The 70,165-nt window shown below is 31.7% G+C and overlaps 9 protein-coding genes across 15 annotated transcripts; 5 read left to right on the plus strand and 4 right to left on the minus strand.

The window, feature by feature from the left end:
* Nucleotides 1-6,118: 6,118 nt before the first annotated feature.
* On the plus strand, nt 6,119-8,384 carry LOC121211267 (U-box domain-containing protein 19). Its single transcript, XM_041083862.1, has one exon. The coding sequence runs from the start codon at nt 6,199-6,201 to the stop codon at nt 8,239-8,241; it is 2,043 nt and encodes a 680-aa protein (XP_040939796.1). The 5' UTR covers nt 6,119-6,198; the 3' UTR covers nt 8,242-8,384.
* A 2,437-nt stretch (nt 8,385-10,821) lies between these two features.
* LOC121211268 (protein DELETION OF SUV3 SUPPRESSOR 1(I)) lies at nt 10,822-13,283 on the plus strand. 5 transcript variants are annotated; one of them, XM_041083863.1, is made up of 3 exons: nt 10,822-10,947; nt 11,085-11,188; nt 12,966-13,283. In XM_041083863.1, the coding sequence occupies exons 2-3, from the start codon at nt 11,095-11,097 to the stop codon at nt 13,103-13,105; spliced, it is 234 nt and encodes a 77-aa protein (XP_040939797.1). In that variant the 5' UTR covers nt 10,822-10,947; nt 11,085-11,094; the 3' UTR covers nt 13,106-13,283. The 5 variants fall into 5 exon arrangements, with proteins under 5 accessions (XP_040939797.1, XP_040939798.1, XP_040939801.1 ...); XM_041083864.1 differs by having other exon boundaries at nt 10,826-10,947; nt 11,034-11,188; XM_041083867.1 differs by having other exon boundaries at nt 10,856-10,943; nt 11,034-11,188.
* Nucleotides 13,284-23,920: 10,637 nt separating this feature from the next.
* LOC121211269 (serine/threonine-protein kinase STY13) lies at nt 23,921-27,983 on the minus strand. Its single transcript, XM_041083868.1, has 6 exons — nt 27,310-27,983; nt 26,822-26,943; nt 25,842-26,038; nt 25,020-25,194; nt 24,778-24,912; nt 23,921-24,313 (listed from the first exon to the last, which is right to left on the minus strand). The coding sequence occupies exons 1-6, from the start codon at nt 27,689-27,691 to the stop codon at nt 24,107-24,109; spliced, it is 1,218 nt and encodes a 405-aa protein (XP_040939802.1). The 5' UTR covers nt 27,692-27,983; the 3' UTR covers nt 23,921-24,106.
* Nucleotides 27,984-32,964: 4,981 nt separating this feature from the next.
* LOC107939298 (protein EXECUTER 2, chloroplastic) lies at nt 32,965-39,486 on the plus strand. Its single transcript, XM_016872613.2, is given in 12 exon segments — nt 32,965-33,463; nt 34,370-34,486; nt 34,566-34,631; nt 35,438-35,544; nt 35,622-35,703; nt 36,758-37,148; nt 37,151-37,452; nt 37,831-37,957; nt 38,038-38,201; nt 38,291-38,365; nt 38,939-39,031; nt 39,152-39,486. Coding segments are annotated over 12 exon segments (1,962 nt in total). The 5' UTR covers nt 32,965-33,127; the 3' UTR covers nt 39,254-39,486.
* A 2,494-nt stretch (nt 39,487-41,980) lies between these two features.
* LOC107939309 (CASP-like protein 4A2) lies at nt 41,981-45,484 on the plus strand. 2 transcript variants are annotated; one of them, XM_016872629.2, is made up of 4 exons: nt 41,981-42,926; nt 43,101-43,236; nt 44,230-44,436; nt 44,916-45,484. In XM_016872629.2, the coding sequence occupies exons 1-3, from the start codon at nt 42,352-42,354 to the stop codon at nt 44,422-44,424; spliced, it is 906 nt and encodes a 301-aa protein (XP_016728118.1). In that variant the 5' UTR covers nt 41,981-42,351; the 3' UTR covers nt 44,425-44,436; nt 44,916-45,484. The 2 variants fall into 2 exon arrangements, with proteins under 2 accessions (XP_016728118.1, XP_040939803.1); XM_041083869.1 differs by having other exon boundaries at nt 44,255-44,436.
* On the minus strand, nt 44,683-48,929 carry LOC107939310 (carbonic anhydrase 2). The gene is made up of 9 exons (XM_016872630.2): nt 48,801-48,929; nt 48,346-48,419; nt 48,085-48,231; nt 47,423-47,471; nt 46,831-46,947; nt 46,685-46,738; nt 46,495-46,586; nt 45,933-46,038; nt 44,683-45,146 (listed from the first exon to the last, which is right to left on the minus strand). The coding sequence occupies exons 2-9, from the start codon at nt 48,402-48,404 to the stop codon at nt 44,967-44,969; spliced, it is 804 nt and encodes a 267-aa protein (XP_016728119.1). The 5' UTR covers nt 48,405-48,419; nt 48,801-48,929; the 3' UTR covers nt 44,683-44,966.
* A 2,570-nt stretch (nt 48,930-51,499) lies between these two features.
* On the minus strand, nt 51,500-54,107 carry LOC107939279 (carbonic anhydrase 2). The gene is made up of 9 exons (XM_016872585.2): nt 53,969-54,107; nt 53,710-53,780; nt 53,164-53,322; nt 53,033-53,081; nt 52,827-52,943; nt 52,365-52,418; nt 52,189-52,271; nt 51,992-52,097; nt 51,500-51,863 (listed from the first exon to the last, which is right to left on the minus strand). The coding sequence occupies exons 2-9, from the start codon at nt 53,763-53,765 to the stop codon at nt 51,708-51,710; spliced, it is 780 nt and encodes a 259-aa protein (XP_016728074.1). The 5' UTR covers nt 53,766-53,780; nt 53,969-54,107; the 3' UTR covers nt 51,500-51,707.
* Nucleotides 54,108-63,059: 8,952 nt separating this feature from the next.
* Nucleotides 63,060-66,796, plus strand: LOC107939290 (peroxisomal membrane protein PEX14). Of its 2 annotated transcripts, none has more exons than XM_016872601.2 (12): nt 63,060-63,393; nt 63,652-63,890; nt 63,982-64,021; nt 64,106-64,296; nt 64,372-64,561; nt 64,689-64,778; nt 64,955-65,025; nt 65,140-65,182; nt 65,270-65,328; nt 65,483-65,527; nt 65,610-65,678; nt 66,064-66,796. In XM_016872601.2, the coding sequence occupies exons 1-12, from the start codon at nt 63,327-63,329 to the stop codon at nt 66,544-66,546; spliced, it is 1,587 nt and encodes a 528-aa protein (XP_016728090.1). In that variant the 5' UTR covers nt 63,060-63,326; the 3' UTR covers nt 66,547-66,796. The 2 variants fall into 2 exon arrangements, with proteins under 2 accessions (XP_016728090.1, XP_016728089.1); XM_016872600.2 differs by having other exon boundaries at nt 63,114-63,393; nt 63,649-63,890.
* Nucleotides 66,797-67,329: 533 nt separating this feature from the next.
* LOC107939289 (probable inactive poly [ADP-ribose] polymerase SRO5) lies at nt 67,330-69,887 on the minus strand. The gene is made up of 5 exons (XM_016872599.2): nt 69,043-69,887; nt 68,711-68,952; nt 68,461-68,597; nt 68,038-68,133; nt 67,330-67,677 (listed from the first exon to the last, which is right to left on the minus strand). Exons 1-5 carry the CDS (start codon nt 69,570-69,572, stop codon nt 67,660-67,662), a joined length of 1,023 nt encoding a protein of 340 aa, XP_016728088.1. The 5' UTR covers nt 69,573-69,887; the 3' UTR covers nt 67,330-67,659.
* Nucleotides 69,888-70,165: the final 278 nt, after the last annotated feature.

The raw sequence follows: 70,165 nt of genomic DNA on the forward strand, positions 1-70,165 counted from the left end.
AGAAATCAAGATGCGAGAAATAAGAGTGAGGCAATTAGATTAAAAAATCAACCTCCTTGCAAAGCCATGACCTTAGCCACTACTAAACTTACCAAAAATAAACAATAACTTTTTTGAGAAAATTAAAGTGTAATTTTATAATTTCATAGAGTTGGGCCAAAGCCACTGGCTGCTGCCCTTGTCCATCAGCCCAATTATAGCAAACCCAAGTTCAAGAGGAAGCATTTTTACTACCATTATCATCTGCCATTTCCGGTTCTCATGACTCACAAAAAACGTCACAAATCAAATGAACCAAACGATGGGCTGAGCTCAAACGACATCGTTCCACCATTTATGCTGATGCCAAGTTGGTACATTCTCAATTTTACAAGGTTTTCCAAAAATCTTAGGGATAAGGCCTTTTACAATCAGACATACATACTTTTATATTATCTATTTCCTAATCACTAAAAAACATTGGGTTTGATTTTTTTGGGGGGATAAATGTTGAATTTTATTATCCAAAAACCAAATGATTAATCAACATATGCCCTATACAATTGTCCAATATACCCCAATCAAAACAAAGCTGCGTATGTACAGTATCTTTAATGCCCCTCAATACCTCTTGTTGCTCTCCCTCCAAATCAAAGTGATAAGAGATTTATCCTTCAGTTTGATATATGCCCAAAACAAATCTTGCTGCCAATTTAAAATAACTCTTATCAATCTTGCATAATCTGAGCACTTCGCACCAAACTTTCTTAGAAAACACATTGTCAAAAAAGAGATGGCCCCTGCAACAAAGAATACATTTAGCATCAACCTTTTGACCCCTATTGATAAGCTTGTCTTTAGTTGGAAGACTATTCAAAATAGTCATCCAAGTAACTAAAGAGTGTTTAGGGATATGCATACGAGACCAAATTAATCTATGCTAGACCACTCTTGCCTTTTGCACTCTAATTTCAAACCAGATTTTAGTGACTGAAAGAGTATTCTGCCATTAAAAATCTGCAAGTTGACAGCTTCCAAAGTTTCCTCTAACTCCAATTCGCATTGCTACATGGAGAAACTTGCCAAATTTTACAACCTCTCAGAAGATATGCTTGCAACCAAGCAATCCAAATAGAACCCTCTCCAGTAGAAATGTTTCTAATAAGCTTTGTTCCAGTATTCCAAATCCCTCATAACTAGACCCCCTTTAGCTTTAAGAGAGCAAATATGACTCCAATTAATCTTAGCTCCAATAGCAGCAACATCTTGCGCCTTCCAAAAGGATCTGGAATATAATTAAGGACAGATTTAGGCAAGAGAAAGTGTCTACACCAGTAATTCTGAATATTAAAAACAATATTAATTAAGTTGAATTCTGCTAGCATAACTCGAGTACTTAGCAGACCAGTTAAAAATTCTCACTTTAACCTTCTCAAACAAAGGTAAACAATCCCTTTGAGATAATTTCCAGATCACTAGAGGAATCACCAAGGAACTCACAGCAAGCTTAAATTAAATATATGATATATTTATTTTATGGTTAAAATATTATTGAATTTTGCACTCTAATATGTGTAATTCAACATGAAATATTAACATGTTTAAAATCAATTGTATGGGAATGAGAAATCGTTTCCATGGCCAAAAAAGAAAAAGATAACCTAAATTATAAGCTTTGTTTTGTATTTTGAGCTATGAGCTCATGAGATCCAATTCGATTAAATGAACTAATGCACCAATAATGAAATAATATAATTATTAATTAATTCAAACACTCATGAACTATGAATGTACATGACTGTTATAATGTACATTCCTGTATTGTGTATTAAATATCTAAAGCCCCTAAATTTTGTAAATATATTTAATAGAAAATGAGCATTCGTCACTTATACGGTTATACTATTCAAATAATTATACAATATATACATATATATTGTTTGATCATAGATATTCTTAAAATCTTTTTCTTTTTGGCAAATCTAAACGCCTCATAGTCAATCAATGATCTCAATGAATGGCACGAAGGAAACTATAGAATTCATAATTACATCCTACCATATTTAACACTTAATATTTATAATTTTTTTATCAATTTCACTCTTATTCTTTTTGCAGGACCATTAACTTTTTAAAAAAACATCAAATCAGATTTTTTAATGAAAAACGATGCTAGCATAACAACTTTCGAGGCATTCAATATATATACACTCAATTATGACATAATACCATTTATCTTATTTGTCTATCAATAAATAATCTAAAACTTATAAAAAATATTTAAAAATAAAAAATTAAAAAAATACATAAAATTAATAAAGAAAAACAACATAAAAATATATAAATTGTTATGTGAGTTACAATTTTTAAAATAAATAATAATTTAATAATTTATTTTAGTTGGTATTTCTATTTAAAAAATAATTAAACTCTTTTTAAAAGATTAAAGGTTAAATTTAACTGAAAATAATAAAATTTAAATTAAAAAAATATAAATATTATCTCTACGTAATTCAAACAAATAGAAAGGTTAATGCTTGTTAGGTTTTGACACGTTCGCTCCTGACTCAACCCCCAAAGGTCCCATCCTCAACGATTTTTCATGCAAAATTCTAATTAACCTAATAATATCTTATTAATTAATTGAGTTTCTGTTTTAACGATTAATTAAACGTAAATCAATGAGATAAAGACATAATATACGCGTGATATTAGTCAGTAGATGATTGGTCCACGTTTATGCCTGACTTGCTTAATTAAATTCCCTTCCACCACTTAGTTTTTAATCAACTTATATTTTGGCCACAAAAAAAAATATATATATATTTAAAAATTAAATAAGAATATTCTAAGCTTTTGCTTTGCAGGATTGCTATCTGATTCTAATATACCATTGGTCAAAAAAGAAGGAAAAAAAGAGAGAAAAAAATCTGATATAACATGAATATGTGCATGGGATAAGGACTTCTCAACTGACATTTTTTAAATATATTTTTTATAATTTAGATATGGTTCAATTATTAGTACAAGTTCACACTGCTATTGGACTTTGATATCTTTATTCTCATGGTTTTGTCGTCCCCAAAATTGGAAACTTGTAGAAGAGTTATTGGAGAAAATATCATAACCCACCATATTTTAATACCACTAATAATTTTAAAACATGCACGTAATGTAAATTATATACTTTTATCTTATTTCATTTTCATTACGTCATGTTTGCGATATCATTACCTTTTTGAAATACCTACCATTCATTTCACTTTTACTTAGCTTAAATTCTAAATTTTATCCAAAAAATTATCAAAAAACCCCGAAAAAGTATAAACTTATACTTTACCATATCAAGTCGAAGAGAGAAATTATTTTATAGATCCTTCCCACTATATTATTCAGGCCTCTTTTTAATTATTTAATAATATTTTAATAAATTTTTTTATGACATTGACACATAATTTTAATAATTTTTTTAATTTTAAACTCGAATTTTAAACCCTAACCTATGAAATTTTAGGTTTAAAGTTTAGGGCTTATAGTTTCTGAGTTTAGGATCCATGTTCATGGTTCGGGATTCGATGCTTAGTGTTTGGGGTTTAAGATTTAGTATTTAGAGTTCGATATTTAGGGTTAAGGATACAAGATTCTAGGTTCTGATTTCAGGCTAAAAAAATACCAAAATTATGTGTCAATGACATGAAAAAAAAGTTCAAATGTCATTATATAATTAGGAAGGGACCATAAATTTTGTGGTGGGAAGTGTCACGTAAATTTAACTTGATTTGAGTCAAATTCTACATGTAATTTTCTAAATTCAATAATTATCGATATTAAAATTTTAATTAGAGAAAAGTACATAAATATTATTTAAAATTTAGTAAAAACTAAATTTTTAAAAAATAATATTAGTTAGCTTAATTAGATTTTAATTTGTTACTATCTGTTTACAAATTCAATATGCTTTTTTCAAATAAATTTTTATTATCACTTTCCATATCTATTGTACATATCATATTTCTTTAAAGTTAATATAATATTTTGATATTTGAGTTTGGTTTTAATGTTCAAATTGTTAGTTAAGTTTTTTGCCCTAAATTGATAATTAAATTTGACCTTAATGTTCAATTTGGTATCGGACCAAACGGTTTCTTGTAACCTAATAAATATTTGACATGTGTACTTTATAATAAGCATAGGTACAAAAAACACTTAAGCATCACATTAAAAAAGTTTAGATAGCAAAGTGAATATTAAAGCCAAAATCAAATACCAAGTTTAGATAAAAAAAACCTTAGATATTAAATTAAACATTGAAGCTAAACATAGATACCAAATAATATAAGGATGAATACACAACTATATATGAATTTTAATTTTTACAAATCATTAACAATATTATTTAATTAATACTATTTTCCGTTGACAGATTATATACACAAATAATTATATTAATTCAATATAAAAATAAATATATATACTTGTTTCTTTAAATGTGTACAATTTAATTAATATCAAAATTTCACCTAAATAATTATACTAAATCAAAATATTCATATATCAAATTACACATTAAATCAAAATTTATATGTAAATTTAATATTTATCCCAATAAATAATTAACCCTATTTGTTACTGCACAGAGCGCATATTTACGTTTAACTACCGACAAATGGAAATTTTACGTTCATGTATAGCTGTATGAAACATACTGCTATTACATTAATCCATTATTTATCCATATACTATAACAGTTGACCGATCTGTCTGAAAATGGAAGGTACATTTTGTGATTATGGGTTTTGGTTTTACACACTATTGAGATTGACATATAGTTTAAAGCTTATTGAAACAATATTATTTTACATTGTTCTGCTTTTTGTCTTATGCTAATCATGATTTTTATGTTATTATAAAATCTTATATTAATTAACAACTTTCCTTCATTCAGCGGCAACTACACGCTCGTAAAGCCTTTTGTTTTGAATATTCTGACATACCCGGTTTCTAGGGTAACATGCGCCTTATTTTCATTGGCTAGCTGTCTTCGGTCGGCAACTTGAGGGCCCCACAAAATGTCATTGGGCAGATAGCTGACCCAGTTTTAAATACGATCCCAAAATCTAATGAATCGGTCAATTTTAGGTTTATTCCACTTTATGTCATTAAACTATGGCCTATATTCTAAATTAGTTCTTAAATTTTAAAACATTATTGAATCTTTAAAGTATCAGAATGTCACCAGTTTGAAGCTCAAATATGGCATTAAACATATTTCAAATATATGGATTAAATTAAAAATACATTTGTACCTATTGTATCGACAATTTAGAATTGACTTGCTAAAAAAGAAGAGAAATAATCCTCTTAAATTTTAATGACGTTATTTAACATATTGAATCCAAGCTATTCATATGATAGTTATACACGTGTTTATAATTTAACTAAGGGTGAAATAAAAAAATTTACTTAGGAGGGTTGGGATGAAATTATAAATTTTTTGAGGGCAAAAGCTAAAAAATTTAAGACATAGTTAGACAGGATTAGATTGCATTTTTTTGGAGGGGCCAAAAACAAAAAATTTAATTTCAATTAAGAACTAAAGGGATTAAATAAAATAATTTAGTGTTTGAGAGGGATCAAGGGAAAATTTTTCAATTAACCAAGGGGGCCAAGGCCCTTAGGTTGCACCCTTGATTTGATCTATATGTTTTAAATATGCTTTATGCTAGATTTAAAACCAACATTTAACACTAGGCTCAAATAAGGACTTGATTGATACAATATCAATATTTTCAGGATTCAATTATAAAAAATTAAAGTTAGGGTGATGAATTTAAAATTAGCAGATAGTTTGAGTGTGTTTTGTGACATTAACCCTTTTAATTTTCAAAGTGAATTTATTTTCTGGAGTTAGTACTCTACTTTTTAGCAGTTTCGGAGAAGCAATCACTTGTCCATCCTCAAAGCTCCACGTGTCCCAAACACGTGTCTTAATTACGTGGACGCTAAATAGAACCCAACCTGTCGTTTCACAGTCAACTCGTAAGCAGTATGCAGTCATGTAATGCACCATATTCGGCCACGTGTCCTCCAAGATATTCTCGTTATATTTCCATTGGATTTAACTGAAACTCCTCACTCAGCTTAACCAAACAAAAAAAGCTTTTGGATTTTATATGCACGTAAGGAACAGAGTACTCTGTTTTTTAAATTTTTACGCAAATGATACAAAAGAAATTCAGTGAAGTTGATCGCCGGATTTTTTCTTTTCCGGCAGTTCATCCTTGCGAAGCAGTATCTCCGGCGACCCTTCTCGGTTCCTTAATCGTTCTTTCTCAAAATATCGGTAATTACCAATCGAAATTCTTCGCTAGCCAAAGAAGAAATTCCCGGGAGGCAATTCGAAAAATCGGGATTTTACTTGTGTTTTTCGAGGAGATTCACGATCGGGGTTTAATTCTTCCCGAGACGGCCGTTCTTTGTTTCTCCGAGCTCCATCTTACTTTCCAAAAAATCCGGTTCTTATTGGAGGATTGTTCACGAGAAGGAGCAAGGCTATGGATTTTAATGAAGTCAGAGATGGTCGTCACTCAATTCCGCGTGCTTATTAGTACTGTGGCCACCGCCTTAGACATTTTGCCGTTGAATTCGATGGATATTTGCGGCGAAGTGAAGGAATTGGTGGAGTTGGTAGCGAAACAAGCACGGAAGGCGAGAATCGAAATCGACCCCAACGATGAACGAGCTATGAGACGAGTTCTTTCGGTTTTGGACCGGTTCGAGAAAGGAATAGAACCAGAATTTCAAGTCCTGAAATGGGTTCTTGATTATCTCGAGATCAAAACATGGAGCGATTGTAATAAGGAAATCAAGTTCTTGGAAGAACAATGTGTTGAAAGTGAAGACAGGGAAGTGCCGTTTCTAAGTAGTTTGCTGGGTTTCATGTGTTACTGTCGGGTAAGGATTTTCGATACATTAGATTACCAAAACGCCGACCAAACTGACGTACGATGTAATATGGAGGTTCTCAGTTGTTTAAATCCTGAAGATTTTCGTTGTCCGATATCATTAGAATTAATGATCGATCCTGTCACGGTCTCAACAGGACAAACGTATGATCGGTCTTCAATACAAAAATGGTTAAAAGCAGGGCATACAATTTGTCCCAAAACAGGGGAGAAACTAACCAATACTGAATTGGTTCCAAACACAAATCTCCGTAAGCTGATCCATCAATTCTGTGCCGACAATGGGTTGTCTCTAGCCAAAACAGGGAAGAAATCTCGGGACATAACGAGGACGATCCTTCCTGGAAGTCCGGCAGCCGCCGAGGCAATGAAGTTTCTGTCGAGGATAGTAGTGAGGAACCTGGTTTTTGGAACGAGTGAGCAAAAAAACAAGGCAGCTTACGAGATTCGTTTGCTTGCAAAAGCAAATATTTTTAACAGGTCTTGTCTGATTGAAGCTGGAACAATCCCACCACTTTTGAACTTGTTGTATTCTTTTAATAAGTCTATACAAGAGAATGCAATTGCAGCTCTTTTGAAGCTTTCAAAGCATGCAAATGGGAAGAAAATAGTGGTTGAAAATGGTGGATTGAGATCAATTGTTGCTGTTCTTAAAAGGGGAATAAGTTTAGAAGCAAAACAAATAGCTGCTGCGACTATATTTTATCTTTCTTCAGTGAAGGGATATAGAAGATTAATCGGTGAAATTGATGAAACAATCCCTGCACTTGTTGATCTTATTAAAGAAGGTACCCCATGTGGGAAAAAAAATGGAGTGGTAGCACTATTTGGTCTCGCTTTATACCATGGGAACCGTCAAAGGGTCATTGATGCTGGTACTATCCCGTTGCTCCTCCATATTATAGCGTCTTCGAATAAAGACGAGCTCATTGTGGATTCGTTAGCGCTTTTGGCAACGTTAGTCGAGTGTCTCGACGGAACGTTAGCGATCCTCCAGGCCTCCTCGTTTCCTTTAATAACCCGGATCTTGCAATCTACAACATCTCAAGCGGGGAAAGAGCATTGTGTTTCAATCTTCTTGTCTTGTTGCAATAATGGCGGTGACGAGGCCGTTGCCGTATTGGCTAAGGATACTTCGGTGATGAGCTCGTTGTACTCAGTTACGACGGACGGTACGGCTCTGGCAAGTAAAAAGGCTCGGTCGTTGGTAAAGATGCTTCATAAATTCCATGAAACAAGCTCGTCTGGACAAGGGTGTCAAGCATGTACGAATGAACAATCAGTTCATGTTTGGTAGTATAGTAAAATTTATTTGCTGCATGTAAATATATATATACTTAATTAAGATTTGAATTTCGAGACATTAGCTCAGTTTTTGTAGGAGCTAATGGCTGCACAATCATATACTTTACTTTTACTCTGAATTGAATTATTTTTATCATAATTCTTTTCTATCAAATAAAATTAAATATGTTAGAATTAAATGATCCGAATCTTTATTTAAATAAATAATATTGTGGTAAAATAAAATAAAAATAAAATTTATATAAAATTACATTTCTTTTATATTATTTTAGAATAAAGTTTTTTAAATCTTATTAAACTCCATCTATTTTATATTTTATTAGAATAATGTATTTTAGTCTTACTAGAATATGGCTTTAGAAGCCTATAAATAGACATAGTCTATTCCTCTAGTAATTATTCGAATTCGACATAGTGAATTTTCTTCTCCTTTGTTCGTGATTTTTTTTTCTAAAAGGGTTTCCACATAAAAATCTGTGTATTCTTTATTTTATTTTATTTTATTTTATTTTTCACAAATTTGTATCAGAGCTTCCAAGTTGCTCATCTTGATCACGGTAATGGCTTCTTTAAAGTATGAAATTCTGCTGTTGGATCGCAACACCAGATTTGCGTTGTGGCAGATTAAGATTCAAGCAGTCCTTGTGCAGATGGATCTGGAGGATGCTCTGCTAGGGATAGATAAGATGTCTTCGACATTAACAGATGAAGAGAAGAAGCGTAAGGGTTGAAAGGTGTTAACACAATTACATCTACATTTGTCCAATGAAATTTTACAGGATGTGATGAAAGAGAAAATCGCCACTGCATTGTGGAAGAGGCTAGAACAAATATGCTTGTCGAAAACTCTAACAAGCAAGTTGCATATGAAGCAGCGTCTTTATGCTCATCGTTTGGAGGAAGGTGCGTCTGTACACGAACACTTAACAGTGTTTAAAGAAATTCTCTCAAACTTGGAGGCCATGGAGGTTCAGTATGATAAGGAAGATCTAGGGTTGATTCTACTTTGTTCGTTGCTCCCGTCTTATTTAACCTTTAGAGACACAATTTTATATAGTCTCGAGTCTCTCACAGTTGATGAGGTTTATGATTTTTTGACCTCGTATGATGAGGTTTATTATTCGAAGTCGACATAGTGAATTTTTTTCTCCTCTACCCGTGGTTTTTTCCCGAAAGGGTTTTCACGTAAAAATCTGTGTGTTCTTTATTTTATTTTATTTTATTTTTTCACAAAATAATTAAGATTTTGTGTGTGAAGAGACTTGAATGAAATTTCTTTCTTTGTTAGTTAGGTATCTTTTCTTAATTCCTTATTTCTTTTTTTATTTACTTAAAGATTTTCAAATAATTAGTTAATTAACTAATTAATAAATAGTTAATCTATTTCATAACAGGTAAATGAACAAAAATAAGCATATTTACAATGACTATTTGAGAATAGAAATAATCATATAAATACAAACATGAAAGTTAAAAAATAATTTTATATATACTTGAAATTTACCCACTCCTTTCACACATTGTTCTTCTTTTAATAAATTTTCAGCCTTGGGTATATCTAAAAGCATTTAAAGCATTTAATTTTAATAAATAATTGCTCTAAATTTAAAATTCATCTCTCTAAAAAAATTAAAAAATTAATTCTTTAACGTTTTCTTTTGGTAGAAAAAAAGTAAATTAATTACAGATTATTTGCAGCACAAGTAATCGCATGCTTAGCATTTATATACAATTGTTCCATCAATAGATTTGGAATTTTCTAGAACACTTTAGGACTATAAAGAAGATTCTTCATTGAACTAGCGAATTCATGCGTGACAAATTAGCCTTCCCTGGAATTTGTTGTATGATCACATGCCAATCTCATCTACACAAATTGAATTCGTAAGACCAAATATCTATATGAAATTACACATGATATATCCATAATGGCCCCAACAATTAGAACACAATCTGTTTCAACTACAATCTTCTTCCTCTTTGCATTCCAAGTCAATATGAGATTATCATATATTCCAATGTTCAACTTGCGTAACATTGCATTTTTCAATGTTTTCTCTCAACTCCACCAAGTCAAGTGCCGTGACCATCTCTCATCGTTACTACTGTTAAAGCCAACCTCAAGCTCGGATTCTTTGCCTCATCTGTGTTAACCTTAATGTATCCAAAAGGTGGAGTTCTCTACTCCCGATTCTATGTATTCCTTGCACTATTGAAAATTAAAAATTGAAAACATGATAGTATTGTAAGAGCATATTAAGTTTTGAATTTGAAAATCAACAATTCAATAATTTATACGCATAAAATTAACAAAAAAAACCAACAGCTCAATAGTGTTTACATGCAATAAATTAATAAAAATTATTAGTTCAGTTTACCAACAAATGGATTAATTTTTCAATTTAAAAAAAATACAAAATTAATTTTTGACAAATTAAAATAATTAAGCTAAATTTTCAATTTTGTAAAATAGAGAAATGAAATTTGTAATTAAACCTAAAAACTTAAAAAAGAAATCCTTTATATCTCTTTCAAAATATAATTGTTTTTCTTTAATCTTAAAATAATTATTATTAAACGGACAAACTATTAAACGCGGGTGGCACTAAAAATAATTAATTGAAACAGATTAAAAACCTTGGCAGAAAATTTCTTCTTCAAAGTCTCTCTGGTATTTAGAATCCTAACTCGCAAGTTAGTAAGTATTCTTTGTTTATCTCTTTTCAAATTTAGATCTCTAATTTACAGCCTTCAATGTTCTTCTATTTCGATTCTCTATTTTAGGTACTTTCGAGAGTTGCTGTTTATGATTATCATTATTATATTTTAATTCAGCTAAGAAGAAATGGCGACTGAACAACCAAAGCCTCAAAATGAAGACATAAATATGGATTTGTTTGAAGATGACGATGAATTTGAAGAATTTGAAATCGATGGAGGTAATTTCTATTTATCATTTATTTTTTAAGGGAATTTCCGTGATTCTAGGGTTTAATTTAGGCATTTGTTAAGTAATTAGGTATCACGAAAAAATTGATGTCGATCCGTTTGATCTTTCTGTTTTCTTTCTATTTTTGTTAATGTTGGGCTATAAACTTATATTTAGGGGTTCGTTTTATAGATTTTTTGCTGTTCTGGGAATTTTTTTGAGCAGTAATACTTGTTGGTATCCATTAGGTCATTGCTTTTGTTACAAATGTGCATTTGAAAAATGTGATGATATGAAACTAGTGTTATCGATGACTGGTTGCTGGTTGTGATTTCGTTGCAAAGGTGTTCATGTGTTAACATGTCTCATAGAGTTTGTTTCTTTAGGTATCTGAGACGTATAAGTTGCCTGAGTTCATTTACTGGTTACTAAGGGGCAAATATCTACTGTTGAACTGTTTGTAAATGCAATTAATCTCCCTGATTTTGACCTTGATGGCCATATTATGCAAAATCTGGTTTGAAATCTTGTGCAAAATCATGCCTTGATCCTTCACAAATAGAACCGATTCTTGATTTATTAGAAACGCTTTGCAGGCCTCGAGTTGATTGCCTACTCTTGTAGCTAATCTGTATCTCGATAACTATCCTAGCAACAAACCGGTGTTTAATTATAGTGAGTAAATTATAATGACTCTTTTTTTGTGCCACAATTTAGACTAATAAGTTTCGGACGGAAGCTCCATGCCTCAAGCTAGGATGGCCTATTATCATCTATATGACTATGGCAGTCTTTTCAAATTCACCATATTTGAGATGTCACCTTACAGCCGTCTTGTCCTCCATGAGCTTGATTTCAGAATTAGCTATTGATAAGTATATTCCATGAGATGAAATCCGTCCTGATTTGAAGAGTTAAATGTTATAAAGAGTGATAATTAAAAGCAAAATATCAACCTAAATATATTACATAGACTAGGAGTGCGAGAGAAAGAAGACAGATGGCAATTTTCTTGTTGAATAATTTAGAGAGATGGGTCCTTTGGGCTTTTGAGTTCACACTTTTTGGTCTTGATGTACTTTTAATGTTCAAGTTCTTAAATTCATAATTGATTTCAAAACTTGAAAAAGTAATTTGCATGTTAATACTTGTTTGAAGAGTATCGATTAAACATTTTTGTTGTATATCATGGTATAAAAAGTTTCATTGTCATGTCATGTTGTACCTGTATTTGTTGCACCCGTATTGTTTCTGCTTCTTAAGTTTACATATAGTTTTAATTAACATCGTATACTTTGGTTAGACTTATCCAAGGATTAAGATATGATGCCAGTATATTATTGTTTGTTCTTTTTTAATAGGGTTAAATCACTTTTTGGGACCTAAATTTGGCAACTACTCTCACATTGGGGCCTAAACTTTTTTGTGGTTCAAGTTAGTCCTTGAACTTGACAACTGTTTCCACATTGGGGCTTGAACTTTTTTTTGTCAAGTTCAGGCCCCCAGTATGAGAACAATTGTCAAGTTCAGGAACTAATTTGGACAAAGAAAAGTTGAAGCCCCAGTCTGGTAATAACAGCTTAATTCAGCCCTAATATGGGAACAATTACTAAATTCAGAGCCTAACTTGGACCCAAAAAAAGTTCAAGCCCCAATGTGGGCATAGGTACCAAGTTCATGCCCCCAAATAGTGATTTAACCCTAAATAAATTCATATTATACTTTCCTTTTTTCTCTCTCTAGTATTTGATACCATATCTGAGAGTATAAAACTGCAATCCGAACAGAGTGGGATGACAAGGAAGAAGGAAAGGAAGAAGGAAAGGAAGTAACACAGCAGTGGGAAGATGAATGGGATGACGATGATGTCAGTGACGACTTCTCACTGCAACTGAGGAAGGAACTCGAGAATAACACCAAGAACTGAACCAGAGTTGTGCTTCTCTATTGTCTTGCTTCCTCGTTTGAATTTATTTTGGTTTCTTGCAAAACTGATGTTTGAGCTTTAACTCTTTATGATTGGGATGTTTTATAGAAACAGTGTGCAGAAGCTGGTCTTTATGGTTATCTGAAATATAGATTGTGTGGGTGTTTGCCTTGTTTAAGCTGTGCACATGTTTTGCTTTTTCTTTTTTTATATATACTAGTTGTGTGAAAACTAGGGTCGATATTCGTTCGGTCGGATTTTTTCGGGATTTTTTAACCGTCCATTATCAGAGACGAATCCTCGTTAGGGCCTAAGGTGACCTTGGTCTCCAAAGTTTTTAAAAGTTCTTGTTATATAGGTCCTCCAAAATTTTTGAAATTTATTATTAAAAACCTTTGAAAAGTTTTAAAAAAATTCAATTAGGCACTTCAAATTTTCATTTTGTAAATTTTCATAAAGCCTCTAAATGTTTTTAAACATTTAATTAAACCTACCAATACTTTTAAAAAACTTCACCAAAACCCTCAGTTTTTAAAAATTTTAGTTAGCCCCCCAAAATTGAATGCCAAGATCCGCCATTGTTCATTATAATTTGGTTATCGGTTTTTTCATATTAATTTTTTGTTTTAGATTTTTAGACTTATATTGAGAAAATGAGTTTTTGTTTTATGGCATTAAATATTATTTAGCAAAATTTTAAAATCTTTTTCATCAATATTTGTAAAATATAATAAATTTTTAAGAACTTTTAAATTATTAACATTATTTTAAATATAAAATTTTTATTTTTTACACTAGAAAAATTAAAATTATTTATAAATAAAATAAAAAATAGAATTAATTTCAGTTTCAAATAATCATGGTTTTTAAATTTGCATTTCATTAATCATCAAAACATTTCGTTTTCGGTTTCGATTTTTCTTATGCAGCCTAGTGGAAACTAGTTAGAGCATAGGTGGGGTTTAGTATCAATAAAGACCCATTTCTGAAATTATTTGCGGAAATGGGTTGTTTTCAAAAATAATAACGAGTATAGACCGATAACCTAAAAACGCGCTAACGTGGACGCGTTTTCAGGGGATATCCCAGAAAAGCGCTTACACGTCAACTTTTTTTTCCTTGTGACAGGCAAAAGCACGTTGACGTGGAAGTGTTTTACTAAAAAACACTGACGAGGACGCTTTTTGGCCGTGTTTTCCCCAACTGTCACCTCCAACGGCCATTTAAAAATGACCGTTGGGCCTCTAACGGTCAAGAAAAAAAAGTATAAACCCCCCAACCCATTTTTCACACCAAATTTTATTATTCTTTCAAATTTCTCCTTAAATTTCTCAAAAAGCTCTATAATTTTTTTTTGTCTGAATTATTATTATTTTTTATAATTTCTAAGAAATTTGATCGTGTTAGCAATGGCCCGACAATTAATTTATCTCGATTATAAACATATCTCCGTCGACCAAATGCAAATGGTAAGGGTTAATTTCATTTTTTTTAATATTATTTAATTTTTATTTAATTTTATAATTTAATTAATATTTTTTATAATTTTTTATAATAGCTGACAATGGCCCAGCAAATAATTTTTTCAGCACACATTACATCAAATTTATTTTTTCGGAACCCATATTGTCAAAATTATTTTTTCCAGAACAATACTTAGCAATTTAAAAAATTAAACCCTAAACAATTAAAAACCTAATACCCTAATTTAAATTTTCCAAAACCCTAATCAAACTCCCAAATCCTAAACTTAGACCCTAATTAACAAATAACCCATTGGGGATTACACGGCCAAAAACACTTCCATGTCAGAGCGCTTTTGCGTAACACAAGGAAAAAAAATGTCCTAATTAGCAAATAACCCACTGAGGATTACACGGCCAAAAGTGCTTCCACATTAGAGTGCTTTTGCCTGGCACAAGGAAAAAAGCGCTGATGTGGAAGCGCTTTTCTGGGATATCCCCAGAAAACGCATCCACGTTAGTGCGTTTTTGGGTTTTCAGTCCATACCTGTTATTATTTTTAAAAACGGCCCATTTCCGTAAATAATTTCGGATATGAGCCTTTATTGGTACTAAACCCGCATAGATGTGTAATAATATAAAATAATACAAAATAAATAATAAAACGTAAGATTAAATTGTATATAAAAGAAATTTTAAATAGGTAAATAAACTACTTTAAGAATGTTAAATGCATTCTAATTTGTTATTATAGTATTGTCATTTTTATTGAGTTGGTATCGAGTTGACTTATAATACCAACTCAACCAACAATATTATTAATATATATACAAACGAAGTGGATAAAACATTTTGTGTAATAACAACAAAATGTATAAAAACATCAAAATAAAATTTTGTTGAAGTGATAAAAGAAAACATTGTTTAAAACTCAACATAGGTTTTATTAAAAATATAAAAAAGCAGAAATATTCTTACAAGAATATAATTTATTTCCAAGTGAATTAACCCAAATTTGATTTCATCAGATTTTATTATCTTACTTCTGTTTTTGACTCTTTGTTGTAGTTGATATGCCTATCTTTTACTGCTTTAGTCCCTCTCATAGATATTTCGTGATGTTCATATATATATTTTTTTATTTATGCTCTGCCAAAAATGTAGTGGTCAAAATTGAAGTATATATTTTTCATTGTGAATTAGTTTTTTTTAATGAACAATTTCAGAAGCTATTTTTCATGCAGTGATTAGAATATGAATCCGAGCCTGCTGTTGGCAACACACATATATTGATGTTTCTGATATTGATTTGTATTCATGGCTTGGCTCTATGAATTACTTACCCTAAAACGGGGGTAAATCCAAAAGAATCAATGGTTTAAAAAATTGCTGCCTCTATCTCGTACTCAAGAGTCAAGTGTTCATAAAAGAAATGCAATGTTTTCCAAGTAGATATGAGCTGCATGTGGTAATGTAGCTCAAAAGTGTGTACACCTAATGTTTCCACGAGTGAGCAACAACCCTACATGAGAATGGCTCATGCATGGGACCGCAAATTGCCAAATAAGAAGAATGTCTGTAAATACCACAAGTTGCTACAATGTCACTCTCCCTTTCCTTGCTTTACTTCATTTAGAGTTCTAACACCACAACTGCGTTCGCAACAAAATTCGTAACGCAATTTAGAACTACTTTTATTGAAATGATATTCGTAACGCCAATTTAAAACTACTTTTATCGGTTATAAATAGGGGAGTACGTGGTTTCTTTTCATTACTCAACAACCTCTCTTAATTCCCTGGATTCAGTTTCTTCTAGTTGTAGGGGACGATTACCCAACAACTCCAATGGTGATAGTCAATAGCATGAAACCTGCAACAAGCCTTTCCAAGCTACACATCACCAACCACCAAGTTGCGAGTCGTCTATTTATTTACATGGAAAATGATGGGGATGATGACGATGATGACGATGGAGCTGATGTTGCACCTGCGGCGTAGCTGACTAATGACATCATGGAATTCTAGAGGAGTACCAATCGACTATCGAGCTGGAGATTATTTATGTATTTATAGACTTAGTAGCCAGTGATGTACTGATATATGTAGCTTAATCATGCTGATGGTTGGCTAAATAGCATCAGACTTACTCTTAGTTGTATGAGACTATGAGTCACTAGTAACTACTCACTATAGCTTGTCACTTGGGACTATACTACAAAGTGGCTTCCATACTAATACATATATTTAGTAGCGATTAATGCTGATTTCACTCTCTCCTTCTCTCTCTGCTAAATGTTTTCTTTTAAAGCCGATCTTAACTAAATTGAGCTTTAGGTTTCAGCCAGGACCTCATGATACCATGCTTAGGGTTTACGGTTTTGGTTAAGCTTTACTTGTTTAATTAGGATACCACCATAATTAGATTTGTTGTGCAATGATTCTGAACTCCCTGGAGAAGAAAACACATTACATAACCTTATCCTTCGCCACATTATAAGCTTCATTATATATATTGTTTAACAACTATTATCTGATAAATATTTATTATTAGTGCTCTTCACTTGAAGTGTAGCAGATATCAGAATGTAAAAAACAATAAGTTCAGCTAACAACAATCACTTTATTTATATCGAATCTGCATTTAGTGGTTAATTCAGGCTATAAAATTAATTTGATAAAAATATCATTTTAAAAATATAGCTTATGTAAAGATAATTTAATAATTTTTTAAATAAATTAGTGTCATAATATTAACTTAATCAAGGGTTTATATATATTTGCCATTTTAGCATACTTAATTATTAGATTTGATATGATGATTGTTTTTTACTGTTTAATGGGGGAACATAATTATTTTGGTGGATATGCAATCTTATGTACTGCTTTAGTCCTCTCATAGATATTTGGGGAAGATGTTTCAAATCAATGCACTTTTAGATTTCGTAGCCAGTGCATGTCATCTCTCTTTGGTTATGTATTGTGAGTAAACATTTGAATATGTTAAAATTATTAAATGGATTAAATTAAAACAAATTATAAAAATTACTCAACATGAAAACAAAAGTATAATGGTTAAATAGATATGAAAGTTGAAGTTAATTTATATTAATCAGAATGCCCAAAGAAAATATTAAAAAGACCCATCAAAACTCAAAAAAGATTAACAAAAATATAAGCCATCCGATATTATGCAATGACTAGCCATAAAAAAAAATAGCAACAAATACCTGTAATTTCAGGATTAGAGTGATGTATTAGGGTTAACAATATCTCATAATTAAGAGCTGGTATTATATATAATCTACCTTACTCTCCATATTTTCTTTTGGAAAATGTTTGAAATGATTTATTTCGATTCACCCAGCTTTTTCAAAAGAAAATAATGCACCATCCCACATCACTTCTGAATCAATTTATTTTGCAAACCAAATTTTAGAAATCTCCAAAGATGTTGAAGAAAGGAAACAACAGAGAGTTGGAGAAAATTTCCTTGTAACGTAAATACAATATATATTTACTTTAACTGAAATCTTGGATTGACGCCTAACAACTATTACACAAAATAACTTTACCACTAATGCCTAAATATTTCATATATAGTAATCAACCATCCCTTCATTTGGGGTACCATACTAGCACTTGTAGCCTATTGCACCAAATCGCAAGTAATGAGGTGCATAAAATAAACTTGGATTCATTCACGAAGCCCTGCCGGCTCCCTATGTTGTTCCAATAAGGTCGGAAGCGTGTAAATTATTGTACTAAAAAATCACACAAAGTTCAATTCCCAGGGAAGAGAGGTGGATCACATGGATCTCTTAAATACCAAGTCTTTCCTTAGTCAGAATATCCCTTCTATAGTAATTTAATAGCACAATTAAATACTACTATTATACCCTCAAATATTGAAAGAAAAATAGGACAAAAAGAACATAAGAGTTTTAACGAGGTTCGGTAAATTATACCTACGTCCTCGGGCACTAACACCAGATGATAACTTTACTATCTCCAAAATATTACAAACAAATAGAATTCCTTAAGAATTCTCAAATGGGAGAAGAGAGAAAACTAAGAGAGAAAGATTGGTTGGGATTAATTGAAATGAGAAATGAGAAGGCCTATTTATAGTTGAGGTTTAAGGACCAAACAATAAATAGCCCATTATCTCAAGGACCAAAAAAAAATTATCCAATGCCACTTTTTCAAAGTCAACTTTAGGGTGCTAAACTTGCACCACTTTGTATTGTTTGCCATTAATGTTGTCTCCCATTAATGTTAACAATCTCCACCTTGAAGATTTGATTAGGATAATCACATCTTCACACACTTCCTTCAACTCCCCAAATTCGATAAAGCTATCTTTTGTAGTGCCTACAAATGCACTCTCGAGCGCCATACACCTGAAGGTGCTCAAATTCTCAGGATGTTAATCAAGTTCAAACAATGATTAAACTTGATTGTTGTTACCACCTTGGTCATCATATCTGCGGGATTATCTGCTGTCGGAATCTTCTGAAGTAGAATTTTTCCTTTTTCAAAGACTTCCCGCACAAAGTGATATCTTACGTCGATATGCTTGGTTCTTGAATGATAGACTTGATTTTTCGCTAAATGAATAGCGCTCTGACTGTCACAATATAAACTTATGTGACTTTGAACAACTCCTAAGTCTTTCAACAATCCATTAAGCCAAATAGCCTCCTTAACAGCTTCTGTAACTGCCATATATTCTGCCTATGTAGTAGACACAGCTACTGTAGACTGTAAGGCAGACTTCCAACTTACTGGGGCTTTCGCAAGAGTAAACAGATACCCCGTAGTTGAACGACGTTTATCTAAATCACCAGCAAAGTCGGAATCAACATATCCAACTACAAACTGACCAAGTGCTTCATCCTGTTCAAAAATTAAACCAACATCTACGGTTTTTCGAAGATACCGTAGAATCCATTTCACAGCTTGCCAATGTCCTTTTCCAGGATCATGCATATACCTGCTCACAACTCCAACAGCTTGTGAAATGTCAGGCCTCGTACACACCATCGCATACATCAAACTCCCAACTGCATTAGCATATGGGACTTTCGCCATATATTCTCTTTCTTCTTCAGTTTTCGGAGATAATTGAGCACTAAGTTTCAAATGAGAAGCAAGTGGGATACTTACATGTTTTGTGTTTTCATTTACACCAAAACATTGTAATACCTTTTTTAGATATTGCTTCTGATTTAAACAGAGCTTGCCTCTCGGTCTATCTCTACTTATCTCCATGCCGAGAATCTTCTTGGCCTCACCTAGATCTTTCATCTCGAACTCTTGATTCAACTGAGCCTTCAGCTTATCTATCTCATTTTGGCTCTTCGAAGCGATTAACATATCATCAACATACAAGAGTAGATAAATGAAAGATCCGTCATGCAGCTTCTGCAAATATACACAATTGTCATATTTGCTTCTTGTGTACTTCTGCCTTCTCATAAAGCTATCAAATCGCTTGTACCACTGTCTCGAGGATTGCTTCAATCCATATAGCGATTTGTTCAGCTTACAAACCCAATTTCTACCACCAGCATCTGTGTATCCTTCGGGCTGAGTCATATAGATCTCCTCTTCTAACTCACCATGCAAGAAAGCCGTCTTAACATCAAGTTGAGCTAGCTCCAAATTCAACTGTGCTACCAAGGCCAACAAAATTCTAATGGAGGAATGCTTCACAACAGGGGAAAATACATCATTGTAGTCAATTCCCTCCTTCTGCACGTAGCCTTTAGCTACCAATCTTGCCTTGTAGCGAATATCCTTCTTGCTAGGAGATCCATCTTTCTTTGCGAATACCCACTTGCATCTGATTGCCCTTTTACCTTTCGGTAATTGCGCCAACTCCCAAGTATTGTTCTTCCGGAGAGACTGCATTTCTTCATCCATGGCGCTTTTCCATTTATCACTTTCTAAGCTTTGCATTGCTTCTTGATAAGTGATAGGAATATCATCAACAACGGGAAGGGCGTAGGCCACCATATCAGTAAATCGAGCAGGCTTACGAATTTCTCTCCGTGGCCTTGCAACTGCAACTGGTTCTGGTGTACTTAGTGGTTCTTGGGTCAGAACCTCTTCAACCTCTAATTCCTCCATTGTGGCTGGAGAATTAGACTTATTAACTGGGCAAATCCCCATCTGCTCAAACTCCACCTGTTTTGGAGTACACTCCACCTGCTGTGGAGTATTGCTCGTTTGAATATCTTTATCTGCTACCTTTTTCAATGTGGCAGGTTCATCAAAGGTAACATCTCTGCTACAGATCATTTTCTTTGTGCTTAAGCACCAAAGACGAAATTCCTTCACTCCAGAAGTGATTCCCATAAAGAGAGCTTTCTTTGCCCTCGGATCTAACTTTGACTCCTTCACATGGTAATATGCAGTGGTTCCAAACACATGTAAGGAATCATAATCTGTAGCCGGTTTTCTAGACCATACCTCCATAGGAGTTTTTCTTTCTAATGCAGATGATGGCAAACGATTAACAAGATAGCCAGCGTATGTCACAGCCTCAGCCCAAAATTGCTTGCCCAACCCAGCATTGGACAACATACATCGAACTTTCTCCAGCAATGTTCGATTCATACGCTCTGCCAATCCATTCTGCTGTGGTGTATCCCTAACTGTGAAGTGTCGAACAATACCATACTCTTGGCACACATCGAAGAACGGATCACTTTTATATTCCCCCTCCATTGTCCGTCCTAAGCCGCTTGATTTTCTTGCCAGTCTGGTTTTCGATCATAGTTTTCCATTTAAGAAAAACTCTAAGCACTTCATCCTTAGTTCTCATGGTATACACCCAAACTCTTCTGGAAAAGTCATCAACAAAAGTAACAAAGTAGTGTTTTCCTCCCAATGAAGGTGTCTTGGAAGGCCCCCACACATCTGAGTGAACATATTCCAAAATACCTTTTGTATTATGGATAGCAGTACCGAATTTCACTCTCTTTTGCTTTCCCAGAACACAATGCTCGCAAAATTTTAATTTGCAAGCCTTTGCACCTTTCAACAATCCTTACTTTGCCAGAATTTGCAAGGATTTTTCGCTGGCATGTCCCAACTTCATATGCCACAACTGTATTGAGTCCAATTCTTTGTTGCCGGAAGCTGCAGCGACTGCTCCAATAACTGTACTACCTTGGTAGTAATACAAGTTATTTTTCCTGATGCCTTTCAATATCACAAGTGCGCCAGATGTCACTTTCAAAACCCCATCTCTCATAGTAACAACTGAACCATTGGATTCCAAGGCTCCCAATGAGATGAGATTTTTCTTCAAACTGGGCACGTACCGAACATCAGTCAGAACTCTGGTTGATCCATCTTTATTCTTTAATTTGGATTGAACCTATCCCAACAATTTTACAGGCATTGCCATTGCCCATATAAACAACTCCTCCATTTAGTTCTACTAAATCAGAGAACCACTCCCGGTTAGGGGACATATGATAGGTACAACCCGAATCCAATATCCACTCATCTGAATGGAACGACGATGATGATGCAACCAGTGATAGTTCAGAGTCACTAGTATCATGCTTAGCAACACAAGCATCTACAGCAGCTTTTCCCTTATTCTTCAGCTTTGGACAATTTTTCTTCCAGTGGTCTTTCTCATGACAAAAAGCACATTCATCTTTCCCGAGTCTGTACTTTGACTTTGATCTCCCCTTTTGAGTTTTCTTCCGAGTGTATGAACAACCTCGGACTACTAAAGCTTCTGTATCTCTGATTGAGTTTTTCTGTTTGTCCTTCTTTCTCTGTTCATAACTGTATAAGGCCGCACAGACTTCGCTCAGAGATATATCACTCCTGCCATGAAGTAGAGTAGTTTCTAGGAACTCAAACTCCTTAGGAAGTGACCCCAACAGCATCAAAGCCAAATCTTCATCTTTGAATGTCTCATCCATATTCAGCAAATCAGTGACTAACTAATTAAATTTGGTGATGTGATCATTCATTGTGGTACTTGGGACGTATGTGAAGCGAAACAGTCTTTTCTTCAAGTGGAGCTTATTTTGACTGTTTTTCTTCAAAAAATTTTCTTCAAGTGCCACCCACAACTTATTTGCAGAAGTCTCCTTTGAAAAAGCAGACCTCTGCTCTCGAGAAAGGCATGATCGAATTGTGCCACATGCCAACCGATTGATCGCCTTCCAATCTTTCTCCTGTACATCATCTGGTTTCTCTTCATCAATGGCAATGTCTAGACCCTGCTGAAAAAGGGCATCTAGAACCTCACTTTGCCACATACCAAAATGGCCCGTGCCATCAAAGATCTCCACGGCCAATCTTGCATTTGCAATTGTCGGTCTTGTCCACATGGACGATGTTGAAGCTCCTACACCGACCGTTTTCTCCAAAATCTTTCAATATACCTAAGAAAATCTTTTCTGATGTGGAAGATCAGTTTAAACTGCAACCACAGAGCATACTACGATTAACCTTCGGCTCTGATACCACTTGTTGTTCTAATAGGGTCGGAAGCGTGTAAATTATTGTACTAAAAAATCACACAAAGTTCAATTCCCAGGGAAGAGAGGTGGATCACATGGATCTCTTAAATACCAAGTCTTTCCTTAGTCAGAATATCCCTTCTATAGTAATTTAATAGCACAATTAAATACTACTATTATACCCTCAAATATTGAAAGAAAAATAGGACAAAAAGAACATAAGAGTTTTAACGAGGTTCGGTAAATTATACCTACGTCCTCGGGCACTAACACCAGATGATAACTTTACTATCTCCAAAATATTACAAACAAATAGAATTCCTTAAGAATTCTCAAATGGGAGAAGAGAGAAAAATTGGTTGGGATTAATTAAAATGAGAAATGAGAAGGCCTATTTATAGTTGAGGTTTAAGGACCAAACAATAAATAGCCCATTATCTCAAGGACCAAAAAAAAATTATCCCATGCCACTTTTTCAAAGTCAACTTTAGGGTGCTAAACTTGCACCACTTTGTATTGTTTGCCATTAATGTTGTCTCCCATTAATGTTAACACCCTAATATGAATTTTTTTTATTTAAATCTCTTTATAATTTATAAAATTTTAAATTAATAATAATAAAATTATATTTTAACTCTCTCAAAAATAATAAAAATTTTAATTTAATTTTCTACAAATTATAAATATATAAACTATTAAAATTATAAAATTACATTATTTTTATTATCATAAAAATATATAATTTAATTTTTGACTCTAAAAAATTTTCTAGATCAACTTTAATAATGTCTTGGAATAGTGAATATAGAGCAATCATAGAGAGTATAGGAGGCAGTCCACATCCAGACTGGCAAATTAAAAAAAAAGTGTGTATATATATATGATATTCCATTAAAAGAAACAAAGTAAAAAGCTTTACAATCATTAAACAAGCTTGGATTGAATTGTCATGTTTTGTTTTCATTATAATACAAATTAGACTTGTCTAACCTTTAAGCAACCGTCTTTTCTTTTTTATATGCATTTGGGAAATACTTCTTTTTAAGGCCCTCTACACCTTCTGAAGCAAAGACAGCTCTGCTGTTGATCAACAGGAATCATACCTCCACCTTTAGATGTGTCTATGGCTTCCAACATCGAAACTACCTCGTCCATTTCAGGTCGCTTGTCCGCGTTTGCATCCCAACATCGTTTCATTACGTTTGCAAGAGAACTAGGGCAACATCTTGGTATTTCCGGTCTCAAATTCTGCGGTTTTCATGTAAGGATAATTAGCAATTATATAGGTAAAAGTATCATGGTGGCTTCTATACTAGCAGTCAAATTGAATTTTGCCTCATCTATTTAAAAATGGACAAATTAATCCTTATGCATTAGATTAAAGAGCAAATTGATTTTTATTCTATTAAAAACTAGAATGGTTGGTAAAATAATTATACAGTAACACATGACATGTCGTGTATACTTCATGCTGACATACAAAGCCTAGTTTTTAACAGTAAAAATGAGTAAAATTTTTAATAGAATGACTAATTTATTCTTTAATTTAATATAAAAAAACTAATTTATCTATTTTTTAATAAATAAGATAAAATATATTTTAACTTTTACGTACACAAACCTCCAACATACTTTTACTCTATTAAGTAAGATACAAGCATGACTCAATAATGCTCTATTATACGGAGGGAAAGAAAGGAAAACTGACATACTTGACGAACTACAGCCGAGGTCACTTCGGAGAAACTAAGGTCGGGATATGGCATGTCACAACAATATATCTCCCACAAACAGATCCCGAAACTGTACACATCGCATTTCCGGTTATAAGGATTGCCATTGAGAACCTGAAAAACCCTCCCATTCAATGAGTAACTCACAATCATTCACTTTCATTTTCCTTTTCATGTCTTGTATAAAAATGATAAAACTTAAGTAACAATAACATCCATACCTCAGGAGCCATGTAACCAAGGGTTCCGGTCTCTCCGGTCATGTCATTAGGATTCGAAGCCTCAACACGTGCAACCCCGAAATCAGCAATTTTTACGGTACGTGTCTTGTCTAACAACATGTTCTCTGTCTTTACATCTCTATGGACAATCTTTTGTGAATGAAGGTAACTCAACCTACAAATAATGGAACCCCTTTTTAAGTCTAAAGCTCGAGAAAATTATTGTGAACTAGGAGGTGTATTGTATTTTACTTCATTTATTTAAAAGAATGAATAAATTAATTAATGCACGTTAAATCAAAAAATAAACTAATTTTTCTGTTAAAATTTCAATCCATTCTTATTGTTAAAAACTAGTCCCAACATGTCAGAATAACATACATGTGGCACACTACCTGTAACTGTCAAGTTATTTCATCATCTAAACCAGTTTTTAATAATAGAATTGGATGAAAATTTAACTTAATGAACTAGCTTGCTCTTTGATCTAACATATAAAGACTAATTTGCTCATTTTTTTAATAAAAATACAAAATACAATTTAACTCCTAGTAAAAGAGTTCATAAAATATTTTTTTTAAAATAATCTCATTATAAGTTCCGATCATATTAGTCCCTCCCCAATCTATAAATAGGAAGATAATACGCTTCAATGCACTAAAACCCACATCCCCCTATATTAGCAACAATGTCCATACGAATCGAACTAAAACTCAACCCACAATAAAACTTTTACCTAATGCATACTATATTATATGCTTGACTAGTAAAATAAAAGAACTAAAAATAGAAAATGGTATATATATATATATATTAAATTACCCTCTTGCAAGATCAAGGGCAAGTTGAACAACCACTTTGAAAGCTAATTTCCTTCTCCTGTTCTTTATAAGAAAACTTTTCAAAGCACCGCCGGGAAGATATTCCACGACAACGCAACACACACTATCTGGCAGCCCTATTTGACCGTTCTCTGTTTGTATTTGTAGCCCTGATGAACCCATTGTTGCCCCTATAAACTGGAAATCATAAACCAGAATATAATTTGTACCTATCAAATATCATTCTAAGGCCAAAGACTACTAATATATTTATAAGTATCAAATTTATACATGAACTTTGATTAGATGTAATTATACACATAAAACTTGAATGTGATTCATCTGTATATATGAAATTTTGATTTTTTATTCAATTGTACACATATAAAGAAATAAATACATATATTTATTTTCAGATTTGATTAATATAATTATTTATATATGCAATATATCAACGTAAAATAATACTAGTTCAATAATATTATTAGTAATTTGCGAAAATTGAATCAAATCAAATTTTATATATGACATTGCACCGTAAATCAAAGTTCATGTATAATTTGACATTTATCCTTATCAATATCATATGCAACCATATCTTAATGTAAAAGTACAATGGCGGCTCATGTATAAATGGACACATTAGTCCCTATACGTTAGAACAAAAAACAAATTAATTATTTCTGTTAAAATTTCATCCATTTGTACTTGTAAAAATTAGCGTGGCTAATAAAATAACCAGACAATGACACGAGGCATGCCACATATATCTCATGCTGACGTACAAAGATCAATTTTTAACAATAAAAATGGATAAAAGTTTCACAGAAAGAACAATTTGCTCTTTGATCTAATATACAGTAACTAATTTGCTTATTTTTTAAGTAAATATATCAAAATGCAATCCGACTCCTAATACAGATTACTCCATAACATTTTTTGCCAAGATCTTAAGCAAAAAAGTTTAAGCAAAAAAGTCACCTTAGTAACATTGGGATGGTCAAGTTTATGCCAGACAGCAACTTCTTGTGAAAAAGCTGCCCTTAATGCGGCGATCTCGGCATCTGTCCTGTGACCTTCCTCACCCCAATCAAGCAGCTTCACTGAACATGAAAAACCCATTGTAATAAAACAAACAAGCCTGTGTATCAAAACCAATAGATCTTATGTTGGTTGGAATTACATACTTATCTCTGATGTCCATTTAACAGTATAGTTCTATTCTTTAATTGTTTACTGCTATGATGTAATAACTAAAAGCTAAGATCGCATGAAAGTCAAATTAAGGGTCACGGATTCCATAAGACTACATTTGAAAATTAGTAATCACCATGGATGAGGATCTAAACGATTAAACCATAAAAATCATAGCAACATTGAAGCCAATGAACTAAGAAGGATCAAAGAAAAACAATGCTAAAGAAAAAGCGATTATTTTGCAATTTAGACATTTAAAAGAATAATCTGACCAGCAACATCGAGATCGTCATAGATGCCACGATGAACGGTGCCAAAAGTACCACGAGCAATGACGGTTTTGATGATGAGTTTTGAAGGGTCGATCTCCCATTCTAGTCTTTCCCTTTTGGTGAAAGTTGTAGCTATGTTAGTGCTATTATCAGCAAGCTTGAGCTTCCCATCATTATTATCATCATGATCACCACCATGATCATCACCATCACCATCACCATCACCATCACCATCACCATCACCACCACCGTCATCTTTCTTAGTCTTGTTTTCACTGCTCCAAACCCTGTTAAGATGCTTCTCGAGCTGTTCATCTAAGCTTTTGAGATCAATTTGATCTGCTCTAACGAACCCATCACTGTTTTCCTTCATGTTACTCATTGAGACAAAAACACAAACACGTAATGATCAGTGGGAAAAAAGGGAAGGAAAGAGCGAGTTCTGGTTGATAAGTGATTGAAAAAAAAAACCAGAGACTTTGCTTTTTAGTTGAAGAAGAAGAGAAACACAGAGTTTTGTTGAGTTTCTCTTACAAAACCAAAAGCAATGATCCATGTGGGCACATGGAATTGCCTCAACACAACGTGGCTAACTGACCCACTTTGGTCTCCTCTTCTTACTTACTCCTTCAATGTTTCAATTTCCTCCTCCATTGTTTTCTTTCTTTCTTTTTATTTTCTTTTGGTAAATTCTGTTTTAAGTATATGTAGTTTTTGTCATTTGAGATTTTAGCCCTTCTATTTTTATTTTAGTTTTTTTTACTTTTCAAATTAAAAAATGCATGTTTAACATTTAATATCCTTAAAATTTTTCTATATTACATTTTTTTATATAGTTAACAATAGAGTATTTTTTTAAAATTTTAATAAATTTAAATCTCATCTCAAACTAGGAAATATATATAGCATTATTATGTATTCAAACCATGTTGCAAATTTTCAATTCTCTTTATGTATTCAAAACTATATATTAGAAAAAAAAATTTCCCCCTACTATTTGTGTTTGTAACTTTGTATAAAAGTTGTTACGTTGGTCCTCACAATTGTTAAGGAATTTGTCGGTCCAAATTTATAGCCAAATTTTGTCCATTTTCATTATTTAGCTCCTTGTTGTAAATAGCAAGAATGTCATTACACTAGTGCCACCGATATATTTATGTATTGATTTATCCACAATGATTCGCGTGGTCATTGGACTCGCCTTATTTTTCAATTGTTTATCAGCAATTTACAAAAAGACATATTTAAAAGCTAATTATTTACTTGATATGATGAATTAAATCTTAAATATATTTTTTTTCAATTGAGAGTTAAAACATGTTATAAATTTTTTTTATATTTAATTTTAATATTATTATTTTTAGAAATTTATTTTTTTCTTACTAATTTAAAAATCCAAGTTCAAGCATTAACATTAATATTAAATTCATCAGTGTTATATTTTGAAATAAAAAAATATACCCACTTGATTACCATGTAAATAAAAAACGATGTAATTAACATGAAGTCAAAAAAAAAAGAGAAAAAAAAGCTACCATGTTAATAGTTGGACTTTGATTTTTTAAATTTAAAAAGTAGAAGAATTAAATTATTGAAAATAAAAAATACAATAATTAAATTACAAAATTTTGAAAAATATAAAAACTTAAAACATATTTTAACTTAGTATGTAATATTTGATAATTCGCTCCTTTTCTTGGATCACTCTTGGTACGAAGCAAATGGTTAGATAATCACATCAATGATCAAATACATCAAACAATCAATTTTTGATTTAAACTATTAAACTCGTTGTACAAACATTACGAAAATTCATAAAAATAAGAAAAAAATTGTTTTATAAATTACAACAACAAAATTAAATAGTTAAACCAACTTAAATTCACTTCAAAATATTTTTAACTGATTTTTTTTATCTAATTCGGCATATATTTTACTAGTCCAATTTTATGATACTTATTGAACCACTTTTTATTAATTTAACTAATTAATTCAGTCAGATTTAACAACGATGAAAATAATATAATTATTGGTTTTATTTCAATAAATAAAAATAGGTAAACTATATAAGTAGTCACCCAACTATATTTTTTTTGTCACACAATTATAAAAAGTTATAAAATTGTCAACTAAATATAATAAAATTTTTATTTTGGTTACCTAACTATGAAAAATTACAAAATAGTCACTCAATTATTTAATTTTAGATTTTTTTTAATCACTAGTTAGTTGACATAAAAATAGAAACATCCAATAAATTAAAAATAATTGAATGACCAAAACAAATAAAATTAAATTATTAAGTGATCATTTTTATAACTTTTCATAATTTATCAATTCTCATAAGTTTTATCCAAGAAACCTAAATCTAACATAAGTGGTCCAATTGAGTTATGTAAGATTAATGGTGGAATTGAGATATAAATAAATATGTGGTGTGTTTGAAGGTGTGAATTTTGTGGCTTAGCATAATGGACGATGACAATGATAGATGAACTTGCGAGCCCACCACGGATATCTTTGAGGTGGCTAAATGCTAAAATATATATGCCAATTCAAGATTAATAGATGCCGATGTGCTATGTCCTTGCAATTATGTTTCCATCCACTTGTTTTTACTACTATTCCGAATATGACCATCCATCTTGTTCTATAATTGTTGTCCCTATGGTAACTGTCCTCATTTTTTTCTTTTTTTTTTTACAATTTTTGACTTATCAGTATTCAGAAAAATATTAAATATTTTTTTAATATGAATAGGGTAATGTAAATTTGTAAGTAAACGTATTATAGAAATTTCTGGACTAAGTCTCATATTGTATTTTGTTATTTTTATTTAAAATTGAGTAAAATAGTTTATGTACATCAAATCAAAGAGTAAATTGACACTTCTTATTAAAAAAAATATCTATTTATATTATTAAAATTGGCGTAGCTAATAGAATAATTATATAGTGACACGTGGCATGCCATGTATAGCTCATGTTGACATACTAAGACCAGTTTTTAATAGTAAAAATTGATAAGAATTTTTAATAGAAGAATCAATTTACTATTTAATCTAATATATAAAATTAATTTACTTATTTTTTAAATAAAAAATACAATTTAGTTTTTAATTCACAGAAATCCATCAAATTTTGCCTAAACTTTTAATGTTTGTATATGGTAAAGAAAAATTATAATTTTGGGGAGCTAAGGCGCCTTTTAACCACAATTTGCATCAAACCATTGATGAATTAATGGCCGGATGATAATACGACATTTACCGGTGGGTATGGTGGAGTATCTCTCATTTATAGCTGTCTATTGCTGGGTGACCCCTCACCCCCCAACTTGGTCGGCCCGGTTGAGTTTGGGCCGGATAATTTTTTTTTTCACAAGTGGGTTTCACTCAATCGGGATTGAAATAAGATGATTTTTTAAATATTTTTACTTAAAAAGGTTAATATTTAGTACTCCAATAATTTATCTTTTTAAAATTCACAAATAAAGTCAAATATTGTCGTATCTTATTTCTTTTATATATATTCTAATATTTTACTATATCATAATGGATAATTAGTATGATCACGATCTTATTTGTAAAATTCAAAAATATAATAGTATATTAAATATTTTTTTATTTGAACTTAATTATAAATTATATAAGTATTAATATAAAATTATATATTTTAATCTTTTTAAATAGTAATATGAGTTTTTGGGGTTGATCAAGCTGGGCATGACCTCAAGCTAAAACTTTTAAACTCAAGCCTTAACCCGATTTAATCTAACCTATAAACACATCTACTCTAATTATATTATTGGAAAACGATAGAAATTATATCGAGTGAAAATAAATTTGTGAAAATGAAGTGTATATACCATATATAAATTAATTAAAATAAAAAATATTTTTCTACATTTAAAGAGTATGGAAATATAAAATTTAAATTTATAAATATAAACGAGTAATTAAGTATTTCAAGCTAATCACTAAGTAAGCATATAATAAAATTTCTATTTAAAAAAATCACAAATTACATTTATATTGCATGATAATTTATTTTAAAGATATTCATTGATCAGTGAAATTCAGGTTAGATTTATATGTATCGTATTAACAATATATACATACGCAACTTGATTTAGCTTGAAATAATTTTAAATTTTATCTAAACTTATTTATGTAAACGATAATTCAAGTTTCTAAGTGTGTTTAGAAATACAAATATTTTTTAATTAATATTATACACATTTAATATTTACATTATATTATAAAAAAATATATAAAAGGTAATTATAACCTATTCTATAATTAACAAAAAAAACCCAATTAGAATTAAGTAATAAACATTAGAATCAACACTCGTTTTCAAATTTAATATAATGTTTAAATTATTTTGATTTAAAAAAGAATAAAATGAAATTGGATGGATTTCAAAAAAATAATCGAATCGAACTTAATCGAATTTCACTAATTTAGATTTATTTTATTCATTAGCTTTTAATTTTTTTTAAATAATTTTATATACTATATTAAATTTATTTCTACTAATTCAAATATGAACTTTTTTATGTTATGAAAAGTAAAAATTATTTGTAAATAAAAAAAAATTCAAATCAGTTTTGATAATGGTGTATTTTAACTTATGAATAATAATCAAACTAATATTTATTTGGATTTGATAAAATTAAACCAAAACCAGATTAAATGTAATGGTTGGAATTATTATTCTTTATTCGATTGTTGTTTTTATTCTATCCTAGTTCATACCCTTAAAATATATTCCCCTAATTTTACTATGTAACTGAGCTGAGTTAGAGTTTGACTCAAATTTTAAAATTTAATATTTGATTCGATTTTGATTGACCATCAATTTTTAATTTTAAACTTGCTCGAATAAATTTATTTATTAATTAATATATTCAAACTCAAACTTAATTAAGCTATTTGTACTTGAGTTCTTTCTATATAATAAAAGTAAAAATGCAATTCCATATTATAATATTAAATGAAAAGCTTAATTAGGCTAATTAGTCGTTCAGATAAAATATTTTGATACTCAAATTTGGCCCAACAAAGAGCTCAAGCTTGACTTGATTATTACTTAATTATATTTTGAGTTTTTTTTTAAATTTAAATTCGAATAATTTGCGAGTACCAATGTCTCATTAATACTTCTAAACTTGAGGATCATGTAAAGGTATGATATCAAATTGGATCACCATGAATTTAATGGTAAAAATATCATGGAGGCCCTTATATTAGGAGCCGGATTGTATTTTATCCTTTCAACTCAAAAAATAGGTAAATTAGTCATTATACATTAGATCAAAAACAAACTAGTCTTTTTATTAAAAATTCATCTATTTAAACAATTAGTTTTATTCTTGTATACTAGAACGAGGTACGCATGACGCGCACTACATATAATTGCTTGGTCATTCTAGCAACAACGTCAGTTTTTAACCATAGAAATGTAAGAAAATTTTTACATAAAGGATCAGTTTGCTTGGTGATTTAATTTACAATGATTAATTTGCCCAGTTTTTGAGTAAAAGAAGTAAAATGTAATCCAACTCCTACTATAGGGACTCTTTGATATTTTTACCCAAATTTAATGGGTTCGGATATATCCGAATGACTCCTTGCTTTCATCCAATTCCGTAGTGTATTATCTATAGCGATATTATCCATCCGATACCTCTCTCCCTCCACGGTTAAAACCCAAAATTCTCGAAAAGAAAAAGAAAAACAAAAGTCCACTGATAACTATTGCAGGACATAGATTCATTGAGAATCGAAGATATCCTTTGTATCAACAATAGAAAGATGATAGTAAGCAACCATGTATGTGGTCTTGGGCAATCAATTTCAATGCCTCAGCTAAAACCCTTCTCTTATATCGATTTCTCAGCCAAGAAATCATCCAATTTCAGCTTTGTTTTGGGTTGGAATTGGAGTTTTACTGCTCAAAACAGGCGTTTTTTGAGGCACCAATCGAAGAACTCTTCTTGGCGTTGTTGCTGTAACACCACCAATGACAGCAACAATAATAACCCCAGCAACAGTCAGACCGTCAGTTCTTCTTCTGAATGGGATTGGAATCGATGGAGTCGTCATTTCTCTGAGATTGAACAAGCTGAGAGTTATACTTCTGTTCTCAAAGTAAGCCTTTTTGCTAAGTGTTTCTTGGTTTTTAATTTGTTAAATATTCGTAGTTATAGATAATTGAAGCTTACATCTTTACCTATCCATTTGTTATGTTTCTATCTAGTCTTGATTTGGTTGTTTCTTGTTCAAATTGAGTCCCCTTGTTCGTTTTATCATATAAACTACTTCTAAATATTACAAAATGAAAAATTGGTAGCTTGCCCCAAAATTAATAGCTTGAAGGAAGATAGAACTACATGCAGCTTGTGCAATTTTCTCTATTTTCACCTAAGGAAGAAGAGGAAGAGGGGATTTGAAGCTTACTCTTTAGTGAAGGTGTATAAACATGAAAGTTTTTTACAGTGAATTTTTAGACTTTTGTGTTGCTGTTAGGTTTTATACCTCACTTAGTGCTAGCAGGATAAATTGAAATGAGACTCTCAGGTGGCTTTGGATATAAAACATGTAGATTATATAGTGGAAGGGGAAGAGGAGAAAGGGGGGGTAAATATTTGGTGTAAAACAAGGGGAAATAGGGAGTAAATATTCAGGAAACTGCTGGTTTTCCACCTGCATATTGTAAAATACTTTATTTGCTTCTTATTTGTGGTATTCATTACTCTCCGTCTTCTTTTCAAGTTTTCATTATTTTCATCACAAAGGCATGAAAAGAAATGCTTTTTACCATTGAAATGCTACAAGTGGTAAACTTTTTGCTTATGAGTATAGTGCATGAATTATTAGAATATATGTCATCTAATTTGCCTTTACTTTGGTTTGTTTGCACTTACGGTTTGTACGTTACAATTAAATTGCATTTGGTACTTCATATATTTTTACATGTAACCATACATGTTACATGTATTGTTATAAATATAAGAATCCTTCTCTTTTTTCCTGATTGAATGCTCCACCTTGTAGTTCCAACTTGAGGATGCAATTGATAAGGAAGACTTTGAAGAAGCTGCAAAGTTAAAGTTGGCTATTGCAGAGGTTTCTTCAAAAGACAGTGTAGCTGAAATCATGTCTCAGTTGAAGGTAAGAGATTGTAAGCCTCTCAAATAAACAGTGTGCTGTTATGCTTTGGCATTTACTGGAATCTGTTGTTTATCTGCAGAGTGCCATAGATGAAGAGCGGTACCATGATGCTTCACGGTTGTCTAGACTTACAGGAAGTGGACTGGTAATTTCTTTGGTTGCTACTTACTCTTGGGCTGTGTTCCTTATAGTGAATAAATGGCCTCCACTGAAAATAGTCAAGTAACACATCAGCACCATAGCTGCCTGGTTTTCTAGTATTGAGTAGCTCATGGTTTGGGTTCTACCATTGTTCTTTTTGCCGGCAATCTTCCTTTCTTGTCACTGGTGCACTGCTTTTATAAAGACAAACAATAGACTGTGAACCTAAAGCTTAGAGATATTTAGGTTCTTGAGAAAAATATTTTATGAATGAACATAATAGTGACTTGCTAGCATCGTATAATTGTTGGAAAGATGTTCCCCCTTTAATATTTAAAGCAATCACTGAAATGAAAATTTAACATTTGTAAGAGTGAATGACGGTAACGATAACTAGATGATGATATTTTAAATGAATAGCAGGGAATTATGAGTTTCTTTTTATCAAGGGTCCTTGCATAATTTTAAAATGTTCCAGTATTCCCACTTTTTGGTAATTATTACCTCAAAGGATAGGGAACTTAAAATTTGAAGCTTAGCTCCCTATAAATCTTTACTGGTAAGTTGTATGGATTTTAATATGCTTTTTTAATCTATATGGTCAAATAGATTACATAAGAACACATTTCTTGAGATATGTTTTTTCCCCTAATGGAGTCAATTCTTTGCATTGTCTGTTTATTGCTACAATGTTTGTAACTCAGCAGAGCTACATTGAACTGCTAACCAGATTAGAAAACCGGACCTTTAGAAGATCTCTTTCTCTTTCTCTGTGGTGTTAATTGATGTTATTTTATTTCTGTTGGGCAGGTGGGTTGGTGGGTAGGCTACTCAAAGGACTCTGACGATCCATTTGGCAGATTAGTACGCATAACACCTGGCGTAGGTAGATTTGTTGCTAGGAGTTACAGTCCAAGGTAAGAAAAATCTCTCCACAACTAAGGTTCTTTCTACTGTAAATTATTGATAATTATTTACTACTGATTGCTTGCAGACAGTTGGTCAGTGCGTCACCTGGAATTCCATTATTTGAGATTTTTGTGGTTAAAGAAGATGAAGAAACATATCTTATGCAGGTAAAGTAGTAATATGCCTTAATTTATTATTATTTTTTGTTTGGGGCGGGGGGCATAAATTGATTCTAAATTATGACATCTTCAAAATTTGGTGAATTCAGAGTTTTTAATGATACCATAAGTCATGAGTGCAGTTAAATGCTGTGTATGGTTTGTTTGCTTTGTGTGGCTTTTTGCTGATTGATATGAGTTGAAATACTTTGGCACCATGCCTTAGTGGCATCAACTAGTACGACCACGTTTGGAGAGATCTTGAGTCTTAGATATGTGGAACCTCTTCAAGAGAGATTTGGGTTAATCCACTTTGACTCTGGAATTCCATTAGGTTGGTTAAGTAGCTGCTAGGTTATCGATCATGGTTCATAACTTCCTTTCTGATCCAATCATAGTGCAGAAGGGTCTACAGATTGATAAGATAAACAGAAAAATGAAGGCCTTGCTAGTTAGAATCAGTCTTTTTTTGGGTAAAGTAGAGAATGAACAGAAAGAAAGAAAGAGAGCATGTTTTTCATGGCTAGGAAGATATTGGTACAACAGTGACTCAAGGACCTTTCAGTTATAGTTCATGGTTAGATATACTGTTCACAAGTGTTTATCTAAGCACTTAATTGGGGCTTCCTTTGTGTGTTTTGCTTGTCATCTTTTTCACGAACACCGTATCTGAATTGCTTTTGGATAAGTGCTTTGCTGCATGCTGCTTTCTCTGTTTCGCATCATGAAACAGCTCTGGGTGTGTTTGTTCAGTAACTGATCCTCGCTGCAGTAGGATAAATTTTTTGGATTCTATAATTTGGTCCATGGAATCTTGAAATTCTGGATTAAATATTTTGGGTGGTAAATCTGCCTGAACATGGCTATTCTTAGACGTATAATGTTATTCCTGTGTAAGTTTGGAACATGATATTTTCATTTTATATAACCGTAAGTTGGTTTCTGCATGCATATACACATGTTATGTATCTATTTGCATGTTAGTCTTCGGCATCTCTTAACCAGTGTGTGATGTATATCTCCTGTAAAGTGATCTAAAGTCTTCTAATACAATCTGTTGCAGGTAGTTTATTTGCAGCGTGCTAAAGGAAGTTCTATGAATAGTACGAGCTCATCTTCCAGGCCTACAAAAACCCCATCCACTTCCGAAGTTGAGAATGCATCTGTTATAGATGTTCAAGGAAATGAAGCTAAAACAGAAAGAAGTGATGAGAAGGGAATAAATATTGAGGGAGCAACCGAGGAAGGGATAAAAAGTGTGATAAATTTTCTTAAAAATAAAATTCCTGGATTAAAAGTCAAAGTCATGAATGTTGATGTTTCTGAGGACGTAATGGTTAATGATTCCATGGAGCAACTGATACAGGAAGATGATGAAGAAACATCATCCACTGAGAATTCTGAAGATGAAGCTAATGATTTGGAAGAGATTCAGCCTGATGGAGTTGCTATGGGGAGGGTGGCAATCCTGCAGATGACAGAAATGATTTGGATATGAAGCTTTTCATTGGTGGGCTTGTTCATAAAAATGAAGACGCTCCTACTAAGGATGAGTATATTCGTCTTCCAGCTGATATAAAGGACTTGGAGAGAGATTCTTTTCTGCTACATGTTCCCAAGAGGAATTTAGATAGTGATGCCGGAGAAAGTAAAGCATCCAAGGTGAAAATAGCAGCCATTGCAGCTCAAGGTGTTTCTGAGCTTATGCCTCCAGATGTTGCCAAGGCATTTTGGAGTTCAGATAAGGCTTCTTCTAAGGTGAGATTTAATTCAATAATACATCAACATGTTCTCGTGTTACCAAATTCTTTTTTTTGTTGGGTTAAGCATGAGATAACTGGAGCACTTCCAGATGTTTGATTCTAACAACTCTTTCAACTTATAAAAACCGGACATCCTCTTCCTTTTGTGGGTTGGATGACAATAAATTATCTGTAGTTACCATGCTCCCTATTGGGTGCAATTGAAGTTCCGAATAGCTGCTTTATTACCAGGTTGTGCCATTTCAGAAATAGAAGGAAATGCGGATTTTGAGTTGTAATATATTATCCTTAAATAATGGATGCTGTGCATAGGTTGACATTTTTTTATAACCGAATTTGATAATTAGCTGACCAAATGTTAATGCTATTTTAGGTTTCTAGAGATGTGCGTGAAATTGTCAAACTTGCTGTTAGTCAGGCACAGAAGCGGAGCAGGTTATCCGAGTATACAAAATTCAACCGAATTAGCAGTGACAATGGCAATTTAGACCCATTTGAGGGTGAGTATTCTTATGGTATCTTTTTATTTTCTCTCCACATACCAAGCATCATCTATTGATACCAGCTGATTGAAATGTAGGCCTCTATGTTGGTGCATTTGGTCCTTATGGAACTGAAATAGTTCAGCTAAGGCGTAAATATGGTCGCTGGAGTGATGCAGATGATGAATCTTCAGATGTTGAGTTCTTTGAATATGTTGAAGCTGTGAAGCTAACCGGAGATCTCAATGTTCCGGCTGGCCAGGTTTTTTTCATTTTATTGTATCTTAGATAAATCTATTGATAGTTGTATTTCTAGCATGTGAGCAATCGGTATGCCTTTTACATCTTTAGGTTACTTTTCGTGCCAAAATTGGAAGGGAAAGCCGGCTCTCAAACCGTGGGTTGTATCCAGATGAGTTAGGAGTGGTAAGTACTCTCTTTTGTCTCTGTCTGTTTGTATGCTTCGATTACTATCTAAGGGGCATTACCAGTACTGCACATTACCTGTGATTTCGTGACCGTGGAAATGAGCAGGTCCTATTAACCTGGAAGTCCCATTTAGGAATTTACAAATGTTGAAAACCGAGAAGATCAATAATTTACTAATGGGAACTTTAAAGCTGCATGAAATGTAATAAGTAGATTGCCATCCTATGACCATGAAAAGCTACTTACCAGAAAATTTTCGATTAATTCAATCTATCTATTGGACGTTTTCAGTAAACCATTAAGCATGCTCTAATGCTCATACAGACCAAGGCATGAACCCTGTTATTGAATTCTTTCATTTTCTTCCCTAGGTTGCATTATGAGAAGCAATGCTATCTGATATATTGTGTTCAATATGAACAATGTATGTCAATGTATTGAATTTGGTGTAAGATTTGCCTGAAATATCTCTACTATCTTATTCATTTGACTTTATTTAGAACCTCGTATTGAGTACGTTAATTCATACTTTTGAGACTTCTAATTTATGGGAAAAACTCTAAAATACAGGTTGCTTGTTACAAAGGTCAGGGAAGAATAGCAGAATTTGGTTTCCGTAACCCACGATGGGTCGATGGCGAACTTCTCCAACTTAATGGCAAGGTAAAAATATTCAGAACTTTATGCTAATAATATGATGTGACTTGCAACTTAAAATTATTTTGTTGAGTTTTCAGAACTATATGAATTGAAGGAAAATCCCTTGTCGATGGTCATATGCAGGGCATTGGACCCTATGTCAAAGGAGCTGATCTAGGTTTCCTTTACATTGTGCCCGAGCAAAGTTTCCTTGTGCTATTCAACCGTTTAATATTACCAGATTGAAATTAGTCTATTACTGATTTTGATCTCCCTTTGACACAACTAGAGATAAAGAAAGAACCTGACGATGAGGACCTATTTTGTGTACGATATTCGATGACAATGTGAGTCTTATATTAAGCCTTGTGTTTTATGCCTGTTCCTTTCTAACCATCTCCCCACACTTTTGATGTTGTATATCAATTTTGTTGATTGATCAAATAAAACTAATAAGGAAATATGTTATCTTCTTCCTAGGTCATGATATTCTTTGGAAACATTTTGTATGGTTCTCTATGCTTCCTTTTATTCTTATGAGTTTCATTAACACCTGAACATTGGCATGATAATCAAATCAGCGATGATAAAATGATGCATGCTACATGAGATGGTAAAAGTACCATGAAGGCCCTTGTACTAGGAGTCAAATTGCGTTTTGCCCCCTCTACTTAAAAAAAATAAGTAAATTAATCTCTTATACGGTAGATCAAAGAGCAAAATGGTCTTTTTGTTAAAAGATTTACCCATTTTTACTGTTAAAAGTTGGTCTTTGTACATCAACATGAGATACACGTAGCACGTGACGTCACAGTCTGATTATTTTGTTAAGTATGCCAGTTTGTAGTAGAAAGGTTTGATTTGTTTATTGATTTAATGTATGAGGATTATTATGTCCATTTTTTGAGTAGAGGGTGCAAAATATAATTTAACTCTTAATATCAGGGTCTCCATGGTATTTTTACTTGCAAGATGCATATTTCAATAAAACCACTCATAATTTATTCTTGCTAGCTCATGCATTTATTTGGCTGACTATTAACAAATAATTGATGCATGATAGATGGGGGGGGGGAGGTCAAGTGTTTGCAGTCACTGCTCATCCCCATGCTTAAACCAAACAATTATCCATGCTAGGTGGATTACAAATGTATATATATTGTGATACCAAAAGTGCTTTAAGAAAAGCAGAAACTGATGGGGTTCTCTTTTTGTTGTGTGTTAACAAGTGAAAAGCATTGGATTATTTGAAAGTCTAATGATGTGAGAGATAAAGTGAAAAAGAGGGGAAGGATGCTTTACTTGTTTCTTTTTAATTATTTTTCATTCTTTTTGGGTATATTCTTTATGAAAAACCTAGGGGAGGGGCTACTTGTGGAATACAGGTGTCTGATCAATTACATGTCAGTCCATTTATTTTTTTATATTTTTTTGCTTCAACCTAACCTAACATGTACGTATGGTCAAAGCAGTGTTATTAGACAGTTGAACTTTTGCTGTTCACAAGGTTATTATGCAATTAATTCTGAAAGGGGTTTTGCATGTTTGTTTGTTTATACATGGCAAATTCAGCTATTAGTATTAAGTCCTTGCATTCTAATTTGATCATTTTTCATTTTTACGCTTTTCAAAATTTAAATTTTTAATTCTAACTCAAATGGTAGTCATTAAATTTTATTAATTTTAAAATATTTCATGGCCAACATATTATCATTTGTGTAATGTTATATCAATTTGTTAATATATATTAACAATTTATGTATAGTTTGAGGCCAATAGCATAATTCAACTTAATGAATTTAACTACTACTTTTTGGTTCAAGCTAGTAAATTCACTAATTTATTATTAGTCCAAGGACTAATAAGAAAATTTGACCTTTTATTCAAGAGTGTAGGAGGGAATCTTTGTTAGGATGAATGGAGATGGTGCTTTGCCTTTTTATCACAAAGCATAAGCATAGCCCACTCCTAAAGAAACCCAAAAGATGAAAAAAGAAAATAAATAGCTTTACTTTTGTAAAGTCTCTCAACGAATTTGATATTGCTAAGTAATTGAATTCTCTTTTCCACCTGCATCAAAAAAATGGACCCTCCTTCATTTTAATATTTATAATTTTATTTTTATTCTCAAAAATTATAATTTCTTTTTAAGAAAAAAGTATTAAATATTATTAAAATAATACTAATAATGCCATCTCATTTTTTTCTTTTATAGTAAACTAATCAGTACTGTCACAAATTCCAAACCCATAAATCTTATCAATTAAGTACTATTTATTCAACTTTTGATTAATTAAAAAAATTGAGGAATAAAAAATTAGATAAATTATACTCAATGTCACTAAACTATTAGTAAGTTTATATTTTAATCATTCAACTTCAAAATGTTACAAAATAATTACTAAACCATTTAAAAGTTTTTGTTTAAGTCTCTAGGCTATTTATTTATTTAGTAAAGTCATGTTAACGAGTTTGAAACGATAATTTGATGATCGGTGTAATGGACTAATATCCATCAACCAGTAAAATGTTAGTTAGTTGGAGATCAAAGAAAAAAAAGTAGTTTTGGATTATTTGTTCCCAAATTTGTGAAGGTCAAAATTATTTCATAAAAAAATAATTGTATAGCTTTCGTTCGGTGCAAGTGGTAAAAACTGAGAAGGCCATCCAATAATAGTTTTAATAGCCCAATAACTTAAATAAAAATTTGTTAATAATTTAATTACTATTTTGTAACATTTTAAAATTAAATGATTAATTTAAAATTTACTAATAATTTAGTGAGTGTACTCTTAAAAAAACCCTCAATCATTGCATTACAACTCTAAAAAAGAAAAAAAAAGCTAGTTAAAATAATTCCTGGGAAAAAGGTAAAATAATAATGTAAAATTAAATAAAAGATTGTATTTTACGAATGATTTCACCCCAAATATCGAAATTCTATTTTCTAAAAAAAAAGACCAAATATTATTAATGATTGTTTTTGAATATTGAAAGCTTTTGCATTTGAGTTACGTAGAATCTTCAGATTCTGTGTCTTATCAGATTCACCGTCAAAACAGTCAACGAGTAATAACTCGCCACGTTATGGTATTTTATAAACGTGGCAGGTCTTCATTGGTAAAAAATCCTGGATTTCCTTTAAAACTTAATAAGAGATGCCACGTGGTAAAGCTTGAAAAGTGGACTTGGTTAATTAATTGTCTGTTGTCTCCCTTCTCCCGCGACTTTCTCTTTTTGATTACTTTTTTTTCTCGCTTCCCAAACACTGAGAATCCTTTTAAATTTTTTTTTTCTCGCTGAGTCTATTAAATTGCGAGAAAGCAATAGAAACCAAAGCCGCGATGAAAAGGAATCAATATCCCAACGAGATCATGAAACGATCCTCTTCTTCAAATTCCGAGACAATGACTCACTACGAGTCACCACACTCACCTTTACGACTCCATACCCATTTCCGATCCGACCAGGGCGATTCGGACAACAACACCTCCAATTATGCTTCCCCTGAAGCTTCCCCCGTTCCGCAGCACCCCGCCGTCGATAATTCGATGGCACTCGTCGCTATCGACAAGTCAACTCAGTTCAACACTAATTCTTCTCCTACTTCTCTTCCTTCTCCGCCGCTTCCTCCTAGTACTCCAGCGCAACAGTCATTGCATTTGAGTATGAACCGCGCCGTGAGGGAGGAGGGGCCGGGGGTGACGACGAAGACCAAAGTAAGTGGTGGTGCTGGAGGAGGAGGGGGAGCGAGAGCAGAGGTGCTGAGGAGATCGAAGGTGTATCATACGGCGACGATGGCGGCTTTAGGGTTTCGATTAAGCGAAATCGTTTTGTGCTTGATTTCTTTCTCTGTTATGGCTGCTGATAAAACCCAAGGCTGGAGTGGTGACTCTTATGATCGCTATAAAGAATACAGGTGTTTTTATTTTATTTTATTTGTTTGTTTATACTTTCTTAATTAAAATTCTCGAGACTTGCGCTTCATTGTGGGTCAAGTAGTTTTCTCGTTCATTTATTTCTTATCGTCGTTTACTGTGAATTCTGAGATTAATGCTTTACCCCTGTTTGACAATTTGTGTAAATTTAACAGATACTGTTTAGCAGTAAACGTGATTGGATTTGTATATGCCGGATTTCAAGCCTATGATGTATCTTATTATCTCATGACAGAAACGCATGTCATCCACCATTACCTTTTCCCGCCTTTCGAGTTCTTCATGGATCAGGCAAGTTTCCCTTAAATTAAATACGCTTATTTGCTAATTACTCAGCTTAGCTTCATTCTCGCTCGTTCCTCGCTTGCATTTTTTTCGGCGTAATCAAAGTTTATCTTATAATTTAGACCAACACAATGTTTTAATGACTTCTCCTTTAGTATGTTTCCCGTGCACCTCGTAGCTTATAGCTACCACACTATTACTATATTTTGATAGACAATAAAATGTTGTCCTACATTAGTTTATTGTGTAATTTATTATGGTCTCTATTTCATATACAACATCATACAATTAGCTGTGGATATTGAGATTAAATTTTGAGGAGTCTAATTAAAATTTTAAAAATTTTAAGAGTTTCATGAGATTTTTTTTTTGAAAAGTTGAAGTTTCAGTTTAAATTTTTAAAAATTGTGACATTAATAAGAATTTTGGAAAAAAAATTCAAAATCTGGAGTTCCAGATTAAAATTCTCAACAAATTCCAAGGGAAAAAAAGAAGAATAAATTTTCGAAAAATTTTGGGGGAACCGACGCACTCTTGGCCTCTATTAGGGTCAGCCCCTACGTGCAAAAAATTAGTGTCTTTCAGTATTCTGTTTGGGCATAGGGTGCATTGGTCTTTCTATATCAGTGTAATTTCAGGCATGGTACGGTACTATTTTGCGCATAGGTTATGCAAATGGCTCTCTGTTTTGTGCATAGTTTGCATTGTTCTCTCTAAATCAACGTAATTTCAGGCATGGACTCTTAATGGTTCTATTTTTGCACATAGGTTAGGCATATGGCTCGTATGGTTCCATTTTGGGAATAGGTTAGGCTTATGGACTTGTATGTTTTTCACATAGGTTAGGACTTGGGCATAATCTTCATTTTCATCATTTAGTTGGACAAGCTACATTCATAGATTGAGTGTAATAGATAAGATAGATGTGGGCCATTCGTATCGCTAGGACCGTACGAAATGCAAAAAAAATTGCAATTAAAGAATTGGCTCATGTTGCAGATACTAGCCTATCTTTTGATTTCAGCATCATCAGCAGCAGCCACACGAGTGGACGATTGGCAATCTAATTGGGGGAAAGATGAGTTCACTGAGATGGCTAGTGCCTCAATTGCAATGGCCTTTTTGGCTTTCATTGCTTTTGCATTTAGCTCAATTATATCTGGTTTCAAACTCTGGACCCATCCAACTCCATGAAATCTCTCTGAGGCAAGTAATAGATTGCACTGAAATTACATTTAACAGTTGGATTAAAACAACTTGAGTTGCGAATTCCTTTATTATTATTATTGTACAGAGAAGAACATACATAGCATGTTTTTCTTACAATTTTTTAACATACTGGATATGGAATTTCTTAATAGCAGATGCCGTTTTATTGTTGTCATAGAATTTGGTGTAGGGATAGAGAATCAAACACAAACAATTTTCAGTGTTGGGAGACACACCCATAAATAGCTTAAAACCCATTTATTATCATAGGGAATGCATAGGATGAAAAAGAGCTGTTATTTTCTCAAAGCATCGAATTTTGTGTGTAAGGGATGAATTAGTTGAAGCTCAAACATCAAATTTTATTTTGATATCCATCTCTTCCCTACTCACTCGAACCTCAAGAATCTAATCATTTATCTTTCGAACAGAGAAGACAATCTTAATACACTGTTTATTTATTTTTATTATTTTAGAGCAAACAAGCAAGTTCTCAGTTGCAGCAGATAAAGTAAATGAGACGACAGTTAGAAAGGCTGGGGCATGGGTGGCATTACTGGTGGAGGTGGTGTGAAGGCCCTCCATTGCTCAAAATGTCCATTAACGAAGTCATAATAACCTCCTCTCAGTGCCAAATGTCCACTCGTCATAGCATCTCTCACATATGGATATGTCAGTAGATTTCCCAGTGAGTTATTCACTGATTCCTGCATATATATATCAAGTTGATTGATTTTCAACCTTTAATTCGGTAAAATTACTATATAGTCCCTTATACTGAGAGTCAAATTACATTTTACTCCTACCCAACAAATGAGTAAATTAGTTTTTGTATGTTAGATCAAAAAGTAAATATCAAAAGTATCATTGAGGCTCCTATACTATGAGCCAAATTGCATTTGGTTCCCTCATGTATATATCAAATAGCAAATTGATCTATTTTGTTAAAATTTTTATCAATTTGTACTATTAAAAATTGGTGTTGCAGATAGAATAATAAGATAGTAACATGTGGTGTGCCATGTGTACTTCATGTTGATGTACAGATATCAGTTTTTAACAGTAGAAGTAGAATGAATTTTTAACAAATGGGCTAGTCTGCTCTTTTATTTAATTTACAAGGATTAATTTGCCAATTTTTAGTAGAGAGGTAAAATGTAATCCAACTCCTAGTTTAAGTGCCTCTATGGTACTTTTACTAAGAGTAAATTAGTCATTTTTGTTAAAAATTCCATCCATTTGTACCATTAAATATTATCTTGTTATTTCATCTATTTGTACTGTGAAAAATTAGCGTGAATGACAGAATAACTAAGAAATGGATGAAATTTTTAACAGAAGAATCAACTTATTCCTTTTTCTAATGTAAAAGGAATAAGTTATATATTTTTTAAGTAAAAGAAATAAAATGCAATCATAGGTTGCGGGCTCTAATTTTACTCCCTTAATTTGCAATCAACATATCCATAGTTAATCAGCTTAAATTAATTTACCTTTTCGCAAAGCTTCAATAGTTCTTCGCAAGGCAGGCCATTATTTTCTTCCAGGACCTTTTTCTTTGCAGGCAAACCAATTTTCACCCAGTCATCTATGAAGTCACTGCAAATAAGCCCAAAAAAGGATTAAATATTTTATCCCACACATTATGGAATTTTTAGTAAAATTACTATAGAAGTTTTTGTATTAGAAATCATATTACATTTCACCTATTTATTCAAAATATGAGTAAATTAATCCCTGTATGTTAGATCAAAGAATAAATTAGTCATTTTGTTAAAATAATCATCCATTTTTACTGTTAAAAATTGATCTATATATATTAGCATGAGGTACACGTGGTAGACCACGTGTTATTGTTTGGTTTGCCATCCTAGTTTTTAACAATACAAATAGATGAAATTTTTAATAGAAAAGATCCATTTTGCTCTTTGATCTTATGTATAGGGATTAATTTACTTATTTTTTTAGAAAAAAATATAATCTAACCTTTAATATAAGGACTTTCACAATAGTTTTACATGATATTTTTATAATTGGTTGATATATATGGCTTACTAAGTATGAGAATGATCAGAGACATCTGGAAGGTTCATAAGCCTCTCCACACCACCACAGCGACTATGCCCAATTACCAGTATATTATTTACCTGTGTAAACATAAAAAATGGGTCGTTTTATTTCTTCATTTTATTGCATAAAAAAATTCCCCTCTACACAATAATTATATTGATCTTTATTTAATTACCTTAAGAGCTTTAATAGCATACTCAATGACTGCACCAGTTTCAGTGTGTCTTAGCTGTGCAAATCAACAAACAAAAACAGACTTTAAATTATAGCTGAAATTAGACTAGAATTTGGGGTTTGGGGGGGGTTGGGAATTATAAGAACCTGGTCAAATGGTGGGACCATGTTGGCAATATTGCGAGAAACAAAGGCTTGACCTGGCATGAAGTTGAAAATAGTCGAGGGGCTTACACGGGAATCCGAGCATGCAAACACCAAGTACTGATCACAGATTTATGGAGTCATTTAACAAATTAATAATTGTGTTTAAAATTATTTTGAAACAAAAATGGAAACCGATAATATATATGATAAAAGTACAGTAAAGAAATTTATATTAAGAGGTAATTTGCATTTTATTTTCTTTACTTAAAAAATGAGTAATTTAATTTTTTTACATAAAATAAAATAAATAATTTAGCCTTTTTTGTTAATAATTTTATTAATTTATACTGTTAAAAACTTGTGTGGATAACAAAATAATCAGAAAGTAACATGTGACGTGTCATATATACCTTATGCTAATGTATAAGGGCTAGTTTTTAACAAATAAATTTTTTAATAAAAAGATCATTTTATTCTTTAATTTAACATATAGAGACTAATATAATTTTTTTTAATAAATGAGGTAAAATATAATTTAACTCTTAATATAAATTTTTGATGGAAAATTTTGTCTCTATATATATATAGATACCCTGGGATGCTGGGCTTTTGCAAGTTCACAGAACAAATTAGGATGTTGGCTGCAAAAGAGAACATAAGAAATATTAGCAGTTATTATTGGTTATTCGAGGGTAACATAAGGGACATGCAGACGCTTCCGCTCTTTAGGTTAAACCATCTTTTGGGTTTGAAAATTATATTAGGAGTTAGATATTTTATTTATTTTATTTAAAAAATAAATAAATTAGTCAGTATATATTAGATTTAATTAGTCCTTTCTAATAAAATTTTATTAATTTTTATTGTAAAAATTGACGTGGTTTACAGAATAACTAAACAGTTACACGTGGCGTGCCATGTATATCTTATTTTGATATATAAAGACTAATTTTTAACAGTAAAAATGCATGAAACTTTTAACAGAATGACTAATTTGCTATTTGATGTAACGTATAAAGATTAATTTGTCTATTTTTTTGAGTAAAGAGGGCAAAATATAATTCGACTTTTAGTACAAGAGTTCTCATGATACTTTTTAGTTTTTAAATGATTTTATTTAAGCCTTTTAGCTCTTAATTACATGGAAAAAAAATCCCATTTTCAGTCCCTCTAAAAAATTAATAATGCATTAAGCCCTCAAAAATTATAAATTTTATTTAGGTAAAATTTCTAACTTCATCCCTAATATCTTACTCGAAAACGTTGGTCTTAAAGGATTGAAAGCCATTGTAAAGCGTTTGAGCATCTTCGTCAGGAACGGGAAAAGGGATTCTCCTTTGGAGCTCAGCAATAAGCATCTCTACTTTTCCCTGTACCTCCTCATCCAGCCTTACTTCCTCACTGCAACCCAACATATATATATATCCACAGCTAAGTATACGTATGTATAACAATGGAGCTATATATATGTGTGTGTGTGCGTGAAGTGAAGTGAAATGGAGAGTCTATAAATACCTGATGAGAATCTTCCTCAGTCCTTCAACAACATCAGCGGAATATTGCTTCTCGGCCATTTGTATATGTGCTCTCTTTTTCAGGTTTCACACCAAAAAGTTCACAGAATTAGCGATTTACAATCAACTGTGGATCTTGGCATTAAGTTTTAGAGGGTTTAGTTAAAATTTTCAAAAATTTTAATGGATTTAATGAGAATTTCAAGAAATCTTGAAGGGTCTAATTAAAAATTTCAAAACTTTGAAGAGCTTAATTGAAAATTTCCAAAATCCCGAAAGACGATGAAAATTTTCAGAAAATTAGGAGCCTATTGAAATTCTCCCATTAGCATTAGCTGTTGGAGCAATATTATTGCATGAAATAGATGTAGGTGCATGCATAATCATAAAATATCATATAATAAATGAATAAAAAAGAAATGAAATATTGGTATTGGCTATAATAAACCAACTAACCTTTGAAGTTGAATTGGATAATATAAAAGCTTGTATGTATGTTTGATGCAGCTTCAGGCTTGTGGTATTTATAGGCTGAGTTTTCCTTTTGAAAAAATTGGTCACGTTTAAAATAACAATAACAATTTGTTTATGTAAGAGAAGGAACAAATGAACACGTCTCTTCCTTTCAGATAATTGCATGTAATAATATGTAGAAAGAGAGTGAAACATATAGTTTGGTCAGAAATGGAAATTATCCCAACTTATAGTCATATTTAACATCTTATTTATTAATAAATGTATTTGTTTATATGATTTTTTTAAAAATCAAAAAATCTTTTTTTATGTTTTCTTTTTCTATTAATATTATTTATAAAGTTTTAACATGACTTCTCTTTTTTAATGTGTAATATGCCTATACTTGTTGATATATAAAGGATAAGGGGTAAGGCTAGAAAATTATTTTAAGGAGTAAAAAATGAATAAAAATTAGAAATTTAAAGTACAATTTTATCATACTAACTTATGATTACTTAAAAATTAAATGGACTCTATAGGGACCAAGGTAACTACATGCTCCTCTCCCTCCACCTCTGTGAAGGTTAAAATATGCCATAAGTTCTTGCATTTATAAAAAATTTGAAATTCAATTCTTGTACTTTTTATTATATAAATGTACTCTATTTATTTTTTAAATTTCAAAATTTAGATATAACTGTTAATACGTTAAAATTATCTCGTTAAATTCAAGTTCATTATAACATTATTTTTTTAGTTACATACATATTGAGTGTATATATTTTTTTAAAATTTTAAAATATCATACTAACAAAATTTAACAAAAAAAATTTACAATATTAACTAATAGAACTTGAAATTTAAAAATTGGAAAGAAAAGAGGTTAAATTCCTTTAGATTAAATTTTAAATTTATGAAAACTAAGAGATAGATTTTTATGAATATACAAATGTATATCTGTGAATATTTTTCTCTAAAAACGAATAACATCATAAATCACAAAACGTAATGATAGACACGTTGAGAAACTGCATCTCACACAATAGATTTGTATTGGACTATAGGTAGGTATGACATTGACTAATTGCAAGCTCCTTGTTATACGTGGCAATAAAAAACATGGATACAGTGGCCTCGCGAAACACGCTTTTCTAAACTTGTATCAAAAAGCCACAGGTTACCATTTCAGCATTTCTTGTTTCACGTTTTTTATCTGTATATAATTATGATAAGATTGGAATTTATGTTTTTATCTGTATATATGATTTTAAACTTCAAGGGCCTTAATTTTGTGGTCATTAGTTGATTTATGTTTTTTTTATGAATTACAAATAAAAGTAAAATATGATTAACTAATGTGATTAGCGTGATTCGAACTTAAGTCATATCTAGGAGACTAGGACACTGAACACCCTTAACCTTCAAATGGGATTCAATTTATATTTATTTAAAAATATTAATTAAATTTATATTATTAATTAATTTAGATGCTAAGTTGCCAAATCTTCAAGAAATTTTTAAATCTTTATAAAATAGTTAGTATTTAATATATTAGCAGCAAAATATTTTAATTATACAAGCAGAAATCAAAATAAGGTGAATAATTAATATATTTATAGTGTATTTTTTAACTTTACAAACAAAGATATAAATTTATCATGTATCTTATTTTGTTTATATATATTTTTTACATATATATTGATCTACTAAATATTTTTTTATTAAAATATTATCACAAATCTTGTTTTGAGTACTTGTTTTTTTTTATACTAAAACTTTAAGGAATGTTATTTCTTAAACTCTACTTATAAAGTTTAAATACTCTACCGATAGATGTACCAAAATTTTTATAAAATATATAGGGTCACTATAATTTTTAATTATTAAATTTGATAGCTAAAATTATTTTAATATCTCTAATTTTTTTATCAATTTTAATATTTGAACTTAAATTAAGTAAAAAAATCATTAACATGACATAAAAAATTATATAAAATTTAAAAAATTTTAGACAATGGCTCAAATATCATAATAAACTTAATTACTAGATTAAGAAAAAAATTACATTAATCCAAATATACAACAAGTTTGATTTATTTGAGCATGATTATGTCTTTTCCAATAGAAAAAGTTTACCCATTCTCAAGATTTTTAAAATAAATTAATTTAGATTTACTGTTTATTTAAGGATCAACAGGCAATTATATATTTTGAACCAAAAAAAAAAAAGTTTGAAGAAATTATATATCACTAGAATCTTGACCACGCGCAGCATGTGCCTTGACTTGAAACCATTTGTTGCGAATTCTGTTTGTAGTCCGACCGTATATTGGAAACAATAACAACAGCCCACGTGCTAGGCACGATCTTGGTCAAAATAAAGAACTTTAAATTGGGTTTACTTCAATTTAAATTTAAATTAAATAATTATAAAATAATTTAATATCAAATTTTTATTGTTAATACTTTCTTTTTTAGAACAGTAAAATAAGATATTTGAGAAAACATTTACATACATATATTATATAATTTGAGTAAATTATATGAATGACTTATAGATGAAAAAGTGAAATTAATATTTTTAATACACTAGATTGAATTGATATTTCAAAATTTGATGAAGAAAAACTATTATTATTGCATCTGAAATATGAACTTGGTACGTAAAAAATCATAAAATTATTTGCATGAATTGCGAGTAAAAAGAAAGAAAAATGATTTGCAGCATTAACAATGTCATAGGAATACAATTTTATATTATTATTTTAGAAAAAACACAAACACAACTGCATTAAAAAAAATAAAGGGAAAAAACAACAGATAAATTATTGGCGGAGATGTAGTAAATGAGACATTCTCAGTAGCTTAAATTAAAATTTAGATAATGCATGGGGCAAAAGGGCCTTATTATGGGTGGCATGGTTTGGTACACATCTTCCATTGCTCAAAATCTCCATTAACAAAATCATAGTAACCTCCTCTTAGTGTCAATGTTCCATTCACCACTGCACTCCTCACAAATGGATACGTCAGTAGATTTCCCATCGAGTTCTTCACTGATTCCTGCATATATATGTATGCATATGAAGTTAAATCTTAATTCGCTTTCAACGTAAACCACCTCAAAATTTAAAAATATTTGTTTTTATACACCATATGGAACAAGTTGGTGCATGCCTAACCGGTTATACCTTTTCGCAAAGCGTTAATTGTTGTTCGATAGGCAGGTCACCAGCTTCTTCCAGTACCTTTTTCTTTGCTGGCAAACCAATTTTCACCCACTCATCAATGAAATCACTGCACAGTTCATCCAAAAAGAAAATATTTTATATTTTGGTTAAAAATTGGTGGCTTTTTTTTTTTCTTCATATCTAGCATAATAGCTTACTATGTTTGAGTTTGATCTGGAAGACTCATAAGCCTCTCTATGCCACCACAACGACTATGTCCCATTATCAATATGTTGTCCACCTGTAAATATAAATATGCGGTCATCTTGTTCCTTTTTATTACATGACAAGAAAAATTGAACTGGTCTGTCACTGAGAAATGAAGATCTCATACCTCAAGACTTTTAACTGCATACTCGATGACTGAACCAATTTCAGTGTGTCTCACCTGTGCAGTACGTATATATAAACAGGTTTAGCTTCCTAAGCAAATAAACCATAAGTTCTTTTAATGACTTAAAACTTGGTAAAAATATCACAGGCTACTTTGTGCTAAGAATTGAATTGCATTTTATCTCTTTATTGAAAGATGAGAAAGCAAATTCATATTTCTGTTAAAAATTTTATTTATTGTTACGGCTAAAAATAGACAACTATATGTTAGCAAGAGTTACTGTGGCACGGCATGTGTAATTGTTTATTTTTTAGTCATCTACACTATATTTTAACAATAAAAATGGATAGAATTTTTAAGAGAAATAACCAATTCATTTTTTTATCAAAATATAAATGGCTGTTAGTGCATGAACATATAATAATTTTACCCTTGAAATGGAGGGTATGGGAAATTAATTACCCGATCAAATTGAGGAACCATATTAGCAATATTGCGGCCGACGAAGGCTTCTCCCGGTTTGAAATTCAAAACGACTGAAGGGCTTACTCGTGAATCCGAGCATGCAAACACCAAGAACTGAAAAAAATAATGGATTCAATTTAATCATTGTTAAAGAAAAAAAAAACCTAGGAAAATTACCATTTTCATTGTCTATGATAGTATACCTTTGGATGCTGAGCTTTTGCAAGTTCATTGAAACATTCTCGGTGTTTGCTGCCCAAAAAACAATGCAGACATCAGTGTGATTATCCGTTGGTGAATTATTAGAGATGTAAACTGGGAATTGTATACGTACTCAAATATGTGGGTCTTGAAGAAGTGAAAGCCATCGTCAAGCCTTTGAGCATCATGGTCACAAGGGGGATGATGACGATGATGATGCTCTCTGCCTTGGAGCTCGGCGATAAGCTTCTCAACTTTGCTTTGAACCTTCTCATCCAGCTCTTCTTGGACACTGCAATCAACATATGGATGTATATATTATTGTTATTATTTACAGAAACTGATCATATTGTTCTCCTGCAATAAAAAAGTGATTGGTCTTGAGAGAGAGGAGAGGATTGAAAAGAAAGAAAATATTTTTTTTTCAAAAAAATTCCAAAGAACTGGTAAAACGGATCGTTTTGACCGAAGACAAAGACCTGAGTCGTTGCCGTTGACAATTCAATGGTAAGATCCAATTCTTTAGAGATGGCCAATAATAAATTATTAATTGCAAAAGCTAACTCCTTAGTGACCAACCAATAATAAATTGTAAATAGGAGTACACTCTGGTTCATGTAAATTAACTCAAATAGAAATACATGCTTCCACAAATGAATAATTAATTAGAAGAAATTACTTGAGGAGAATCTTCTTTAATCCTTCAACAACAACTTCAGCTGAATGCTTTGCCATTTGGACGCTTTCCTTCTAAAAAACATAAATATTTGAGTCAGCAAATTTTCACAAGCATGAGGAGGTTGGAGCAAGAGCAAGAACGTTACTTGCATGCATGCATGCATGAAATTTGTACGTTCAGGCAACATATATACAGTTTTAAGAAGAAAAAAAGTATTTAAAATCAAATACATATATCGATAAATAAAACATCAACTAACCTTTTCCTAAAGATCTTAGCTCTTAAAACTTTTACTATAAAACAGGAAGATATAATGCTTAATGCAGTTCCAAAGGCATAGATATGCTATTTATAGGCGGAGTACTTCAAGCGTTGTAATAAAAGATATCATTGAAAGTAAAAAAGAAAAGTCGCTCTTTGTAATAAATAACTGTTGTAACACGGTTTTAGCTAGTTACACGACAATTTACTTTTTAGGTACAAAAGCTGGCACGCCTTTGCTTTTTTTTTTTTTTTTGCACTTCATTTTCTATATTTTTTATCAACAAACCAAACCTTGTCAGGATTTAATTGTTTTTTAAGTAACCTTTCCATTACGTCTTAATTTTCAATTTCAATCACAAATCATACTTGCTAAAAGTAATGAGCTTTGAATCAATTAATATTAATTTGAGGAAATAGCTTTAGTTATTGGCATCAACTTTTTAATTAAGAAACACTTATCTTTCTTAAATCAAACGTGTACTAACAAAAAATAAAAATTAAAAGTTGAAAAAGCATAAAGGACGAAAGATAAAATTATATTTAAAAAAACTCACGTTGATAAATTACCTATTATTTACTTGCACTGAAGAAATGTAGTAGTTGGTCAGTCTCTTTCATATACATTTCTTTATCAATATAGAAGAAGAAAGATACCTGGTATTGAAATGTGAAAACTGATCTGGGCAACTATTTGTAATTATTATACCCAACCCTTAATTCATTAGCAGAAGTAAAGCAATTATATAAGAGTTTGGAGTGACTATCCTTAACATTACTATGAGGTGAGTCTTGACTTTTGATTATTAATGGTAACATGTTTATAATATATAGGAAAAGAGATATTTATAGTCTATAGTTTGGATCCAAATGAAACATTGAAATCATCAAAGTCTAGTATTATAAGCATGAAGGTGGTATACGTTGAATGAGAAAAGGTAACTTGTGACTGTCCCTGACTCCAAATTTCCACCACTCCACTTTGGGGAAGAAAAATATAAATGCATCTGGACGTGGTACTATATATTACTAAATTCTTGACATTTTGTCAATAAGTGCCAACTACCACCTAAAACACAATGTAAATGCATCCCCCCATTTTTATTTAAAACTATTTTCTTAATGTGTATGATACATTAATTATTTTGTGCCGAGGGATGTTTATATTTATGGTTCTACTCATAATTTCAATATAATTTATTTAAATATATATATACATGGATCTAAAAACCATATAATTTAGTTATTTTTAGATATGGGGAAACTTAAATATTTATAATTTGTTGTCATTAATACATTTTAATATGATGTTAATTAATCGGGGAGGGAAAAGAATAGATTTGAATATTGAAAATAATATATTATTCAAAAGGACAATTACAAATTCTAAATATAGACAATAAAATCGACATAAATAATTAAAATTTTCGCTTCATTGTTATCTCTTTTTCTTATTCATTTCATTTCGACCTATTTTTTCTTTCATATCTCAACATTTCATCCACCTAATCTCTATAGTTAATTTGTTGCTTTTATGTGATTTTAATGGTAACATCCTTAACCCTTCTTCGACGTCAGAACAGGGTTACAGAGCATTATCAGACTTAAAATCAAACAAACAGACATTTCATGTTCATCTCACAATCTGTAATATCCCAAAAATTTTTACAGTAAAATATTATCCGTGATATAGTAAAATAAGGAAATAAAGTGACAAAAAGGGAAATTTTGAGTTATGTCAATATTGGGAAGTATATTATGATATATTAATTCAAAAAAGGACTAAATTGTAAAAGTGAGAAAAGTTTTGTTGCAAAAGAGTAAAAACTCAAAATTTGAGGGGTTAAAGTGTAAATATAAAAAAGTTGAAGGCCCAATAGTGTAAATATTTCAAGGGTGGAATGATCTAGAAACTAAGGAAAATGGATGAATTAGGACCAAATTGAATAGATGAAGAACTATGAGGGACTAAACTACAATTTTACCAAATTAAATGATGACTCAAGGATGGAATTTTAAAAGATAATGAAGGGCAAAATGGTCAATTGGAAGAGAGATAAATCTAGAAAGTAATAATGATGCTAGAGATATTTTGATATTTTTTAATTATTTAATTAGATAAATATTATTTTATTAATATTTTAATAATATATTTTATTATTATTTTATTAGTATATAAAGAAAGAAAGATGAGAAATTCTCATCCATATTTCCTATGCACTAACCTGAGAGAAAGAAAGAAAGAAAGAAAATTTTACTTTCTTTACAATTTGGTCCTTTTACCAAAAATTCACCATTTTCACCCAAAAATCAAAAGAATTTCCATAGCTACCAAGAGAGAAAAATGTTAAGGAGACCATGGGGAGTTAGAATATCAAGTTGGATTCAAGAAATAGAAGCAGGAGGAAATAGAAAATCAAGTTAAAGATTAGTATCAATAGAACAAGGTAAGTATATCAAGATTTCAATATGTTTTTAAGTTTGTTATTATTGACAAAGCATGGAAATAATCTTATAGTAGAGTTTTCTTACATAAGGTCTTATGTTCTTGATATGTTAGTAAAGAGAAAATAAGAGAAAGTGATGAGAAATGGTGTAGAAAAAGAAAATAAGGGTGTTATAACATGGTAATTAATATCTTGTACTAAAACAGTTTTGGACAGCAGCAGTAATCTAACTTTGAAAAATCATCAAAAATTGTAGAAATCTAATTATAAGATGAATAAAATATGAAATTAAATCTTATTAAGTCTAGTTTCTTATAGAAGAAATGATGTAAGCAATGGAATTTTAAATCATGAGATATAATAAATTTTGTGAGATAAGGTCAGAATGATTTCGGGTTCCCCTATTCTGACTTTGGAAAATCATAAAAAATTGTAGAAAAATAATTATGAGCTTAAATTTATATGGTTAGAATCCTAAATTAGTCTATTTTCAATAGAAACAAATGGAAACATCATTTGAATTCTGTAAGAGGAGATAATTAATTTTTAGTGAATAAGGGTCAGAACTGTCAGACAGCAGAACAGGGGTAACTTTAAAGAATAAACTGTACTTATTGGCTAAACCAAAAATTCTTAAAATTTTATGGTAATAATATATATGAGTCTAGTTTCAGGAAAAATTAGCGGATCTTAATTTGGAGTTCTATAGCTCCAGATATGAATAATTTAGTGACTATGACACAGATGGACAGCTTGAATATTCATAAAAGTAAATAATAAAAAAATATAGATAGTGTTACTTACAAGTGTGTTATATACATTAAGCATGTGGAATGGAGTGGAGGAGGAGGAAAACATATATGAATATCCATTTAGCATGGCTAATTTGCATATTTTAGGCTCATAGACTAAATTGAATAAAAGTAAAACTTTATGGGTAATTTTGTAAAAATGTCAGAAATGACCAAATTGCATGAAATGGATTAATTTTATTATTTAAATTACAAAATTGAATAAAATTATTAATTTAGTTCAAGATAGAGGGAAAACATGTTTTAGGGATTAAATTGAAAAGTGTTGAAATTATGAAAAATTCTGATATTTTATAGAATTCATGGATTGTTATCAATATGTATGAGAATAATAGCTGGAAATAAGGATTAAATTGCAAGAATTTTATTTTTCTAACCCTAAGGATGAAATCGTCATTAATTAAAAGTTTAGGGGCAAAATGGCAATTTTTTCTAGAGAATTAATTAAATGCATTAGAATATTAAATGAATGAAAATGATGATCAAATTTATTTATAAAGATCCGGACGACTCAAATATGAGACTTGATCGTGGAAAAGAAAAGATATCGGATTAATGAAATTATAAACACAAACAAGTAGTGAGGTAAGTTTGTGTAACCTGAATTGTATTTTAAATACTTGAAAAATGTGGTTATGTGATAAAAATATGATTTGAATGTTCAATTCATGATAATTGATGAAATATTGCTAATACTCGATATAAATTGAAAATAAATCCCAGTTGAATGAAAGGAAAATTCGATGGATCTCTGAAAAGGAATTGACGGTAAAAAGGATCTAGCCCAGACGGGTGATCCTATTCTGATATAGCCCTGCCGAAGAATATGTGTAAAATGGATTTAGCCCGGACGGGTAATTCGAATTAGGGTCTGAATTTAGCCTGGACTGGTAATTCAGACCAAGCTCATTAGAGTAATTATCGTTGTAGGGGAATTAGCCTGGACTGGTAATCCCGACAATACTCTATGAGTTTATATTGCAGAGGATTTAGCCTGGACTGGTAATCCCACTGTAAGGATGAGATTCGCGGGAGTGTACTCTCTGATATGAAATGTGTAAGACCATGGTTGAAAGATACCATGGCAACCTGATATGAAATGTGTAAGACCATGGTTGAAAGATACCATGGCAACGTGACATGAAAAGAATAAGACCATGGTTGAAAGATACCATGGCAACATGACAGAAAATGAGTAAGACCATAGTTGAAAGACACTATGGCATCATGTTAAAGATAAATAAGATCGTGGATGGAAGACGCTATGACATCTATTGAACAATTGATATTCAGGTAATACGTATCAGATGACGAATGGTTATATGAAACGGTTGTGTGAAATGTTTATAAGAACTGGTCATATGGAAATATTTGTACAAAATAGTTGTATGAAATAATTATGAAGACAGATAAATGAAATAAGTATAAGTACATGGAATATAATTTATGTTAAGTTTGATATAAACTATTACCAGAATAAATATACATAAAATATATGGAAATGATGGAGCATGAAATATTGATATAATGAAATGAATGATATATGCTTATGAAGAAGCGGTAAGAACATGATATGTTTCATGACATGTACATATATGATTATCTTTGATATGTTGATACAAGGAAATTATGTAAGCTGAGACTATTATTAAACTCAAGTGCGATATGTCGAGAAAATAAGTATATCAATATTGAATTTAGATGAAATATGTGGAAGTATACTAACAATAATGTTGTTTGACGCTTAGACAAGTGCCAAGCTATTGATTGAATGGTAACATGTTTAATTATAAGGAGCATTAAAATAGTAAGTACTTAGATGAAAATAAAATTTAAGATTTTGCGAAATTTTTTCTATGATCCCGATTTAATTCCGGTTGGTTGTTAATGTATGTTTGGGGCTTCGAGGGCCCAATAGAGAGACGTTATGATTATTTTCAAAATATGAATAATAAATGACTCAGAATTATCTGAAAATGTTCAGTAAACTTCGGTAATGCCTCGTACCCTATTCCGGCAATGGATACGGGTAGGGGATGTTACACATCATAACTCAATTTGGCCCAAAAGCCTAACACATAATCATCAACTAAGTTAGCCATGCCATGTATTCATATGTCATAAACGTATATCATTTCCACATATTTTGCGTACATACTTGTACTAGTTCGTATTGAACTCATATAACCTTGTAACAGAACTGTGCCCATTGACCCACTTAGAATAATACCAGATAAGCGATTATCTCGCACACTATGTGCCAACATGTAAATCAATTTACCATTAATAGGTTCTATTTATTAGCTAAACACAAAAACAATCAATATTAGTATGAAGTTATAACTTAACCAAATAAGATTTCAATTCTTTCGATAATTCAAGTAATCTTACCGCAAAATCTATTTGCGACGTGGCACCCGGTGCCTAGCAGTAAACCGCAAAGGAATTTACGCCCAACACTAGTCGGACTAACCGACGATATTGAATGTGAGCCCAGCTCTAATTGGATAAACTAACGATATTTGCACCCAGTGCTAGTCAAATATACTGACGATAATAATTGTGAACCCAGCTCTAGTTGGATAAACCAATGATATTTGCACCCAGTGCTAGTCAAATATACCGACGATAATAATTGTGAGCCAAGCTCTAGTTGGATAAACCAACGATATTTGCACCCAGTGCTAGTCAGATATACCGATGATAATAATTGTGAGCCCAGCTCTAGTTGGATAAACCAACCATAATTGCGCCCAGCGCTAGTCGGATTAACCGACAATTGTGTCCCCTGCACTAGTTAGATAAGCTGACAAATATTGCGCCCAGTGCTAGTCGAATATATTAACGATTGTACAATTATTTACTTCCATAAATTCCTCATCCATTTTTCTTAACATTAATTCCATAATATGCATACATTTTATTTCAAGAGCTAATGTAGCATTAATTAATTTAAATCATAATTAAAAATAAAGTTAAGTTTGGGTTCACGAACTTACCTCAAATTTGCACGGAGATAACGATTGCTTAATCCATGAGTTTATCTTTTCTCCGATTTAGCTCTGAAAGTTGCTTTTCTTGATCTATATAATCAAATTTAACTTATTTAATCGTATTTCTAATTAATTCGATCCAAATTTCATGTTATGAAAAAATTACCATTTTTCCCCTACACTTTAGACCTTTTTACAAATTAGTCCTTAGGCTCGTAAAATTAAATTCATGTAAATTTCTCTACACCCAAGCCTAGCCGAATTTTATAGGTGCTTATAGAAGCCCATATAATTCACAAATTCACACATTTATCACATAAATTTTACATTTTTCAATTTAGCACTCAAATGACAATTTCACAAAAAATCACTTAACAAAAGTTGTTTAATCAACAACAATGATGTATTTCCTTCCATTAAACTTCAAAAACAGCCAATATGCTCTAATGGAAAAACCCTTAACTTTCAATCATATTGCAAATTAGTCCCCTATTTAGCTAGCTTAAGCTACAACGGTCCCCAAAACATAAAAATCAACGAAAACGGGACAACATGCAAGGGTTTTATGTTGCTGAAATTTTCAAGCTTCCATGGCTATCTTCTTCTACTAGAAATGGTTAGGGAAGGAGAAAGTGAAAAAGATGATAGCGTTCTTTTTGTTTTTCCTTGCTATTTTTTCTTTTGTCACACCTAATACCAATCTAATATGTCAAATTTCATGATTGAAATCCATGTACATCCACTACCTCAATTAATGGTTTAATTATTCAATAAGGACCTCTACTTTAAATTTCTATAGCTATTTGACACTTTTAGCTAATAGAACACAACTTTCGCACTTTATGTGATTTAGTCCTATTTCACAAATTGAGCATACAAATGGTAAAATTTCTTGACGAAATTTTTATATCATAATCCTAACATGCTATAGAATATAAAATAATATTAAAATAAATTTTATGACCTCGAATTTGTGGTCCCAAAACTACTATTCCGATTTCACCGAAAACGGGTCGTTACATTAATGTTCTTTTTTATCTTTTGAAATTAAAAAGAAATGATAACAAATAAAATTCAAACTCATGGGGTGCAGTTAAAATCAAATCAAATCATTTTTGGCATAATGATTTACTCCACCTTCTAATTTTACAAAAAAAAAATATTTTAGCCATTCATTTAATTTTTTATCTTTTTAGTACTTAAACTTGTATTATTTGTCAAATCACCTTAAAATTGATAAAAAGTTAACATTCGTTAACTTTGCTGACGTGACATCCACATGTATGTCACATCAGTACCACATTAGCAATTAATTAAATTTTAAAATTTTAAAAACAAAACTATTAAAAAGTTATAAAAATTATTAAAAATTTAAGTTAACATGACATACACATGGATGTGACGTAGCAAAATTAACAGACTATCTATTTGGAGTGATTTGACAAATAATATAAATTTAAGAAGTAAAAAAAATAAAAAATTAAATAAAAAGTTAGAATAATTTTTTTTACAAAATTAAAGCAAATATTTTTTAATGATAGATTCAAGTTGATGGCCAGTAATAGTAAACCAAAATTTATTGTTAAACATTTTTTCTCAAAGAAAACTTGCCATTTCATTACAAATATGAGATTTTTTTATAGAGAGTTGTAACCTCTTTGTTACAAAATTATGATTTGTATGCCATATATATATATATTTATAATGTATTAGTATATGAAATAAAAATAATTTAATTTCAATTAATAATTTTTAGTCATTCATATAATTTGCTTTTAGAAAAATTAAAGAAAAATTGTTATTTACTTCAAATTTAAATTTGTATTAACTATTTTAATATATATATATGTATTTAATAAACTTTTTATGTCGTATTATTCTAAAATTAATTGAGGAAAAATTATATATAATATAATTGAAATCAAACGTGAATATTCTGAATAAATATATTCAAAATAAAATCATACGTAGAATTTTTTAATAAATAAATAAATTTAATTTCTATCCATAACGTCTAACAGTCGCGTAATCCATAAGCTCATATTTTCTTCCAATAAATCACAAAGAGATAGAATTGATTGAAAGATTGTATCTATTGGGACCTCTTCATGCTTCTTCCAATTTTTACTTAAAATGTTAAACATTGAACCTAAACTCTATTATTATACTATACAAGTATTTTTATCATTAGTTGAAGAGGTTATTCGCACATCACAGCAAAAATAATGACAAAAGTATTATGTATGTTTTTATACTAAGAGTCGAATTGTATTTTATCACATTTACTAAAAATAATGAGCAAATCAATCTATGTAAAGTAGATCAAAGAACATAATAGTCATTTCTGTTAAAATTTTCATTTATTTCTACTTTTAAAAATTGGTGTGATTGATAGAATAACTAAATAATCGCATGTGACGTGCCATATGTATCTCTTTTTAATAAAATAATAATAATTTCCTCTTTGATCTATAATGACTAATTTATCTATTTTTTAAAGTAAAAAAACTAAAATTTAACCGGAATCCTAATATGAAATTACTTCAACCCAAAACAACTATGACAATAAACATTAACCTCGAGTTTGTAAGGGCTAACCCTTGGATTAAAAGAAGTTGTCCTCACATCCATTAATAAAACGTGAATAAAGCCTAAAAATCAACCTAACATGAACTAAAATATGAAAAATATCACATGGATCCTAAAATCCCAAAAAGGCCGCCACCTTAACGATGACTTTAGTGGAAGCCCATTACAGAGTTTAAAGAGTAAAACAAAAATCTGGGCTAGTTTTGGTTGTTTTTGGTTTTAATGAATCGAACAAGTATTTTCATTGTGTGGACCTAAAAGAAAACTTATAGATAATTTAAGCCCTTGAATGGATAAATCATAGCAGCAGCAGCAGCATCAGCATCAGCTTCATCGAAATAAGCGAAGTGCTCTTTTTATTTCCGAAATTTTCGTTTTCCAATTTTTCATCACCAAATCGTCAGCAACCCCCCATTAGCCTTCTATTTTCTCAAATCAAATTTGGTTTCCCAATTCTCTTTTTACCTTAAAGTCTTCACCTTTTGTTTTTGTTCTGCTGAACTCAGTAAGCCGCCATGGCTACGACGACTCAGTCTCCTTCTCCTCCCAATTCCAACGACGATAAGCCCCAACCAAGCTCAGGTCTGATCCCTTTTTCTCTCTAATTTTTCCTTTCTTTTCTTTTTCTAAGTTATTGTATAGTCTGTAATGAAGTTCATTGCTTTGACTTTCTATTAACAAAGAATTAAAATCCAATTTTATTTTTTATATATATATAAATCTCCTTGCTTTGAAGCTGAATATACATATACATACAGTGTTATAAGAAAAAAAGAAAATTCTGGGTTTTTTATATAAGGATAAAGGAATAATTCTGATTATAGATACTGGTTTCAGCAGAGGTGGTAGAACAAGCTAATGGGGTTCAACAAGATGTTAGGCCAGAAGCTACTAAACAGAACGTTCCAGCATCTGTGTTTGTGAACTCTGAACCAATAAGAGAAGACCAAGTTTCCAATGCTGTTAAATTCCTTTCACATCCCAAAGTTAGGGGTTCACCTGTTATTTATAGAAGATCCTTTCTTGAAAGGAAAGGCCTTACAAAGGAGGAGATTGATGAAGCTTTTCGGCGTGTGCCTGTAATTTATATGATTGTTTTGTTTTGTTGATTAGTGTACTTTGATTCCGTTTGATATGTGTTTGTGGAGTATTCATTGATTCTTTTGACAGGATCCACCTCCTAGTTCACAGCCAGCTAGTTCGAATCAAGGTAATGCATTGTATCGATGAATCGAGGTTTTGTTTTTATTTTGTTTGGGTTTTTAATGTTGTTTTGATACTGTAATGGAATTAGATGGACAAGTCATTACTTCATCGAATGTTCAAAGTCAGGCCGCAGTTGCAGCACCCCAGCCTGTGGTGGCTGCTCCTACTGGTATGGTACCTGCAAGGACGGTTGCACGGTGGCAATTTCATTGGTACCATGCTGTTTTTGGTTTAGGGTTTTTGGCAGCTTCTGGTGCTGGCTCAGCTTTATTAATCAAGGTATCGATGCCTATTCCATTACTATCTCGTAAGCTAGATTTTTCTTACAGTCAGATAACTTGTGTTTTGTTTTAGAATGTTATTGTCCCAAGGTTGAAATCTTGGATACGTAAAGTTGTGTTGGAAGAAGAAAATGACCATGCCAAGAAACTTGATGCAAAGCCAAGTTTGGCAGAAGAGGCAGCAGCCGCAGCAAAAGCAGCTGCGGCTGCGGCTGCTGATGTTGCAAAAGCAAGCCAGGAAATGTTGAACTCCAAAAATGAAGGTGGAGTTATAATGGCATTTTTATTTTTAGCTGACTAGTTTCATTATGTTTTTTGGGTCTTCTTTTTGTTTTGTTTTTTTCATAAGCATCTTCTTGATTTACTGAACATAGTTTGAATACTTACCAGAGAGAAGACGCTTTGAAGAATTTATGAATCTTATGGATGCGCAAGTACAAGAAATGAAGTTGATGAGTAATTCCATAAGGAAATTGGAAGGTACTCTGTTGTCTTGTTGCCTTCATGTATTAATGGTGTCAAGTAAGAGGCAATATAATGATGATTGTTAAACGGCTTCTAGTCTTGTTGGTACTGCTTGCTTACCGCTTCTGAGGAGCATGTGCCTCTATGTTGTTGGACTTCATTACTAATTTTGTTATTTGTGTGACTATTAGGACAAGCTAATAGCCCCAGCAGGACATTTTCTGATCACGAAGATCATAGAGTGTCAGCCTCGAGTACAAAGGTATGCTGAAACTAATTTAATTGTGAACACTTCATATCTGCATTGGAAAATAAATTCTCTGATCCCAGTTTTGTGCAAGACGAGCTATTACTAAATAAAAAAACATCTTTCCAGCAAACCTATCCAAATGGCAAGGTGGATATTGATGTGTTGTCAGGTAATTTTCTATGATTAATTTTCTCAAAGTTAATTTATCTCCAATGGTTTGAATTCCAGTATCCTATAACTACGATTTTCTAAGCAGCGAGATCTTCCTCACCGCCTGTTTCTGCCGAACCACCTCACCCAAAGTCATATATGGAGGTACTGACTTGCTTCATCCTTAACTGGCTGTACTTTATTCACTTAGACCGAGCTGTGACTCAGTTTCAATATTTATCAGTTTCAAAACAAATACCGTATTTCTAGACATGTTTTGAAGACATTTCGCTAATTGGCATTTGTAATTGTGTTGTAGATTATGGCAATGATCCAAAGAGGGGAGAAACCTTCAAATATCAGAGTAATCCATTTAACATTTCCATGTTGATATTGGCTTGTATACTGCATTTATGTTAACTTTGTTATTCCTGATTTATACGCAGGAAGTTAATGATATGCCTCCCAACCCGAACCAGCAAATATCAAATCCTCGCATAACACCAAGATCTAAGGTGTGTTCTAGAGTTTTTCCAGAATCTTTCGGATCATTTTCTTTGGCATTATATTCATATAAACTACTACGATTCTACTTCAATGTGGTTATTCGGACATTTTTGGAAAGTGGGATATTTTAAATATTATATTTGAAGTTTTTTTGGGCCATAGAGTAGCCTTATGCTAACCTTGAATAAAATCCGGACCGCTATCTTTTATTCTTTGGGATGATTTCTAAATTACCAGTTGTTGGTTTATGCCATTAGAATGCTAGAATCCTTGAAAACATGGATACTGCTTTTGTGCTGAGAAATACGACTTGTAAAAGGTAATATCGGCGTGCCTTCAATTTGCTCAAATCTGAATTTTTATTTTCTCCTCTTTTTGTATGTAAATGAGTAGCCGTGGGAGGCCCAAAACGGGTCCAGCCAGGTACTCCAGTCTCAGAGAAGTGCTGAAGGCTTGAATGGACAAGATAATGGATTAAACTATCTGGTGGATGATGAGAGCTCAACCCCTTGGTGGCAACGCAAAAATGTTAGAATCACCGAGATTGAAAACGAAAATGAAAACGAAGTTAAGGCTGCTGCCGGACCTTACGGTGTAAGAACTGAACAACCTGTTCAACGTACATGGGTTCCACCCCAGCCACCACCTGTGGCAATACCAGAAGCAGCTGAAGCCATTAGAAGGCCAAAACCATTAGCTTCAAAAGAACAATCGGCTGATGAACAATCAATGGTTCACCCCTCAGAGCCAATTGATGAGTTACAGAGGATCACAAAAATATCGGAGTCAGGAGGTTCAGTGGAGATGAATGTAGGTTTTCCGAGTGGAACCTCCAGTGATGTACAAGAACAAGAAGTTAGCCATGAAGGGAATTGAAACTGGACTCCTTATCCAGGGTAAGCTCGATGTGAAGTCTATCGATGTGCCATAATATTGAGCATCCCTATAGCATATGCAGAACTTTCTCATCATGATACGTTCTTTATGTACACCCAATAATGATAATAATAGTGGAACATTGTAAATGGGGATGGTTTATGTTTATTTGAAGCTAGAATGCTGGCTTGCACTAAACGACCAATACCCCTATATGATAAATCAAGAGGCGAAGTCTTGTTAATCTCTACTAAGTTGCACCAGTTTATAAATACGACAGCCTTAGCACTTTGCATTGTTTTTTGTGCTTTTGTATGGTGTCTTTTTTATTATTACATAAAAAAAAATTTAAATATATGAAGATTATAAAAACTATAAATGTATATTGTATCTTTTAAATTTTTAATCAATAAATAATTAATTAAATCAACACAAAGTCCCAACACGGGAAATTGAATTATTACAATTTAAACAAATTGAAAAAATTCCAAATGAAACCAACTATTTAAGCTAAAACTTATGGAAAGACTTTAAAATCTATATTTAGGTTTAGCTTAACATTATTTCCTAAAAGTGTACTTGGAAAAGAAAAATATTTTTAGAGAAAAATTAAAATTTTTAACTTTTGAGATAATTGCTTTTAGACCACTTTTTAATTTAGAAAAAACACTTCTTTTTTCAAAAAGCAACTTGCCTAAAAATACTTTTAGCTTGGAAATACTTCTTAGACCCAATATTAAACACACTCTTAAACGCATTAGCACAGAAGTAAAAAATTGTACAAGAAAATTAACATCTAGGTTCATTAATTGTAGAAATAATTAAAATACAAAAATTAAAAAACTATCTAAAATAACAAAATATACAAGTCGTCCTTTAATTTGTTAGCCCTTTTGTTCTTGTGAGGTGGATGCTGAAGTATTAAAAACCATGAAGTGGAATCAGTAATTTAAAGCTAACTGCAAAATTTGCTGTCTACATATTTACTTCCGTAATCAACTAAAAACAAGATATAAATTCACGAGAGCGGTTAAACATCACACACAGCAGCACTGGCTTTAAGTTAAACAAGAAAAAAGAAGCTTTGGCTTTTCACACTCATCCACTGCTTCCTCACTCGTGCCTGTATTGCTGCAAATATCAAACAACAGAATTCAGGGACTGCACAGTACAATAATAGCTTCTGCTGCTGCCCAATTACAACCCTTGTAACACTACTTACTCTAAAACTTGTTAAATTTTAGATCCAGGATCACAAACTCAAAACTTGAATAAAATGACTAGTGTTCATTAATAAATATGAACAAACAATTACCCAGAGGCCAAATTTTGTCGTTAAAAAACAACTAGGCTGGAACCAAATGGGGCATGAGCAGGTCATGCATACTTTTAGTTACAACTCCTCATTTATTAATTCTAAATTTCAATTTTCTTTTTTCTCAAGAAAACATACATACGGGGTAATCATAAGAATTGTATTCAATCAAGTACCTTGGTCCTTGAGGATTTGATGACAGCAATCAACAACTTGTCCCCAGCAAACTGTCTCACAAATTGTATGAGTTCATGCCTTGATATTTTCTTATCCTGCCCAATCAGAGATTGAATAATAATTAATCTCACTTCAACTTTTAAAATATTTTAATTACAACCTAAATTATTGATGTTATATCAATTAGGTCCTTTTAATTATTAACTAAATTTAAAATAATAACAAAATGTTATTGCATAACAGTAAAGATTTTTTAAAACAAATACTTCTTAAAATAAATAAAATTGAAAAAAAAAAGAGTAAAAGTTTTTTAAAACAATCGCTTTTGATCTAATAATAGTTTTGAAGTTTAGAGATGAAATTAAAATAAGTGTGAATGTTTGGTGGAATTAACTCTAATTAATAATTAAATAAAAGCTTACCTTGTGATCTTTATAATACTTGGAGATTAAGTTAATGGCAGTTGGAGGTAGGTATTTAGAAAGTGCTGATATAAGAGCTGGAAACGATATCCATGGCGAAGTTGGCATCTTCCGCCTATCTTGCATCCCAAGAAACCCTAAAAAAAAACAACCAAGCATTCAAAGTCAAAACCCAATATCCAAGGCTCCTAGCTTTGACTTTCAAAACTATTCAACCGCCATGGAAGCCCAAAATTGAAATTTTGTTTACCTTTCAATGACGACGTAGCTCTGAAACTCACGATGAACTCCGGCAATATATGAGTGTTCAAATGCGTACTCCACACGACGTATTTCTTCGGCGACGATAAATCATCGACGCCGGAATCAAACTCGTCGGAACTCGGATGACATTGCTTCGAACCAGGTTGCACCAGCTCTGCCTTCCCTAATATTACGCGACAGAGCATCAAATACCGGACTCCATTTTTATCAGCCACGGCATTCTTCACACTGAATAAAAAAAACAAAAACAAATTTAACAACAAATTACATAATTAAAACATAACTAATTGATGGTATCTTATTTTGATTTTTTTTTACCTCTCCATGGGAGAATCATCAGGAGAAAGATAGATTCCATGACCGTATAACCCGCTGTTTTTCGGCAATCCACAATGCCCAAAACCATGCTTAACGATCTTGCAAATCTCGTCTCTAGTAGCGGCACACCAAGCGTACTTAACATTAGCGTCGCCACCGCCGCCGCATTTTTTCTCCATTGCTTTAATGAAAATCTGGAAAGATTGAAGCCTCGCTTGCCAAGTAACACCAGCAAAGCAATTTTTTTGGATCGTCAAATCCTTGATATGAACCGCCATAGAACCCAAATTAGAAAGGAACCTTCTCGTGATAAGATCATGCGCTTTATCCCCAGAACATAACTGAATCAATCCATTGTTACACAACGAAGGTTGATCAAAACAAGGACCAGAAACACCGCTTTCGCAATCGGAAACAACCGATTCCTTATCGTTTGCAGTGTCTAAAGAAGTTGAACCGGAAGAAAAAACCGAGGGAGCTTTGTACAAATCTTTTTCTAAATGGTTGTATTGGTTTCCGATATAAGCCATAATAGCAATACAAATTTAAACAGCAACAACAACAACAACAACAAAACCTAAAATTTACAATCAAAAGAACAAAAAGAATCAATTGGAACAAGGAATAGTCTTCAATTTGGGTACGAAGCGAATAACAGAGTGCATGTATACGAGGAGAAATTTAGTAAAGATTCATCTCTGAAACAAATTTTGAAGTTAAATATTTGGGTTTTGCTTGGAGAAGAGAGAAAGATGAAAAATGAGGAGACTTTATATAATTTAGAGAGAGAAGAAAAAATTACGAAGACAAACCGACTTTTGAAGCAGGGGAAGGAAGGAAATTTATTAGCGGTGGGCGGGAAGTGGGGGCGCTAATTGTTTTTCATTTTACAAATGTGGGTGGGGGACGGGGACCGGGACCGGGACCAGGGCCTATCGTTTTGGGTAATAAAGGAGGCGGTTCGTCATATGTTGCATATTTTTAGTTTCCGGATTTGGCTTTGGAATTAAGTAATAGGAATAAAATATGTACATAAATAGTATGTCGGCAAAAATACCTCTCCAATCCCTTTCAACTGCAAAATTAAGTAAATTAGTACTTCCCAAAAAATAGCAAGTAAAGA

Source organism: Gossypium hirsutum, chromosome A12, assembly GCF_007990345.1.
Source record: "Gossypium hirsutum isolate 1008001.06 chromosome A12, Gossypium_hirsutum_v2.1, whole genome shotgun sequence".
In the NCBI taxonomy this organism is placed as follows: Eukaryota; Viridiplantae; Streptophyta; class Magnoliopsida; order Malvales; family Malvaceae; genus Gossypium; species Gossypium hirsutum.

What these genes read in the sequence shown, in the direction of transcription:
- LOC121211267 (XM_041083862.1), top strand. Translation starts at nt 6,199, where the DNA reads ATGATACAAAAGAAATTCAGTGAAGTTGATCGCCGGATTTTTTCTTTT.
- LOC121211268 (XM_041083863.1), top strand. Translation starts at nt 11,095, where the DNA reads ATGGCGACTGAACAACCAAAGCCTCAAAATGAAGACATAAATATGGAT. An exon ending in AGAATTTGAAATCGATGGAG is followed by an intron (nt 11,189 to 12,965) that starts GTAATTTCTATT and finishes CAATCCGAACAG; the next exon opens with AGTGGGATGACAAGGAAGAA.
- LOC121211269 (XM_041083868.1), bottom strand. Translation starts at nt 27,691, where the DNA reads ATGAGTAACATGAAGGAAAACAGTGATGGGTTCGTTAGAGCAGATCAA. An exon ending in TTGGTTACATGGCTCCTGAG is followed by an intron (nt 24,913 to 25,019) that starts GTATGGATGTTA and finishes AGGGTTTTTCAG; the next exon opens with GTTCTCAATGGCAATCCTTA. An exon ending in CCTCGGCTGTAGTTCGTCAA is followed by an intron (nt 24,314 to 24,777) that starts GTATGTCAGTTT and finishes TGAAAACCGCAG; the next exon opens with AATTTGAGACCGGAAATACC.
- LOC107939309 (XM_041083869.1), top strand. Translation starts at nt 42,352, where the DNA reads ATGAAAAGGAATCAATATCCCAACGAGATCATGAAACGATCCTCTTCT. An exon ending in GATCGCTATAAAGAATACAG is followed by an intron (nt 42,927 to 43,100) that starts GTGTTTTTATTT and finishes TAAATTTAACAG; the next exon opens with ATACTGTTTAGCAGTAAACG. An exon ending in CTCCATGAAATCTCTCTGAG is followed by an intron (nt 44,437 to 44,915) that starts GCAAGTAATAGA and finishes TTATTATTTTAG; the next exon opens with AGCAAACAAGCAAGTTCTCA.
- LOC107939310 (XM_016872630.2), bottom strand. Translation starts at nt 48,404, where the DNA reads ATGGCCGAGAAGCAATATTCCGCTGATGTTGTTGAAGGACTGAGGAAG. An exon ending in TTTAAGACCAACGTTTTCGA is followed by an intron (nt 47,472 to 48,084) that starts GTAAGATATTAG and finishes TCTCTTTTGCAG; the next exon opens with CCAACATCCTAATTTGTTCT. An exon ending in TGGTCCCACCATTTGACCAG is followed by an intron (nt 46,739 to 46,830) that starts GTTCTTATAATT and finishes TGATTTGCACAG; the next exon opens with CTAAGACACACTGAAACTGG.
- LOC107939279 (XM_016872585.2), bottom strand. Translation starts at nt 53,765, where the DNA reads ATGGCAAAGCATTCAGCTGAAGTTGTTGTTGAAGGATTAAAGAAGATT. An exon ending in TTAAAGAAGATTCTCCTCAA is followed by an intron (nt 53,323 to 53,709) that starts GTAATTTCTTCT and finishes TGTTGATTGCAG; the next exon opens with TGTCCAAGAAGAGCTGGATG. An exon ending in TGGTTCCTCAATTTGATCGG is followed by an intron (nt 52,419 to 52,826) that starts GTAATTAATTTC and finishes CGTACTGCACAG; the next exon opens with GTGAGACACACTGAAATTGG.
- LOC107939290 (XM_016872600.2), top strand. Translation starts at nt 63,327, where the DNA reads ATGGCTACGACGACTCAGTCTCCTTCTCCTCCCAATTCCAACGACGAT. An exon ending in GCTCAGCTTTATTAATCAAG is followed by an intron (nt 64,297 to 64,371) that starts GTATCGATGCCT and finishes GTTTTGTTTTAG; the next exon opens with AATGTTATTGTCCCAAGGTT. An exon ending in AGAAACCTTCAAATATCAGA is followed by an intron (nt 65,528 to 65,609) that starts GTAATCCATTTA and finishes ATTTATACGCAG; the next exon opens with GAAGTTAATGATATGCCTCC.
- LOC107939289 (XM_016872599.2), bottom strand. Translation starts at nt 69,572, where the DNA reads ATGGCTTATATCGGAAACCAATACAACCATTTAGAAAAAGATTTGTAC. An exon ending in GATGATTCTCCCATGGAGAG is followed by an intron (nt 68,953 to 69,042) that starts GTAAAAAAAAAT and finishes TTTTTTATTCAG; the next exon opens with TGTGAAGAATGCCGTGGCTG. An exon ending in AGTATTATAAAGATCACAAG is followed by an intron (nt 68,134 to 68,460) that starts GTAAGCTTTTAT and finishes CTGATTGGGCAG; the next exon opens with GATAAGAAAATATCAAGGCA.